Source organism: Taudactylus pleione, unplaced genomic scaffold (assembly GCF_031769625.1).
Source record: "Taudactylus pleione unplaced genomic scaffold, aTauple2 ptg000156l, whole genome shotgun sequence".
In the NCBI taxonomy this organism is placed as follows: Eukaryota; Metazoa; Chordata; class Amphibia; order Anura; family Myobatrachidae; genus Taudactylus; species Taudactylus pleione.
This window is the reverse complement of record NW_028284558.1, coordinates 8,816,674-8,888,762: the sequence shown is the minus strand read 5'-3', so window position 1 is coordinate 8,888,762 and position 72,089 is coordinate 8,816,674. Positions and strand designations below refer to the sequence as shown.

The 72,089-nt window shown below is 46.0% G+C and overlaps 1 protein-coding gene across 1 annotated transcript; it reads right to left on the bottom strand.

The window, feature by feature from the left end:
- Positions 1 to 37,577: 37,577 nt before the first annotated feature.
- LOC148521632 (speedy protein 1-A-like) lies at positions 37,578 to 61,646 on the bottom strand. The gene is made up of 6 exons (XM_088474766.1): positions 61,615 to 61,646; positions 45,382 to 45,491; positions 43,891 to 43,949; positions 42,731 to 42,816; positions 41,800 to 41,959; positions 37,578 to 37,814 (listed from the first exon to the last, which is right to left on the bottom strand). Exons 3-6 carry the CDS (start codon positions 43,906 to 43,908, stop codon positions 37,578 to 37,580), a joined length of 501 nt encoding a protein of 166 aa, XP_088330892.1. The 5' UTR covers positions 43,909 to 43,949; positions 45,382 to 45,491; positions 61,615 to 61,646.
- Between the last annotated feature and the right edge of the window lie 10,443 nt (positions 61,647 to 72,089).

Genomic DNA, 72,089 nt, shown 5'->3' with positions numbered 1-72,089 from the left:
TCCAGGCAAGTGTACAAATATGCAGCCATCATCGCAGATCCTTCCATAACCAGTCATCTGAGTAGCCCAATGGTCACATAGAAAGCCGCCTGAACTGATACGTTGGGACCACTTTATCTGCGTATGGGATTGCAGACACAGGCTACCGCGCGCCCCGAAAATGTTCCTTTTTTGCCATCACTGCCCGTAACCGCCCCTAAATGGTCCCTGACTATCTATCACTTTGCAAAGAAATCCTCACTGCGAGCGGCATTGTTGAGGTGCAATGGTCAGGCTTGCCTACCCTCCCGATTTGGCCGGGAGCCTCCCTAATACTGTCTGCCCCCCCGTGCTACTAATAGAAACCCCCACAGCAGGGGGGGATGACGCAATTCATGCTGAATCGCTTTATCATGGCCCCACCCACTGCTTCACAATGCCTTTTGAAAAAGCCTCCCAGTGAGGAGAAACATGTTGAAGGATACAGAAGGAGCCTGTTATTAAGCTACTCTACAAACCTGGGAAACCATTTGCTTTGTGTCATATGCTGGGCATTTACGCCAAGGACGCAGAGGTGCTACTCCTTTGGGACTGTCTCAGCTCATGCCCTATTCAGGGCCGAAACTAGGATATCTGTCACCCGGTGCAAGGTAGCAATTTTGCGCCCCCTCCCTTCCCGTACCTGGATTTTGTCCTTGCTCCTCCATAAGGCCATGCACTAGTCAAACGTCCCTGGTATAGTGACTTACATTATTCCACACACAATAATGCCCATTACACATTATGCCACACACTGTAATGCCTATTACCAATTTGCCGGACACCATTGTATGCCCCACAGTAAGGCTTCTAATTACTTTAAAATTACCTGCTCATTGTCGGGGGTTTCATGCTCGTTGCTAGGGGGATTCATGCTCGTTGCTAGGGGGATTCATGCTCGTTGCCAGGGGGATTCATGGTCGTTGCCATGGGGTTTCATGCTCATTGCCAGGGGGTTTCACGGGAGAAGATGCAGCTTTCAGCATCTTCTCCCGGCACTTGCACTGGCCTAACAGACACTAGAGGTCCAGAAAGGACCACTAGCATCTGTCTCCTCCTTGGCGACGGCCATTTTTGGATGGCCGTTTTCTGACTCTCCAGCCCCCAAGCCAAAGTGAGTCATCCCTTTTTCACCCCCTGCATTCCAGCACACATACACCTCTAGCCCCTCCTAGTTGCGGCCCTGCCCTATTCCACCTGGGCGCTGTCTTCCGTGCATGGCTGCATTGGAGGCGGCGCGTCCCTGCGCTAGGTGTGGAGACATAGACGACCCGCACTGCTCATTGTACCTTCATCCCATATGTGACTGTGAGTAAGCTCTGCCACGGACTTTACTTTAACACCTGCTACAGACATTGGCATATTATTGGAGTGTACTGTGCTCCATAGCACAGCCAGCGCTGAACATACAGTGCCTACGACTTGGCACACTGCTGGAGTACATTGGGACTGATACCTAATAGCTATTAAAGTATCTGCTCAGCTGATTACACGGGTACAGTAGCACACCTACTTCTTTAACATCAGCCATAAAGAGGTGTCTCTTATCATATATATTTTTTTCTCTTTTTCCCAGGATTGTGAGTATATGGCATTCCATTGATACACTGAGTGTATGCAAAATGCATTTCTAAATCCACTTTATTGGAACTTTAAAGCATCTGTGCACTAGCACTACTGCAACATTGTATTGTAGATTATTATGTGACACATTGTTGTTTTATTTTCTTGTATTCATTTATTAGAATGTGGACACATTAGTGTCTTATTACATAGGATTTTGTGCCAATTCAGTATATTATTTGAGTCATAGTGTGTCATTTTTAGATTGTATTTTATTTACTGTTATATCGTGATTAAAATATTATCTGAATGTTTTGTGTCCTTTAGCGCCACCTTATACATTTTTGGTTGTATCTTTCTTTGTGAGAAGTTTGGTGAAGCCTCTCGTATAGGTGTACAGCAAATTTTGAAACTTTATCCATATACACCAATGTTAGCGCCGGGTACCTTTTTTGTTTTATACCTCCAGTCTCCACCCTGACAAGCCCAGGGATTGCAAAACCCTTCTCAAGTGTAAGTGATACCAAAGGCAATCAGGCCCATAGGACACTTGGGTTGGCACGTGCACAGTAAGGGATTTCTGGACTTTTCGCATGCGCAGTAGCACAACATTGCATAAATATCTGCACTGCGTCCATCTCTGAGTTAGGCCTTCTGACACTCTGGGGGGAATTTTTACCCGTGATAAACATGTGTTTAGTGTGATAAAATGTAGTCGCTATTCAATTGAACATTTTTTGGTCATGATAATTGTGGAAATTGTTGGAAATTAGGCGTGATAAAAAATATTAGTCAACCTATTTTTCACTTTATCACCTGTCAGTTCTCACCAGCCCTAAGGGATTTGAGTTTTGAATAAAAAGTATTTTCATTTTATTATTAATGAACTCGTATGTAATTTTTAAGGGTTATTCTCAATTAATTAATCAAATATTTCAATAAAATTACCTTTTTTGGGCTCGTTCATCCCACTCTTTTGAGTTGTTTAATCCTGTTTGTTTAAGAAACTCCAATGACAGTTCTCCCAGCAACCAAGAATGTACACAGAAGTCATCACTAAATATCAGGCTAAGGGGCCTATTTATGATGTTAATTATTGGGGTACGAACGGACCCCGATAATTAACATTATGACTCACCGTGGCTACCGGAGCAATTCATCATAGCTCCGGCGCGGTGACAGCTTATGCAAAATCAGCTGCCCCCATGAACCGCTGCACTGCTCCTTTTCTGAGCAGTGATGGGAGAGTGCATGCTTCACCTACAGGTCACGCATGCGCACAAGAGCCCCGACGTCTGACGGAAGGAGCTGGACAGGGGCGGAGGGATCCCAAAGCATCCCTCATTGCATCCCGGACGTCCTTCCCATAGGGAAGGAGCGGGTTGTGATACCGGAGCAGGAGCATTCGCCATCAAGCTCCGAACATATTATATTATTGGAGCTTGATGAATTCTGTCCCCATACTAGTGTGGGGACAGCGGGCCATTCCGCAAACAGAAGGTAAGTAGGAGATATCTGTGATATCTCCTGCTTTAGCTTCTTGATGAATGGCCGATAACTTAATTTTTACAATTGCAGGTAAAAATTTTCAGTTTCACCTGCTTTTGTGAAAATTAAGTGATGATGAATAGACCCCTTGATAAGGTTGTAAGGGCGGGATGTACTAAGCATCGCATCGTGGATACGGTACATCCCGCCACTTATCGTGTACATACCAGCATTAATAACGCCAGTATGTACCTCTCGATAAGAGCTGTTCTTTGCGATAGAGGGACTTCTGGGTTTAGGACCCAGAAGTCCCTGTGGAATTCTTCATGCACAGAATGCCGTGCACACCCTTGGGGACACTGGGAGGAATCTGATTGGATCCCTATCAGTGCAGACTGCAATAAGAAGCCCCCCGGTTATTACACAGTATTATTTCGCCACTTCATTCCCCCCGTTATTACATGCACTCTGCAGATTACTTCCCCACTTCATTCCCCCCCATTATTACATGCACACTGCACAGATTATTTCCCCACTTCACCTCCCGCGTTATTACATGCACTCTGCAGATTACTTCCCCACTTCACTCCCCCCGTTATTACATGCACACTGCCCAGATTATTTCCCCACTTCACTCCACCCGTTATTACATGCACACTGCACGGATTATTTCCCCACTTCACTCCCCCCGTTATTACATGCACTCTGCACAGATTATTTCCCCACTTCACTCCCCCTTTTTTTCATGCACACGGCACAGATTACTTCCCCACTTCACCACCCCCCATTATTACATGCACACTGCACAGATTATTTCCCCACTTCACTCCCCCCATTATTACATGCACACTTCACAGATTATTTCCCCACTTCACTCCCCCCGTTATTACATGCACTCTACACAGATTATTTCCCCACTTCACTCCCCCCTTTATTGCATGCACACTGCACAGATTATTTCCCCACTTCACTCCCCCCATTATTACGTACACTCTGCACAGATTATTTCCCCACTTCACTCCCCACATTATTACATGCACACTGCACAGATTATTTCCCCACTTCACTCCCCCTTTTATTACATGCACACTGCACAGATTATTTCCCCACTTCACTCCCCCCGTTATTACATGCACACTGCACAGATTATTTCTCCACTTCCTTCCCCCCGTTATTACATGCACACTGCACAGATTATTTCCCCACTTCACTCCCCCTTTTATTACATGCACACTGCACAGATTATTTCCCCACCACTCCCCCCGTTATTACATGCACACTGCACAGATTATTTCTCCACTTCCTTCCCCCCGTTATTACATGCACACTGCACAGATTATTTCCCCACTTCACTCCCCACATTATTACATGCACACTGCACAGATTATTTCCCCACTTCACTCTCCCCATTATTATATGCACTCTGCACAGATTATTTCCCCACATCACTCCCCCATTATTACAAGCACTCTGAACACCATTATTTCACCACTTCACTCCCCCACCCCTTATTAAATCCAGCACAGGTTTTTTCCCCACTTTACTCCCCCCCCAGTTTATTCCCACTTATTTTATTTCTTTAAAGAAGGCTCTCTCCTTCTTCCCCAGCAGACGCTGCTCTTCAGAAAACAAACTTTCATTATAGAGGCCAGCAAGTGTCCTGTGTAGGTTGGTGGGGAAGAGCTGCCCGAGCGAACCCTGGCTTCCTCCTCCACTTACTTAATAGGGACTGGGGCGGCGGTGGCGGTAGCAGCGGCCAGACCTCCTTTCTTCTGGGCTAGTGCAGTGGCGATAACCCCCTCTTCAGCCATGGTTCTGTTCCCCCCCGATGGCGGCCCTGACGGCTACTGGTAATAAACAACTTAAAGTTGTTACTGTAGTAGATACAGCAGCCCGGTCCTTGAGGCAGCCTGCGGGACGCCTGGTCTGGACGCGCAATCCAGAAGACGAGAATAAATGCTCATCGCCGCCCACCTATTTTAGACGCCCACATGACACACAATTGAATTGCGACCTGACAAGCAGGTTGGCTAGCCGTGATGACGGCGAAGAAACAGGGCAGTGAAATAGCATGCCCACCCATGATAATTAATGAGCGCCCCGTTTGCTATTCAATTGTTCTGGGCGCTCATTAATTATCGCCCTCTTCACCGCCTATAAAACGAGGTTTAGCCGTGTAAAATGACTAAACCCGTCTAAAATTCTGGTTAGCCAGGGGCTGTCTCACACATTTCTGCTCGCACCCTCCTGAGTGCGTACAGAAATGCCAGCGCCGGCGGCTATCGCGCCCTGACAGAGCAACAATTGAATTGCTCTGTCGGGAGTCTTAAAAAAAGAGTCGCCGGCAGAACATTTGAATCGCCCCCTCTGACTGTTATCCTACTATTTCCCTTTCTACAGTTCCACAAGGACTGCTGCAGATCTGATTGTCTATCATCCCTGCAGCAGTTATCCATAGGGATATTGTTGCACCTGGGCCCACCGCGCACTAGTTCCACCACTATGCAGACAGGGCTGTTTACTGGGGTGTCCAGCATTAGTGGGATTTGCCATACACTGACTGATTGTGGGGGGGATTTGGCATACACTGACTGACTGAAGGGGGATTGTTTGAGGAAGGGGTGGCCCCAAATCAGTGTCTTGTTTTGGGCCCCATGAGGTCTAAATCTGCATCTGACTACACCCCAGAGACTTTTATCCTGTTGTTTACAATATCTTTGCCCCACATCCCTGTGACTTACTTCCATTGTGCATGTACATGCGATTATTCAGTATTGCTGTATGCTGCTGTGCTCCTTTCAGAGACGTATGTGTATTTCTGCAGGCCAGCTTCTGAGGACAGTGACCTGTGCAACCAGTCTCAGCATTCAGTTCTTTCCTGCTGTGTATGGATACTTCTACATTGCTACAATCAAGCGTCTATTTCTGTCATTGTATTGTTAGGGAAGAACACTCTGGGATATATGTATTAATCAATTTTGCACTTAAAATATACAGAAACTTCTGCTTCCATAAGTTCAAGGGCAGAATTATCCATTAAATGTAACAATACAGAAAGGAAGAGTTATCAGAGATATCTCCTTCTTTCCGTCTACCGGCTCCAGCAGCAGCCTTCCCGATAGCTTTGCGGATCTTGCCTGCATGAACTAATGCCATCCATAGCCGTAACTAGACTTTTTGGTGCCCTGTGCCAGAGAGAGCATTGGCGCCCCCCTCCATCCATTTTTTAAATAGGGACATAAGATAGTGCACCTGAAAAAGGGCCATGGTTTCATGGGGAAGAGATAGGGCTACTCCTTGCACAGCCAGGAGATGCTGGGGATATAAGAAGAGGAAGCTACAAGCAGAGGAGTAGCGTGTAGCCATGATGCCCGGAGGACGTGCGTGCTACGGTGCCCCCTCCCTCAAGTGTTTCAGGGAAAAGGCGGGTCCATATGGGATTAAAGTAAAGAGAAGTAAAAATAAAGATTAGGGGCAGCCCCCCGTAGTGGTACCCATATGCAATGCCTCCTGTAGTGGTGCCCATATGCAATGCCCCCTGTAGTGGTGGCCATATGCAGTGCCCCCTGTAGTTGAGCCCTTATGCAATGCCCCCTGTAGTGGTGCCCATATGCAGTGCCCCTTGTGCCCCAGGAGAGGTCCCCCTTATGCAGGCCTCCAGTAGTGCCCTCAGTAGTGATCCCCCCATGTAGTAGCCCTTATACAGTGCCCCCAGTAGTGGTCCCCCCTGTGCAGTGCCCTTGTGCCCCCAGTAGTAAGCCTCTTATATAGTGCCCCCAGTAGTGGTACCCCTATGCAGTGCCCACAGTAGTGGTACTCCCTATGCAGTGCCCCTTATATAGTGCCCCAGTAGTAGTCCCCCCATGCAGTGGTCCCAATAGTGGTAACCCTTATGCAGTGCCCTTTAAATAGTGGCCCCAGTTGTAGTCCCCCCTATGCAGTACGCCCAGTATTGCCCTTTATATAGAGCCCCCAGTAGTGGTCCCCCGATGCAGTGCCCACAGTGGTAGTTCCTCCCATGCAGTTCCCTAGTAGTAGTCCCCTCCCCGTGTAGTTCCCTAGTAGTAGCCCCCCCCTTGTACTGCCCCAGTAGTGGTCCCCCGATGCAGTGTCCCTAGTAGTTGTCCCCCCCCCTTGTAGTGCCCCTAGTAGTAGTCCCCCCCTTGTGCCCCTAGTAGTATGCCCCCCTTGTAGTGCCCCCAGTATTAGTCTCCCCCTTGTAGTGTCCCTAGTAGTAGTCCTTCCCTTGTAGTGCCCCCAGTAGTAGTCCTCCCCTTGTAATGCCCCAAGTAGTAGTCCTCCCCTTGTAGTGCCCCTAGTAGTAGTCCCCCCCTTGTTGTGCCCCCAGTAGTGGTCCCCCCTTGTAGTACCCCCAGTAGACACACGTAATAAAAAAAAACAAAACACTTACTTGAATCCCCCGGGCTTGTCGCCACCATCCGCTCCTCCGTCCGTCCTCCCAAGCCGGCCCACTCTGCATTATGGGAGAGACATTGCGGGAGACGGAAGATGGAGCTCATGAGTGAGCTCCAGCCCGGCTCCGGCAGTTGGCGCAGCAGCCAATGAGAGTCTGACAGATTCTCATTGGCTGGTAATTAAAACAAACACACAGCTGCCGGCACCGGCAGCTGTGTGTCTGTCACTGTGTAGTGCTGAACTCCATCCGGTCAGCATTACACGCACGGTGCAGCTGTGTCACAGAGACACAGACTGCCCGCAGCCCGCATGGCGCTGCACCCAGGGGGGTCACATGGCACCCTGCCCCCCGGCCCAGCCTGCCTCTGCCCAGCAGGCTGTCAGCTTAGACAGCTGCCGGTACACAACGGGTGGCGCCTCCGGACAATTTCGGTTCCTGGAGCTTGCGCACCACTGGAACCACTCTCCTTACATCCCTGGCTAAGAATGATAATAAACAGGAAAATTGACAGGCCCAAACAGCGTCCCCTGCCCTGCGGAGCCCTGTGCCATGGCACAGGTCGCACTACCCTAGTTACGCCCCTGATGCCATCTTCAGGTGGAGTTAGCCCATTACCTGCAATGGGGGTGTCCTGCAGGAGAGGGATCTTAGTAGGTAGGTGGAAGTAAAGTGATCACTTATGCTCTCAATTTTCTTCTTCCCGATTGGCTGGACAAGCTCTTATTGGAGCCCGTGTCCCGGCAATACGGAATCTTAATTTTCGGGAGTAGACAGCAATTTATAATAAATATGCCCCCCTGTATCATTACCACTTCATTTGTACATCATATACTTTTTACTTAACTTTTCATTAATTAGAAATATAGGTACAAACTTGTATAAAGAAAAAGAAAAAATAATAATAAGTCAGTCATATACAACACAGGTATATATACAGTATATATATATATATATATATATATATATATATATATATATACAGGTGTATAAATATTGGGACATTGACAGAATTTTCATATTTTGGCCTCTATTCACCACCATAATGGCTTTGAAATGAAACAAACAAGATGTGCTTTAACTGCAGACTCTCAAATTTAATTTGAGGGTAATTACATCCAAATCAGGTGAACGGTGTAAGAATTGCAACGGTTTCTATATGTGCCTCCCACTTTTTAAGGGGCCAAAAGTAATGGGACTATCAACTCAAAAGCTATTTCATGGACAGGTGTGGGCTATTCCCTCGTTATTTCATTATCAATTAAGCAGGTAAAAGGTCTGGAGTTGATTCTAGGTGTGACATTTGCATTTGGAATCAGTTGCTGTCGACTCTCAATATGAGATCCAAAGAGCTGTCACTATCAGTGAAGCAAGCCATCATTAGGCTGAAAAATCAAAACAAACCCATCAGAGAGATAGCAAAAACATTAGGGACCTCATTCAGAGCCGGTCGCACAGAGTGTGCGGTCGGTCTGAATGAGGGGAGGACGTCTTGAATTTTCAAGATGTCCTCCTTTGCATTGGTAAGGCTGTGGTAAGCCTTACGACCGCCTAAGGTGATGGACGCGATGGTCAAGACCATCGTGACCATAGGGGCTTACGATGAGACCCTAGGGTAGGGTCTCCCTTGTCGTAAGCCCCGGAGAGCTTCTGGCTCTGTCTGAGCCGGAAGCTCTCCACTGACATCACTAGTGATATCAGTGGGGCCGCCCCCAAACGGTAGGTGTTCCCATGGGAACGCCCCCATTTGGGCTGCCACCCCCCTGGCCCGCCTTCCAAATGGGGCGAGCTGTCAATCAACATCGACAGCTCGCCCCCTTTGGATCGAGACCCGCTACGACTGGCGCTGTCGGTCGTAGCGGGTCTCACGCATGCGCACGACGGCACCGGCGCCATTGTGCGCATGCTCTGTGGGGGGCCATCAACCCGGTCCGAGCGCAACGGCGCTAACGACCGGGTCTGAATGACCCCCTAGGTGTGGCCAAATCAACTGTTTGGAATATACTTAAAAAGAAAGAACGCACAGGAGAGCTCAGCAACACCAAAACACCCGGAAGTCTATGGAAAACAACTGTGGTGGATGACAGAAGAATTATTTCCCTGGTGAAGAAAACCCCCTTCACAGCAGTTGGCCAAATCAAGAACACTCTCCAGGAGGTAGGTGTATATATGTCAAAGTCAACAATCAAGAGAGGACTTCACAAGATGGAATATAGAGGGTTCACCACAAGATGTAAACCATTGTTGAGTCACAAAAACAGAAGACCAGATTAGAGTTTGCCAAACAACATCTAAAAAATCCATTACAGTTCTGGAACAACATCCTATGGACAGATGAGACAAATATCAACTTGTACCAGAGTGATGGGAAGAGAAGAGTATGGAGAAGGAAAGGAACTGCTCATGATCCAAAACATACCACCTCATCAGTGAGGCATGGTGGTGGTAGTGTCATGGCATGGGCATGTATGGCTGCCATTGGAACTGGTTCCCTTGTATTTATTGATGATGTGACTGCTGGCAAAAGCAGCAGAATGAATTCTGAAGTGTTTCGGGCAATATTATATGCTCATATTCAGTCAAATGCTCCAGAACTCTTTGGACGGCACTTCACAGTGCAGATGGACAATGACCCGAAGCATACTGCAAAAGCAACCAAAGAGTTTTTTAAGGCTAAAAAGTGGAATGTTATGCAATGGCCAAGTCAATCCCCTGACCTGAATCCAATTGAGCATGCATTTCACTTGATGAAGACAAAACTGAATGGAAAATGCCCCAAGAACAAGCAGAAACTGAAGACATTTGCAGTAGAGGCCTGGCAGAGCATTTGCAGTAGAGGCCTGGCAGATGAAATCCAGCGTCTGGTGATGTCTATGCATTCCAGACTTCAGGCTGTAATTGCCCGCAAATGATTTGCAACAAAGTATTAAAAAGTGAAAGTTAGATTTAGGATTGTTTAGTTTGTCCCATTACTTTTGGCCCCTTAAAAAGTGGGAGGCACATATGGAAACCGTTGTAATTCCTACACCGTTCACCTGATTTGGATCTAATTACCCTCAAATTAAATCTGAAAGTCTGCAGTTAAAGCACATCTTGTTTATCTCATTTCAAAGCCATTGTGGTGGTGAATAGAGGCCAAAATATGAAAATTTTGACAATGTCCCAATATTTATGCACCTGACTGTATATATATATTTATATGTTTGATAGAATTAGGACAGTAGCAGCTATGGGTAAATGTCCCATCAAGCGGTGTCATATTGGCAAGGCGAAATTTTTACCGTAAATACACACTATGAAAAGACTGATTACTTGTACCCTTGTACTGCATGGTCAGCACCAAGTAGTTACGGAGAGAGTCTTAATAACCATAATGTCAAATTCTCCTTGTACTTAAGATAGATGCTGTAAATACTATTACCCTTGTTATAAGAAATGTGAGATACAAATGTGTGTCACATAAAGGCAATGATGAATAATCATAAAATCTTCCTATGACTGTATGGCCAGGAAGAAGCTGTAATAAAAAACCTGCACAACATGACGCTCCCTACTGCCTAATAGAGTAGCTGTATAAACAGTGAGAAATCAAAGAGATGTCCATAAAGTCTCATTAGTAAAAAAACGTTCAAACAGTATTCATCGCGTCTCAGCCTCTAGTGTTAGAAAGGAAACCGTAATATAATCACAGTAGATACTTTGGTATCAGACAGTTACAGTACATCTTATGTTAAGGTGCCCACACACATACCAACTTTTCATCCAATCTGGCCGATTTCGACGAATTGTGACAACAAATCGAGTAATAAAAGTACAAATCGTGAGTTAATACTCACGATCATGATGCCTATGCGCGTCCCCGCAAGTCGTTCCTCGCATCCTCTGATCTGCCGTGCTGTAGGGCAGATTAGCCAACCTGGAACACGATGGAAGCCGATTGTGAGGGTTTTTTTCCCTCACAACGAATCGTACGATTCATCGAACGACACTTAATTTGATTGACAGCTTCCTGTGCATGCCCCATCGCCATCTTGTGCAGCATCGTGTATGGAGGATGATAGACGCACTTTGGGAGCCTGCACACTGGAAGTCTTGTTTTGTTGGAAGTTTGGTGAGTATTTGTACAGTTTAAATGCAACCACACTGACCACCAATATGTGCTCCCCCACTGCCCACCAATGTGCCCCCAGGTAATAAATGCATGACCCAGCCACTGCCCGCCGTATTGAGGTGGGCGGTGGCTGGGTCATGCAGTTAAGCTCCCACTGCCCACCAATGTGTGCCCCCAGGTAATAAATGCATGACCCAGCCACTGCCCACCGTATTGAGGTGGGCGGTGGCTGGGTCATGCATTTAAGCTCCCACTGCCCACCAATGTGTGCCCCCAGGTAATAAATGCATGACCCAGCCACCACCCACCGTATTGAGGTGGGCGGTGGCTGGGTCATGCATTTAAGCTCCCACTGCCCACCAATGTGTGCCCCCTTACCTAACCATGTCATGGGGCCACCTAGTAATTAATTAGAAAACCAATCAATTATTTTTTTAAATTAATAGACAGAAATATTTAATCAAGATAAACAAATACATTCCAGGAAGATTATTCATATTGAAATAACATATTATATTCATAATAAACATGTTTAAAAATTAATTCAATACAGATAAAATACAAATACATTTTAAGTAATATAACAAAAAATAAATAAATAAACACGTATTTTACAAAATAATCACCATACATTACATTTAAAAACACACATTATTTAAAGCTGGGGTCTTCTACCTTTCGGTCTCCAGCTGTTGTGAAACTACAGATCCCAGGATGACCTGCCACCCACCCTTGGGAAATAACAGCATGTTAAAACTGTTTTTAGGGCATTCTGGGATCTGTAGTTCTACAACAGCGACAGGCCCAAAGGTGGAAGACCCATGCTGTCAAACAAAGAAAAACATTATATTACCAAGCAATGAACACATGACATTCCTGTAAAAGAAAACACAATTAGAATACCATAACAAATCTTTAAAAACCTGTAAAAAAGAAAATATTAAAACATTAAAAATGTTAACTATAACAACATTAAATTTTTAAAAACATGTAAAAAAGAAAATATTAAAACATTAAAAATGTTAACTATAACAATATTAAATTTAACAAAACTATATACACAAATATTTAAATGTCCTTTTTTTTCCTCTTCATAGATAATGTCCATAGATAGTGAACGTGAATTTGTTGCAGGTTTCATTGAATCCTGCACTCGAAAGAGTGTCTGTGGAAGATCAGTTCTCGGAGTACCACAACAAGTCGCACAAGTTGGCCGCACTAGAGGTACTTTTGGAGTATACGAAAAAGTACATCACTGATGCAGATCTGAAAACTGTATGGCAAAAGATTCAAAATCTCAGGACAGTGTACATCAAAGAAAAAAATAAGGTGGGTGACTCAAAAAAATCAGGAGCGGGCACAGATGAAATATATAGTCCTGCACTGTGGTACTACCATATGATGTCATTCATCAGTGATCAAGAGCCTCAAAGGGAATCTATCGTCTTGATGGCTGAGCGTGAGGGAGAAGAGGAGGTTGCAGAAGTCTTGGTAAGTAGTGACACATTTTTAGACCAAAATCCTTAATGTGTTTATAGTTAAATCCCAAAAGTTCAATTTAGTCAGTAGTTCACAGACAGTCCTCTTGCCATGGTACAGCATCTGCTCCATTAAAATAGGTCATGTACTCCTCCCTCACTTCTTTGGCACGTGCGGTGGATGTTGTTGTAATTGGTGGTGCAGATACAGATGTCAAATGTTCAATGTCCTCCAGGGGTCCTACATCTTTTGGTCTAGCTGGGACTGGTCCTCGTTGAGTAGATTTTCTTTGCAGAAAGTTGTGCAGCACACAGCACGCCATTACGACCCACACGTAGATTGATGGTGGTGTGGAAAATGCGGAAGCGGTTGCTCATTATTCCAAACGCAATTTCCCACAATTCTCCATGCCCGGGATAGACGGTAGTTGTAGATCCTCTTCTCTGTGGTCAGGCCCCTCTGTGCAAATGGCTTCATCACATGTTCATGTAATGCAAAAGCCTCGTCTGCGACGAAAAAGTAATTTAGGCCGTGCTTTGTCTGGTCCAGTGAGAGCAAGTTGAGGGTTTTGTTGGTGAGTCTCTGGTAGAAAGCTGTCTTTTTGAAGGACCCACCATCCGAAGCACGGCCATTCTTGCCGACATCCACAAACAGAAATTCGTAGATGGCATTCACCACTGCCATGAGAACGATGCTGAAGAATCCTTTGTAGTTGTAGTAATATGATCCAGTGTTGGCAGGTGGGTTGATGCGGATATGTTTCCCATCGATGGCTCCTCCGCAGTTAGGGAAATTCCAACGTTGTTCAAAATCTTCCCCGATGCTGGTCCACTCCTCCACGGTGTTAGGAACTGTAAAAATAGACTCCCACCCAAGACCCTGATTTAGCATCCACACCAGACCTCAGTCTGCTCGGTGGTGAAGGTGAGCCGGAGAATACCACACAAGTGGAAACTCCACTTCCACCTGGACCCTCATCTTCTTCACAACAACTGCAAAAAAAGAAAAAAAAACAGGGGAGAAAGGAGAACCTTACTGAATGTGAGGAAATTTTTTTTCAAAATGCAGAACATCTGCTGCAGAAACCCCCTGATGCAATAGATGATTTCACAGCTCATGTGAACAGCACATTTAGAGATATGGATACAGATATCCAAAGAAATTTTCTAAGGTTAAACTACGACCTGTTGAGTCGCTGTATGAGCAAAAATATCTCCAATTCTACATACATAACAGACCCAATGCAATTTGCCCCTGCCCCAAATAGGTATGTCCACCCCCCCTGCCCAGTTAGATATTACTCCCCCACCAAGCACCCCAAGCATCAGCGCGACCTTGTATAATGCTCTGCTGGATGCAGCGGAGGAATCGCCCCAATATACAGAGATGTAAATTTTTTCTTGCTTTTATTATCACCAAATTTTATGAATTCTAATAGGTACTTGCAGCATGGAATAGGATGGTGATGACGCCATTTGGACAAGGTCACTACGCACATGGCACAAGTACACATTGCTGGAAGCCGGGGCCACAATGTATACTTGTGCCATGTGTGTATTGGCCTGTTCAACCTGGCGTCTGACCCACCCTATCACATACAGCCGGCTACCTATTGGGATTCATAAAATTTGGTGATAATGTCCTTTTGTAAAATTGTTATAGAAAAAGGATATTGCACACAGTTTAGTGCACACTTTCAGTTGCCTGCAGGTCAGTGCACATTGTACTAAATTAAGGCTATTTTTTGCTTTATGTTGAGTAAAAAATTTTAAAAAATGTTTTTCTTTACACAAGAAACCAATGTGTAGTGTGTTTTTTTTTACTTAACTTGCAATACTGGTACTGTAGCACTTTAAGGATGGTTTTGCAGGTCTCCGGGAATGATGACGCCGAAGGTCTGAGGTGAGATGAGTGTCCCAAACTTCAGGTCTTCAAATGACCTTCCTGTAGCCAGGTACCTCAGGGTAGCCACCAGTCTCTATTCAGCAGGGATTGCCTTCCACCACCTTGTGTCCTATCTCTGGATGTGGGGGGTCACCAGATGCAGCAATTCCTGGAAGGTGGCGTCATCCATGTGCAGGTAGTTCCGATAGTCATCCGGGTTGTTCTCCTTGATCTCCATCAGCAGGGACATGTGAGAGCGGTATTCCTTTGTAGAAGCCACTCCTTGGTCCAGCATGCTCTCGTCCTTCTTTGCTTGGCCATCTTCCCAGTGGCGTAACTACTGCCCCTGCAGCCCCTGCGGTGGCTTGGAAGCGCCGGGTAGCTTGGGGGCCCCGGGAGCAGTGGTTATGCCACTGCAACTGTGAGCGCTGGCCTCTGAAGTGATCGGAGACTAAGGAAGCCTCCGATCACTTCAGAGCCCTGCGTTCCCAGTAATGCATTGCGCGGGTGACGTCATGACGTCACCCGCGCAGTGGGGAACCTGAGCGGCTGCGTCTGCTGGATCAATTGATCCAGTCAGCGTGGGAGTTGGGAGAGACAGCCCGGACGACAGCTGCAGCCTTCACAGAGTCAGGTAAGTAGGGGGGAACAACTGCAGGGTGCACTAATTGAAGGGGCACAACTACAAGGGGGCTCTGGGCACTACTTGAAGGGGTACAACTACTGAGACACTACTTGAAGGGGCACTAATCGAAGGGGCACAACTACAAGGGGCAATACTTTATGGGACACAGCTACAGGGGGCACTGTATAAGGGGCACAACTACAGGGGGCACTACTTGAGGGGCACAACTACAGGGACACTACTTGAAGGGGCACAGCTACAGGGGCACTACTTGAAGGGGCACAGCTACAGGGGCACTACTTGAAGGGGCACAGCTACAAGGGCACTACTTGAAGGGGCACAATTACAGGGGCCACTACTTGAAGGGGCACAATTACAGGAGGCACTACTTGAAGGGACACAACTACAGGGGCAATACTTTAAGAGGCACAAGTACAGGGGCACAGCTACATAGGGACCCTGGATAATGGGTACTATACAGGGGGTATTGCATAAGCGGCACTATTACAGGGGGAATTGCATACGAGGCACAACTACAGGGGGCACTGTATAAGGGGCACAATTACAGGGGGCAAAACTACAGGGGCACTACTGGAAGGGGCATAACTACAGGGGCAATACTTTAAGGGGCACAGCTACAGAGGGCACCGTATATGGGCACAGCTACAGGGGGCACTACTTTAAGGGGCACAACTACAGGGGGCCCTGGATAATAGGTACTATTACAGGGGGCATTGCATATGGAGCACAACTACAGGGGGCACTGTATAAGGGCCACTAATTTAATAGGTTATAAACTATGTTCCCAATAATCTGGTTCTACATGGACATAAAAACTGTGCAACCTGTCTTGAGCTGAGGTGACAGACTGCCAGGAGTGGAGAGGAGGGTTGATGAAGTAGATCTGTCAGGGTGGGATGTAATGGGCATTATTGTGTGGCATAAAGTGTAATGGGCATTACTGTTTTCACAATGTGCTATTAGGGGCATTACTGTGTGGCATTATGTGTTTTAATGGGAATAATGTATAAGGGGCATTACTGTGTGGCATAATGTGTTATGTGGTATAATGTGATATAGTGGCATTACGGCATGGCATTATTTGTTATAAGGGCATTACTGTGTGGCATGTGTAAGGTGCACTGCTGTGTGGCATAATGTGTTGTAAGCGGTATTACAATGGGGCATAATGTGTTATTGGGCACATTCCGGTGTGGCATAATGTGTTATAAGTGGCATTACTTAGTGTGTCATAATGTGTAAGGCACATAACTGTATCATGAACATGAAACCGCACACCTTAAACGTCGTCTTTGGGTGTGTTTGTTTTTTGTGTTGGTGGGGGGGGGGGGCGGAAACTTTTTGGCACGGGGGAGCAAAATTTATAGTTACGCCACTGTAAGAGCAGCTACTGCTGCATGTAATGGGGTGAAGAATAAAGATGTAAAAAAATTACATATATATTAAACAAACAATAGGGGGTGTCCTGCACTCTGGATTTCAACCCCAGTATTTTAGGGACCTACCATCAGAGGTTACCTGGGCGGTGGGTTGGCCCATAACCATGGCCCTGATTATGCCAAAATCTCTATCTATTTATTGCAAAATTCTATTGCAAAATTTATTGTATTATATATAATTAGTAATGTAGGAGTTGTGCACCTGTAACTCTTCTTCTTGTGTCATTAGCGAGATTGTCAGATCTTTCTGCATGTAGGGAAGATCTGAGGATACGACCGACTCGCGGTACCGTGCATCGCCATCGTTGTCGCTCGTAATTGCTGTATGATTTGTCGTTCCGATGTGTCGGAATCAGCCAAATCGTGCAAAAAATAGTCTAGCTTGTACCCAGCCCAAAGGCGGTCATCTCATTTATAGAGGTTAATAAACTGCACTAATCTCACTTAAAGAGTTCCTAACAGCAATTGTCTCAGTTATAGAGGTGATTATTCCTAATAATCGAGAAAAATCAATCTCAGGTAAAAGAGATGTGACAGTGTCACTAATACCCCTTTTACACCAACTTCAAAAACCCGGGTTTTTGCACGTGAACGGGCATCAATCCAGGATTTTTCTCAGGGTAAATGTATCCACTCGGGTCCAGGGACCCAACTCAGGTAGTTTACAGGGTTGCCTACGTGTCGTTCCCATGTTACCTTGCAGTGTAAACGGCGCGATTCGGGTCACAATGACCGGGATCGTGCCACATGTTACCCGATAGGCTGTCTTAAGTGGAGCTTGGGGATGACATAATCTCCAAGCATCCACTGCAACGCTGGAAGAGCCAGATCACTGCAGACCTGGCTCCGGTGTGAATGGTGACGAACCGGACATACCCCGGGTTGGCGCCGCAGTCAGTAAGTCTTTGTCCCAGGTCTGATCTGGGTTGGAAACATGTTCCAAATCCCAGTTCAGATATGGGACTTCGGTGTAATAATAGGTATAACATGTTTCTTGGTGCAACAATTCCAGGACCTCCCAGTAATAGATGTTTCCCACTTATCCAGGACCCACTGTGATATAGTAATAGTAATAGAATAACAAGGGAGATATAAAGTGGTAAATGCCATATGTAGCTTGTGCATGTGACAAATGGAGGAATTCAATTGGTTTTTTTTTGCGTGCCCGTCGAGTAAATCAATGGTTTCTTCTTATGGGTGCAAATACATTATTTCTGCTCACCGCCTCCTGAGGGTGTGACCAGCAATCGGCGATAAGTCCCTCATGTGAGCGTGCTAAGCAGGACTTTACACAGGTTTAGCAACTTTAAGTGTTTAAACCCAGTCTATGCGCAAAAAACGTATTGAATATCACTCTGTCAGTTTAGATGGGTGATCGTGTGTGCAAGAACAACAGAATCCCCCCCCCCAAATTTGCAATATGTAGAAAGTGCTTTGTTCAAAAATTTTCTATCAGACACAGCAGAATTACCCAATAAAAGAGGCAAGGGTCGGGTCCTGTACCTCTGTAATTACAGTAACGGCAACAGATTGCTCCAGTTCTGATACTTATAGGGATATTTACCAACTGCCAGTTTTTCAAAACCCCTGTTCTTTGGCAGCTTTGACTCATAATAAATAAACAAACATTCATGATAAACTAACATTGATTCCTATTGCCATTTTAAGACTATCGAACAAAGCACCAAACTAACAGTTATTATACATACCCCTAGAATGGAGGTTTCCTTAATCATAAAACAACGTTATAGGTGCTTGCAGAACAATTGTTTATATATAATGAGATAGAGTGATGGGATTTGGCACAAATAGCGTCATCACTCTTCCAGTCCGCCCACTTCTCTACGGAAGTGGGCCATAGGAGGCTCCCTTACACAGTAACGATTACATACTCATCACAACACTATTTATCAAAGTTTTCTTTGTTTGAGGGTCATACCCTATGATGCCCCAATTTCTATTTCATCAATAAAAAAAAAAAAACTTATTCAATATATTTGATGGACATGTCCTTACTTTGCAAAGCCGAGACTAGCGAGTAAGAAATCAGACCATCAAAAGACATTCAGCGGTCTCCTTCCATTCAACATTGGTTTGTGAAAGTGTCACTTGGCACAAGAAGCAGATTACTCCAGGGGTTTATGTGAGGTTATCTTAATCAGCACTGGAGAGCCACCAATTTGTTCCTTTTTCTACCTGGGGTGGATTTGGGAGACACTTCATCCCGTTTCCTGCACTGTAAGACGACATGCCCTTTGGCACCAGCTTATTTTATTTCTTTTACACTTTATGATTTATAATGTGCTACAAAACAGCATATAGCATCTCAGGCCACCATGGAAAATCCAAGCAGCGGGCATTGCAGCTGAAATGATGTCTCATTTACTAGCAATCAACCGTGCCCATCACGCAAGACTCGATGGCGCAACATCATCCTCTACAGGTCTGTAACCCTCGCTTTCATTGTGCATGACGGCTGACAGGGACAGACCACCATTTATTTTATGAAGGTTACAGCAGGTAACAACAACAAATCTATTACATAAAATCTAACTTTATCCTATTGATTGTGACCAGCTTTAGTGACACTGTTTTCTAAGTCCACTGATGAACAGTTATGCTGGCCATACACCTACACGATGTGTGCCGATGTGACTCACAATGCCGTTTTCCCTTCAACTTCCCAGAGCTCCCTGGCAGTCCCTGCCGTACGTTTTCATGCTAATTTCATGCACGATCCGTCGTACAATCGTACATCACTGTACGACGGATCGTGATGCGATTGATCGTGTGCTGCACAAAAAAACATGCGATCATGTGATAGATCGCGCCTAAATTTAAATAAATGCTGTGCTTCACTAGGTGGTTGCTGGGATTGACTGGGGGTATAAATAGCAGCAGTCATTTTAAGGTCTCTGCAGTTTCTGGGCCTGATTCAGACCCGCTCGCGAGCGCTGAGCGCTTGCAAGTGGGTCGATGTTGGCCCAGTGCACATGCACACGACGGAGGCGACTCCAGGTCTCGCTACAAAGGGGACGTGCTGTCGATGGTGAGTGACACATGGCTGCCCAGATGGAGGTGTTCCCATGGGAACACCTACCATCTGGGGCCGGCCCCACTGACATCACAAGTGATGACAGTGGGAGTGCTCTCAGCTCTGATAGAGCCAAAAGCACTCCAGGGCTTGCGGCAACGAGACCCTACCACAAGGGTCTCATCGCAAGCTCATATAGCAAGCGGCCAGGAAGATGGTCGCGATGGTCAAGACCATCGCGACCATCTTCCTGGCCGCTTGCTATAGCTGTGGCTGGTCACCCACAGCTATACGAGCGGCCAGGAGGCCGCTCTAAAAATTAAGAGGGATGGCCCTGATTCAGAGCGAGCGCTCTGTCAGAGCGTCCGGCTCTGAATCAGGGCCTCTGTTTGCTCTTTGATTAGTGAGGCTTGGTTTTTACCCTGCTGAACGCTCCACATTGCTAGCAACTGTGCTTTGCTTTATATTTTCTGGCTTTACAAAGTGCTTTATCAAGCTCTATTTCCTGTGTTCTATCCTGCTCTTTTGTGGTGATGGATCCCTGGCATCATAGAGAGCTGTTATCCTATGCTGTGGTCAAGCTGAGTAAGGAGAGGGAGAGGGCCCAGCATAGGAGGAGGATTAGGTCCTGCTGGACAAAGGATTGGCTGCTGGAGAGGGAGAGCCGATCCTACATGCCCCTGCTGACGGAGATGAGGGAGAACAACCTGGACCAGGGCCGGACTGGCCATCGGGCACTTCTGGCAAATGCCAGAAGGGCCGATGGCCAAATTGGCTGCTTTGGCTGAGCACAGGCTTACCCGTCAGTACAGCCTCTCGGGCGGCGCCTTGCTCAGCAAGCAGATTTCACGAATGTGCGGCCGCGTCATGACGTAATGACGTCATGATGCAGTCGCGTCATGACGTGGCCGCGCATATGGCTGCTGAGCAAGGTGCCGCTCGGGAGGCTGTACTGCGACCAAGCCCCATGGCAATGGGAAGGAATCTGGGGCGGGGGAGCGCTATGCAGACTGTCTGCTGCCCGGGAGGCGGACACGCCATTCAGAGGATCCTGGATATGGTGACACTAGGTAAAACCTCTGCACACTCCAAAACTACTGTACATGCGGTATTTCTCTCTGCCATCTCCGCCATTAATTTCCTTCTGTCTCTCTCCCATCTCACCTTATTCCTCATCCTTACTCTCTTTTCTATCTCCCCTGATTTATTCTCTCTTTTTTCTGTTTCCCCCTGTTCCCCTCTCATCTCCCCCTAATCCTAAACTCTGCTGCCTGCCCTTATTCCTCATGTCTCCATTCTCCCCCTATTCCTACTCTCTACCTCCCATTTCCCCCTATTCCTCCTCTCTCTCCCAGCTCCTTTTCTTTCTCCTATGGGCTTGATTCAATTCAATGCGAATTGAATAGCACTGGGAATGAGCTCCCGGAGCTATTCAATTCTGCGCGTTGTTAGGTCGGAGAATGCCCTTCTCCCGCCCCTTGCACCTTAAACAAGGTGTTTATTCGCGAGAACACGCATTCTCCGACTAAACTTCCCGGCACGATGCTGTTTCCGCCGTGCTAAGGGCAGAAAACAGCATTGCGCCTGAACTTTGGTTGGAATTTTGCTTGCATCCCAGGAGGGATGCGAGAAGAAATCCTTAGTTGGGCTTAGCAGCGCGCTGATTTGAATAGCTCCGGGAGCTCATTTGCAGCGCTATTGAATTTACGTTGAATTGAATCGAGCCCAATGTCTCTTTCTGCTTCCCCTCTTTCTCCTATTTCTCTCCTGGCTTCCCCTATTCATTCTCTCTCTCTATCTCTCTCACCCAGCTTCCCCTATTCCTCATCTCTCTCCTGTCTCCCCCTATTCCTTCTCTCTCTTTCCCAGGTTCCCCTATTTCTCCTATATTTCTCCCAGCTTCCCCCATTCTCTCTCTCTCTCTCTCTCTCTCTCTCTCTCTCCCCTCTCTGTCCTATATCTCTCCCGTATCCCCCTATTCCTCTTCTCTCTCCCAGCTTCCCCTTTATCTCCTATGTCTCTCCCATCTCCCCCTATTCCTCTTCTCTCTCCCAGCTTCCCCTCTTTCTCCTATGTCTCTCCCGTCTCCCCCTATTCCTCTTCTCTCTCCCAGCTTCCCCTTTATCTCCTATGTCTCTCTCATCTCCCCCTATTCCTCTTCTCTCTCCCAGCTTTCCCTCTTTCTCCTCGCTCTCTCGTCTTTCCCTATTCCTTCCTACTCTCTCCCAGCTCCCTTCTCCTATGTCTTTCCCGGCCTCCCCAATTCCTTCTCTCTCCCCCAGCTTCCCCTATTCCTTCTCTCTCTCTCCCAGCTCACCCTATTTCTCCTATGTCTCTCTAGCTTCCCCAGTTCCTCCTCCCTTTCTCTCGGTTCAACCTGTTCCTTCATTCTCTCGTGGCACTCCCTTTTTCTGCTCTTTCCCGGTTCAACCTATACCTTTTTCTCTCCTGGCTTTCCCTATTTCTTCTCTCTCTCTTCCCACTCCCCATATTTCTCCTATGTCTCTCCTAGCCCCCCATGTTCTCACTCTTCCCCTGTTCCTCCTATTCCTCCTGTCTCTCTCCTGGCTCTCCCTAATTCTCCTATGTCTCTCCTGGCTCCCCATATTCTCTTGCTCTCTACCTCAGTTCCTCCTATTCATCCTCTCTCTCTTTCCTGGCTTTCCCTAATTCTCCTATGTTGGGTCCCCTCTTTCCTTCTCTCTCCCCAGCTACCCAAATTCCTCCTCTTTTTCTCCTGGCTCCCCCCTTTCCTCCTCCCTATTTCCTGTCTCCCTCTATTTCTTTTATTATGTTGCTATTACTGTGTGATGTAATGTGAAAAAGAAACACTACTGTGTGACATAATGTGAACAAGAGACACTACTGTGTGTCATAACATGAAAAAGGGACACTACTGTCTAATGAAAGGTGAAAAAGGGCACTACTGTGTGATGTAACATGAATAAGGGACACTACTGTGCAGTGTAGTGTGACTACGGGACACTACTGTGTTTTGTAGTGTGACTATGGGGCACTACCGTGTGACGTAATTTGAAAAAGGGACACTACTGTGTGATGTAATGTGAAAAAGAGACACTACTGTGTGACGTAACGTGAAAAATTAGGTGGCTACGTCCCTTCCCAGCGAAAACCAGCGAGGTGCTACTTTACCTATAGATATCTGTTCAATCTGTCTTGTGGGAAAGAAAATCTGGTCCATTTTCCAGCATCTGGGAGCATATTGTTATTGCTACTTGCTCCCATAAATTCCCAGATTTTCTGTCCCACCACACGAATTGGACAGATATATTTATAGGTGTCTACACAACTTAACAGAACTAACACGATACCAATTGTTTGACTCCCAGCAAGATGTGCTCTGTTGTATGTATTTTAATAGAGAATGATATGTACTTGTCTGTTGTTCTAATATTAATTATATTTGTAAGAGCATAGACTAAGAAGTTGGAGGGGTCAAGAATAGTTAGGGGAGGAGTCTATGCCAGGAGCCAGATGCTGACGCAAGGTGGGCCTGTGTGTTCTTTAAATGCCAGGGCCTATTTTTAGTCCCAGTCCAGCCCTGACCTGGACGATTACCGCAACTTCCTGTGGATGGATGAGCCCACATTCCAGGAATTGCTGTGTCTGGTGACCCCCTATATCAAGAAGCAGGACACCAAGTTTAGGATGGCCATCACAGCTGAGGAGAGGCTCGTGGTGACTTTGAGGTACCTGGCTACGGGATGCTCCTTTGAAGACCTCAAGTTTGGGACCCGCATCTCAGCTCAAGCTTTGGGACGCATTATCCCAGAGACCCGCATGGCTATCGTGAAGGTGCTGCAGTTCCGTTATTGTAAGGTAAGATAAAACACACAACACACTGTTTTTTATACTTAAACATGATTGTTTTATTAAAAAATTTTTTGATTTTTTTTGTTACTTTTAAAGACAGAAAAACTATTTTATTTGTATTTTTCTGTATTTTTGTGGCCAACATGGCCAACATGGCCTATAAAATGTATAAAACATAAATTGTAATTTTAAATATAAGAAACATATATATTATAAAATGATAAAAGTATCACCAAGTTACCCAATCCCTGATAAGTATGGTGCGGTATGTGCTATGATGTTTGTGGCCCAGATTTCAGGGGTGCAAGCACATGCTGAAAGTGCTAATTCAGTTGGCCCGGCCCCATTGAGATGCACTTCCAGCATGTGTTCATGAGCCGCCTGAGTCTGTGAGATCTATTTACTAAGCAGTGTTAGGAGACAGTGAAAAGTGATAAGGTGCCAGCCTATCTGCTCCTAACTGCCATCTCACAGGCTGTTTGAAAATGACAGTTGGGAGCTGATTGGCTGGCACCTTATCACTTTTCACTCTGTCTCCTAACACTGCTTAGTAAATAGACCCCTGTGTCACAAACACCATGCTGCATACAGCACCATACTTATCAAGGAGTGTGAAACTTCCTTAGTACTGTGCAAAACTATGCCAACATTACAAACAGTAGGGGGGACCCACATCACAATTGAGCAAAATTATTTTACTCATCACTTTCGCGTAAAACTGAGAAAAAAACTTGACATCAAAGGTGGAGGACTGGGTTGGTAGGTGGAGGTGGGCTGGTAAGGAGGTTGGTAGGAGGAGGTGGGCAGGTGAGGAGGTTGGTAGGAGGAGGTGGGCAGGTGAGGAGGTTGGTAGGAGGAGGTGGGTGGGTGAGGAGGTTGGTAGGAGGAGGTAGGTGGGTGAGGATGAGGTGGGAGGGGGATCAAGTGGTAGGGTGGGTACTGTTGAGAAGAATAGTAGTTGGTTGGTGGCGTGGTGAGTGTAGGGGGCAGGAACTGCTGGCGGGGTTACAATGCTAGTGTCCGCTGATAGTAGAGACTGCCGAGCTTTGAATATGAGGTCTGAGGTCTGTCTCTCAAAATGCATTCATTGGTCTTGGACCATTGCTCTGAATACTGCACTTACATATGCAGCAAAGTGGTCATATTCATCAGGGGGCTTTAATAAGGCTTCTCTGGCCTTTCATAATAGTGGGTCATCTTCCTCCTGGGTATTTTATGTTTTCTGGCGTTGCTTTTTGGGAACTGGAACTGTTGGGGTTGTTGTCTCCACACTTTCATCCTCACTTGCTAATTGGTCCAGGGTGCTGGTGATGTCAGAAGTCTGTTAACAGATAAAATGAAAACAAATGTCATATATTCATTTTGTTTTCTATTCTTTCACAGTTCCCTACAAGCACGGAAGAGTGGATTGCAGACGAGTTTGAGAGACATTGGCAGTTCCCTAACTGCGGGGGAGCTATCGATGGGAAACATATTAGGATTACCCCACCGGCCAATAGCGGGTCCTACTACTACAACTACAAGGGGTACTTCAGTATTGTTCTGATGGCGGTGGTGAACACCAACTATGAGTTAATCTTTGTAGATGTGGAGAAGAACGGCCGTTCTTATGATGGTGGATCATTTAATAAGATGGCATTCTACAACCGGCTCAACACTAACACCCTGCATTTGCCGTCCAGAGAGGCGACCAACCATGGCCTACATTACGTGTTTGTGGCTGACGAGGCATTCGCCCTTCATGAGCATGTCATGAAGCCATTCCCACAGAAGGCCTTGAATCATGAGAAGCGGGTGTTTAATTACCGCCTATCTCGTGCAAAGTGTATTGTGGAAAACAATTTTGGGATCTTGAGCAACCGATTCCGAATTTTGCATAGCCCGATAAATCTGAAGGTGGAGAAGAGTGACTGGGTGGTGACGGCTTGCTGTATACTGCACAACTTCCTGCGCAAGAAAGCCACCCAGCAAAGGTTATTGGGCATACCTGCAATGAAAGACCAAGAAAATCCGGAAGAAGTTGCTCCGTTCCACTCAGTGGAGGTCCCCGCGGTCATAGAAACCGGGAGTGCTCTGGCCAAAAAGGTCAGAGACGAATATAAGGCCTACTTTAACAGGGATGGTGCGGTGCCGTGGCAGGAGGAGTACATCTAAAAATTTGATTGGTAGAACTCAATTTATAATTGCTGATATTTCACATTGCTGGGTCTCTACTTACCAAAGATGTCTCTCTGGGTTCTCCCACATCCTCCTGCTGCAGTCTGCACTCCTCGGTCTCTGTCATCACCTGAACCAAAGGATGTACCAGATCCTGCTGCACCACAATTTGAAGAGGTCGTAATACCACAGCTTCGGCCTATAAACGCTGTCAGTCCCTGCTCTGGATCTCCTCGAATTCTCCACTTTCTTGTGCTCTTTTATGAAGGGGGTGCATAGGTTTTGGAACTAGTTGCGCATCCACTTTATGAATTGCCCATTTGCCGGATGTTAGAAAATTCTTGCCGGGGGTTCTCCAACTGCAACCTCCGTTTGTCCCCCCGGTGTCACAATGGGATTTATCCTTGGTTCTTAGGGCATTGCAGGCTCCCCCCTTTGAACCCTTGGATAAGGTGGACTTAAGATGGTTGACAGCAAAGACACTTTTTCTCCTTGCTATTTCCTCGGCTCGCAAAGTTTGTGACTTGTTAGCACTGTCATGTCACTCTCCATATTTGATTTTTCATCAAAATAGAGCTGTCCTTGTACTACTGCAGGTTACCTTCCGAAGGTGGTTTCCCGTTTCCATATAAATGAGGAGATTGTAGTTCCGGCCCTTTAGTCTTCAGACCTTTCTACAGGTGAAGTTTTCCTGGATGTGGTTCGAACCCTTCGTATTTACGTGGATCGTACCAACTCCATCAGGAAATCAGATTCGCTCTTTGTGTTATATGGGTTTCACAAACGAGGCTGGCCAGCAAACAAACAGACTTTGGCTCACTGGCTGCGTACGACTATTTCGCAGGTCTATACACAGGCTGAACTCCCTGTCCCAAACAAGGTGACAGCACATTCTACTCGGTCTGTGGGACCATCGTGGGCTGTTAGACATGGCGCCTTGACTGAACAGATGTGCAACTGAACAAGGCAGCCACTTGGTCTTCCATCCATACCTTTATCAAATTCTATACATTTGATACTTTTGCCTCCTAGGATGCTTCCTTTGGGCGGCGGATTCTCCTGTCTGCTCAGGAGCGTCCCCATCCTTAAGGGAACTGCTGTAGGACAACCCCAAGGTAGATCCTGTGGATCCTATGGACCCTGAAGAAGAAAATAAAAGTAATGGTATAACATACCCCAGTTAACTGTTTTCTTCGAGGTCCATAAGGTCCACAGGACGCCCACCCTGACGCACCTGGCCTTAGTTGGGATCTGTTCTTTGCCTTTTTGTATCACTGATTCCCTCTTCATATTTTGAGAGTGTTTCTTGTGTACATTGTATTTCCTTCTCCACTTTTCGTCTCTTGCCCATAGACTTGTTTACAAACTGAATGCCTGTGGCTAGGGGCGGGGTATCTAGGGAGGAGGACCGATGCATGCTGGGAGCTTTAAAGCTGAAGCTGTTTGGTGCAATGGATCACTCCAACTACATACCCCCAAGGTAGATCCTGTGGACCCTATTGACCTCAAAGAAAAAGAGTTAACTAATGTATGTTATACCATAACTCTTTATCAGTAATATGATGCTTCATTTTGTGACTAATATTATGGTACTTTTACGCAAATATTTGTGTGAATTTTGGGCAATTGAAAGTGCTGCATTAAGTATAGTACAGTAGTGACGGCAATGGGAAAATACAGTACACTTGCAAAAACTTCAGCACAAAATCTGGTGCCACTCTAGTGATTGTGTCACGCTGAGTAAGGACACACGTGTTTACCATGCTACATAACAAGCAGGCTCACGTCACTGCCCATCTGTAGACAGTTGTGTATCTCCATTTTACAGCCCTTCAGTCACAATGGGCATGACGCCCATGGATCATATAGCCTGCGCGCGAATGCCTAGTGACGCCCATTAAACCACAAGCGGAGATGTGGTACGACTCTAAGTTGCCCATACTTGCGGGAAGTTGTGCAAGTAGGCTCTGGCACATTTGCAGTTGCTGACAAATTGTGAGAGCCGTCTGCAAAGCGGACTTGCATACAACTCTTAATCGGGCCCAGGGAGTGGCCTCGCGGCATGCCTCGTCTATGCATCCTGGCCGATGAGAGCACAGGGAGGCGGAGCTAGACGGCTGTACCGGAGTAGCAGCCCTTCTGGCATTAGCCTTAATGGCCAGTCTGGCTGTATTTGAGAAAGTAATAGATGTGCCATTCCAGTCACCAGCTGGTCCCAGCGGCTGTATTCAGTCTTTGCATGTCTGGAATTAGAACTCTTGATATAACCAAGTTTTTTATAACCGAGAATCACTAAAGCTACTGTAATCTGTCTATGCAAATTTTACTTCATTCCACTTGTTGGTTCTAGCACTGTGGTTTCACAATACGGTGGCAGAAGAGTTTGGCGTGGGAGTGAATGTGTTCTGGAAGCACCTGCCCCCCTGAGTTCTATGATAAAACGGACACGTACGGTAACAAGGACCTCACGGCGGCTTCCAGGGCAGTGCAGATCTTAGATCGGGCACTGAAGACTCTGGATGAACTGCCTGAGGAGAATAAAGATTTCTATGCTAGGAAAATGATATTACCGGTACTTATCCTTCAATACACTGTTTGAAGTCTCCAGTTATGGATGAGTACTAATTCTTGTTCACTGATGATGGGTTTTTATACGTTTTTTTCTATGAAATTAAATATGCTCTATTGAAATATCTATGGTGGTGTGCTGGTTCCCTTAGTTTATCCTCCTGGGCAAACTTTTGGTTCTGCTGCTGGACTTATTATAACCTGGCACCCACACAATTTACCTTCTTTTAAAAGTGTGTGCGACCTGATACTTGGATTTATATATATATATATATATTACTGGGTCTGTTGTATCATCCCTGATCATCGCCCGGAATTCAATTTCCATGCTCTTGAATTTTTTTATTTTGTTAGCACTTCTTGCAATTGAAGAATGGAATAAATATATTTTTATGTTTTATGGGAATGTTATAGGGAAGTATTGGAAATTTATCCCATTCCCACAACTCTTCCTCTGGTTACTGTTAATGTCGAATCCCGGCAGGGGTCTAATGACAGGAGTTGAGATGATCCCGACGCCTGTCATTTTACCTATGCTGGGTGCCGGATGTCCGGCATACTGATCGAAGGTAAGCCGGGCACCAGGCGCGGACAGCCACGGGGAGGGGGGTGGGGGGTGGGGTAGGGTTAGGTTATTGGCTCCCGGGGGGACTTGGGGTTAGGCACCCCCTGGGAGGGTTAGGTTTAGGCTAGGGGAAGGGGGGGTTATGGTTAGGCACCCCAGGGGGGAGGTTAGGGTTAGGCACCCCCCAGGAGACTTAGGTTTAAGCTGCGGGGAAGGGGGGGTTAGGCTTAGACACTTACAGGGGCGGTTAGGGTTAGGCACTTGCGGGGAGGGTTAGGGTTAGGGGGGTTAGGTTAGTAAATAGTGAAGATCCCGACAGGTAAGTATTTCTTCTATCGGTCTTCCAGCGTCGGGCAGTATACAAGGTGTGACACCATGATAAGGTGCAGGGACAATGTTCTGTATTGTAGAATCTTTTTTTGCCTGTTTATGGTCATATTGTACAGTTACCGTAGATGGTTACAAATCTTCTGTCTGCATAATGAAGCTGTAATTAGAAGGACTAATGTTGGGGTGCTGGTGGTATTTCGGAAATATTGTGGCGACTATTTTCAACTTTTTTTTTATTACTACTTGAATTTGGTGATAAAAATTTAAATGTGAAGACTTTATAGTGCCGGAAGGGTCTGTTGCACCCGTGCTGCACACTAATATTATTATATATTATTTATTTATTACCAGTTATTTATATAGCGCACACATATTCCGCAGCACTTTACAGAGAATGTTTGGCCATTCACATCAGTCCCTGCCGCAGTGGAGCTTACAATCTATACTCCCTATCACATGTACACACACATACTGTACATACATACATACACACTAGGGTTAATTTTGTCAGGAGCCAATTAACTTACCAGTATATCTTTGGATTATGGGAGGAAATTAGAGTACCCGGAGGAAACCCACGCATACACAGGGAGAATATACAAACTCCACACAGTTATGGCCGTAGCGGGAATCGAACCCAAAACCTCAGTGCTGTGAGGCAGTAAACGCTAACCATTACACCGTCTGTGCTGCCCTATATGTATAGGATTTTGTGGATCTTGTCGCAGATTATATGTAAACGGCTTTGAAATCAAGGTAACTGTTGATATTGAAGTGTTAGGGGTGTTCAGCAGGGATGTGCAGTCAGGGAATTGGTTCGATTCCCGGCAGTGCCTGGCCGACAAAAGCAGAGTTCCCGGCAGCGGAAGCCCGACAGCGCTGGAAAATCTGATCGTCGCTAAGGTAAGTATAAACTAACTTAACCCCCTAACCCTAACCCTCCTTAGGGGTCCCTAACCCTAAACCCCCCCCCAAGTGCCTAACCCTAATCACCCCTCTAAGTGCCTAACCCTAACCCTCCCTCCCCCTAGCCTAACCCTAACCTCCCCCCCAAGTGCCTAACCCTAATCTCCCCTCTAAGTGCCTAACCCTAACCCCCTCTTCCCCGCTGCCTACACCTAAATCCCCCAGGGGGGTGCCTAATCCTAAGTCCCCCCCGGGTGCCCTAAACCTAACCCTCCCCCCCGCGGCTGTCCGCTCGCGGCACCCGGCATCCCATCGATCGTGATGCCGGGCGCCTGTCTCCCGGCATCGGGGAAATGACAGGTGTCTAGATATAGACGCCTGGCATTTCACCCTCACCGGGATATGATAGTCGGGAAGCCGGCTGTCGGTATTAAGGCAGCCAGTTTCCCGATTGTATACCGCAGTCAGAGCCTCCCCTGTCAAACTCCTGATATGATATTATAAAAATGATTAGAATAATACCAAGAAGATATTCACCAACTTTTTGAAGCTCCCTGGGACTGCAGGGAGATGAGAGATGAGGCAGTAACAGCTCAGCCTCACTTCTGTATAGTCAGACACTGCTTGCAGAGCTGGGGGCGGGGCCACACCATGGGCAGTAAGCTTCACAGAAAGAGAGCTAATAGAGGCATGTCTATGAGTATGGGGGGCGTGCATAAGCACTGATGAACACCTTGGATGTGTCATGTGACCAGGCAGTGCAGTGTTTAGAGATGGAGCTCAGTCAGCAGCACCAAGAGAAGACACAGTGATGGAGGTAGGAGATCAATGGACACTTAAGCTTAGTGTAGTGAGGGGAGAGTTACAGTGAGTAGGGGGTGAGACAGACTCCCAGCACTCAGACCCATCTCCATGTGTGCCTCCCCAGCCATTCACCTCGCTGCACGTCACAGGTGTTCAGATCTGGTCATCCCCAGGACTCACTCTCCCCATCTAACAGCCACCAGGTACTATATCCCAAAGTGCTCAGGCGCCACCTCATTTTGAATACTGAGTCCTGTAATAGAATTGCTGCCTAAGGATAGAGTCACTTTACATGTGCCAATGTTTTAAATGGGACTTTGGATCAATTTTGCATATATAACTAAACACTATTAAACCAATATTAACCCTAACCCATATCTAGCTGTTCATGCTAGTCCATACACACAGGTTGCTGAAAGGTAGGTGACAAGGCTACAGGGGCCAGGTGTATACAGCAGCCTGTCCCTCAATAGCACAGGTGGAAACATGGGTGTAGCATTAAATGTTTCTGATAGAATTCCGGGATCCTGATGACACAGACAGAGGCCGTGGGCTGTACTGTGTTGCATATTGAGATAACAGTTTGATTACTGTGTGCTGAGTTATTAAATGCCCAAAGCTGAGATTTGCCATTACCGTAATTCTGTCAATTCCCAGTAGTTATAAATTACTACCATTAGTTATTATGTTACAGTGCTGCATAAACACCTTCGTATAGCAGCATTTTCCCTTTGGTATTAAGAAGCACTAAAGGCGTGGTTTTAAAAAAAAAGACCATTTACTTACAGTAATTTCTGTTTCATCTACTGATACTGAGTATTAAAGGTGTCATATCAACTGTTACCACTAGTTATGTTACACTATATTATATAGATGTAAGGTCAAGGCAAATTACTAACCTCATCATAATAGACACCTGCTTAGTATGAAACGTCTCTCCCATTGATTATAATAATAGGTTGTTACCTCTTTGCAGTACGAACCTAAATAACAAAGGTAATGACCTATCGCTCTCCTTATGCTTCACTACCTTCAGAATAAATATTTAATGTGTATCATTTGTTATGAAACCAACTCCATATACCTGGCCCAGGTTGACAGGAAGATTTTCCTAATTATGTCTGGCTTAATGTTATATCCAAGGATATCAGACCATGTAACAGAGAGTTCACAAAATTCCTTTGAAATGGGATGAAACCACTGGGTAAATTTACTAAGAATTGTGTGTGGTCCGAGGTTGCCCGAGGTGAAACGCACTCCGCATCGCTGATACACGGGAGACCTTTGCCAGCTGAAACACTCAAATCTGCCAAGAATCGTGTTTTGCTAATTCGTGTTTTGCGATGGTGTATGTGATTGTGTTTCTCCCCGAGTTTCCTGTGTCTGACAGCAGCCAAACTCACCCGAACATGCAGCCTGCACATATCAATGACATACGTGCAGGCTACATGTGTGTATTTTGTGCAAAAAAAATAATAGGAAAAATAAAAACATGGGTCCCCCCAAAGCATAACCAGCCCCGTGCTCCTAAACCAGTCCTGGTTCTATTAATACAGGGGACTAAACGTGTAGGGTTCTCTGTATTTTATGAACCAGCACTGGGCCCTGTGAGCTAGTCCTGGTTTTAGATATATGTGGAAAAAATGGCTTGGGGGTCCACGTATTTTTAAAACCAGCATTGGACTCAAACTAGTCGGGATGTAATGCTACAGCCAGGGGACCCTTTCACCGGGTCACCTCGACCAAAGCATTTACGCCCCAAGCTTGTCAGCCCAGGCCGGGGATCTCAGGGGAGGTGGGGACCCCCCCTCACCAGAGCAGCCTAGGCTGAAACCAGGGGCTTTTCCCTGCATCCTTGGCTGGTGGGTGCAGGGGTAATAGTGTTAATAATAGATGGCTACTATTGTTTTTTTACAGCGGGCTATAGGTGCCAGGTGCCTTCCCTTTGGCACTTCGGCACCTGTTACCTCACCATAAAAAAACCACAGTACACACACACAAAGTAAATAGTATAATTCTATTACACACTAAACACACTCATACATACCTTTTCCCTGGTGATCGGTCCCCTTGTCCAGTAGTAATCCAAGGGTTTCCCTAAAAAAATTAGAAAAATACCGGTCTCCTGCCACAGGACTGACTCACAGAGCCTACTGCTGGTTCATAAAAAAACTGAGAACCCCCACAGGTTTTGTCCCTCATATTTTCAGAACCAGGACTGGCTCAGGAGCTCAGGGCTGGTTATGCTTTCGCTGCCGGCCACGGTCCAGGTCTAGTAAAGTCAGTGTAGTGTGGAAGGCAGTTAATGCGGTCCGCACTACACATACACAGTACCACATACATTGCCACCATCACTGGGTAGTACACTTGTACTACCCAGGGGTGGTGTGTGTGTTTCAGCAGCCAATGAGAGTCAGACAGACTCTCATTGGCTGCTGCGCCCACTGCCGGAGGTGGTCTGGAGCTCTGTCTTCCAGCTCCTGCAGTGGGTAATGGGAGAGATGTCATGACGTCTCTCCCATAGTACCAAGTGGGAGTATGGAGGAGCGGACAGTGGCAGGAGCGGGAATTCAGGTAACTGTTTTGTGCATGTATGTATTTTTTTATGTGTATGTTATGTTAGCGGCTCTACTGGGCGGGGGCACTATAGGCACACTGTATCACTACTGGGGGCACCGAATAGGGGGACCACTACTGGGGGCACTACATAGGGGGGATTACTACTTTTGGAACCTGCATAAGAGGGACCACTACTGGGGGCACTGCATACTGGCGGTACTGTATAAGGGGTACTACTGGGGGCCTGCATAAGAGCGAGCACTGCATAGGGGGGCACAGTATAACGGTGCACTACTGGGGGCACTACTTAAGGGTGCACTACTGGAGGCACTGTATAAGGGTCACTGCTACTGGGGACATTAGATAAGGGGCACTACTACAGTGGGCACTGCAAGAGGGGCAGTACCACTGGAAGCATTAAGGTACATATGGAGTGGAAAGGAATGTTCCCAGAGTGATGAGAAACGAGGGGGGGGGAGTCATGTAGGTAGTACACTTGTACTACCCAGGGGTGGTGTGTGTGTTTCAGCAGCCAATGAGAGTCAGACAGACTCTCATTGGCTGCTGCGCCCACTGCCGGAGGTGGTCTGGAGCTCTGTCTTCCAGCTCCTGCAGTGGGTAATGGGAGAGATGTCATGACGTCTCTCCCATAGTACCAAGTGGGAGTATGGAGGAGCGGACAGTGGCAGGAGCGGGAATTCAGGTAACTGTTTTGTGCATGTATGTATTTTTTTATGTGTATGTTATGTTAGCGGCTCTACTGGGCGGGGGCACTATAGGCACACTGTATCACTACTGGGGGCACCGAATAGGGGGACCACTACTGGGGGCACTACATAGGGGGGATTACTACTTTTGGAACCTGCATAAGAGAGACCACTACTGGGGGCACTGCATACTGGCGGTACTGTATAAGGGGTACTACTGGGGGCCTGCATAAGAGCGAGCACTGCATAGGGGGGCACAGTATAACGGTGCACTACTGGGGGCACTGCTTAAGGGTGCACTACTGGAGGCACTGTATAAGGGTCACTGCTACTGGGGACATTAGATAAGGGGCACTACTACAGTGGGCACTGCAAGAGGGGCAGTACCACTGGAAGCATTAAGGTACATATGGAGTGGAAAGGAATGTTCCCAGAGTGATGAGAAACGAGGGGGGGAGTCATGTAGACACGCCCCCATTTTTAAGTGGCCACGGCCCTTGTGGCATGTGACCACACCCACTTTACAGCATGTGCACATGAGGTGAGGGGCTCCATTTTTCATTTTGCCCTGGGCTCCAAATACCCTAGTTACGCTGCTGCTATTTAGGACCGAGTTTGCTAAAATTACACCCCGTGATTATAATCTTTATTCTTGAAAAATCCCCGAGTTTTATTCCTGGCTATGAAAAGTACTGTACCTGCGAGTTTGGCTGATGGTGTATACATTTTTATTTGTGTTTTCACCTGTGTTTTAAAGAGAGTTTCATGATTTCTCACCCGAGTTTGCCTTTAGTAAATTTCCAAGTTCTAAAAAATGGCCAAACACACCAGTGATTGTAATCTCGACCAGAGACGGAGCTTTGTAAATTTACCGCCAAGAATCAGTTTGATAAAACTACCAGCAAATATTATATGTATCAAGGTGGATTGTAAAGAGGTGCAGTAAACCGAGACTTTAGCACAGGCTTGCTTACCCTCCCGATGTGGTCAGCGGGAGGTACACAGCGGGGGATACGCTGATGTGATCGTGTGACCCCACCCCCAACACGCACCCATTGCACGGCCACGCCCCCCACTGTTTGCACTAATTCAGCTCCCTCCCGGAAGGAGGGAGCTGAATGTTGGCAAGTATGCTTTAGCAGCAGATAAGATCACTTATCAAGTAAAAACACCTATACTTGCTGGTCATATATATAAAAAAGGTAGTGATCATAACTATGCACTAATCTCAGAGATGGTTCACACAATATATGTATCAAGAAATGGTGTATTTATTAACGAGTATGCATAAAGTGTCACAGTGTGTGTGTAAAGTGCAATTATAAAACTGTATGAGGTGCAGAGGCATATTAGGTATAACAGCTTATACCACACCATATATCAATGCATCAATCTCTACTGTATACATCTGAAAAATCAGGAAATAACATAACAATACATTATTTATTGTATATAGGATCATCCTTGCTCATACCATTAAGGGTTGGTGGTCTGTGCATTAATAGTGTATTCTGATGCAGTCCTAAAGATGGGCAGTTCTGCAACACACCACCTCGCTTTGCCCACTCTGCTGGGAGAGTCTTTTAGCAGTATCGTCAGCAGAGCATTCAGCACAACATTTCGGATCCAATCGATGCTTTATCAAGTGCATATTGCTATGACTTGAGCTGTGCTATTTAACAGATCGGGTCCCAGAAATGAGCCCCTCTGTGTGTCGCGCCCCCGGTTCCCGCTGAGGTATGTACAAGTTCTGGTGCAGCGGTTGCCAGGCTGCGCCCTGTGTTTTAGCACTTTACCAAACCACGTCTACAAATGGGTGGAGGAGGGGGCACTGCACACACTGTCACTGTCTGATCCTGGCCCTGATTGCTACAAAGGGGGGCACTGCACACACTGTCACTGTCTGATCCTGGCCCTGACAGCTACAAATGGGGGGCACTGCACACACTGTCACTGTCTGATCCTGGCCCTGATTGCTACAAACAGGGGACACTGCACACTGTCACTGTCTGATCCTGGCCCTGATTGCTACAAATGGGGGGCACTGCCCACACTGTCACTGTCTGAGGCTCTGATCCTGGCCCTGATTGCTACAAACGGGGGGCACTGCACACACTGTCACTGTCTGATCTTGGCCCTGATTGCTGATCTTTTCTTGTAAATAAATGCAATTTAGGGGTATATAAAAATGGGAGCAACTATACTTTTATGGCCTTTTAGGGTACTTTAAAAAAAATGCACCTGCTACAGCCACCAGCAATCCCAAAAACACTGGTTTTATCCATAAAGACCCCCCAATTTATACCTACCACACTACTTTACACCCATTTTCCAACACTTTTGAAGTTTTGACCCCAAAAATTACATGTCATTATTAGGGGGAATTAAGTTAATGAAAAAAATTTTTTTTTTTCTAATTAGTTATTAGGGGAAGGGGGGGGAGGGGGCAAGGGGTTCTGAACCAAGTCCCCACATTTTTAGCCCAAAATAGGGGTTTTGCACATTTTTCACCTGCTCTGAGATGGTGAAAACTATTTGCCTCTTTTAGCTGCAGGAAATTGGCATGTGTGAAAGCCGTGGCTAATAGGATAGCACGATACGCCTTTTTACAAAAACTTTGCACAAGTGTAAACCTATCACCAAACCGCGGCTTTTTGTGGCTAATTGAATCCGCCCGTAAGTGAGGAACACCTATTGTCCATGTGGCACTTATTATTCTGTGCTCCATGACAGGCTGCCCAGTTTTGCTCAGGGGAACAGGGGGGTTGTTACTGTGTAAAGCATATTGTATGCTACCATTGAAGGGTAATGCAAAGAAAATGATCATATAAAGACATCGCAGAGTCAGATAGGAGGCAATGAGGAGACAAAGAGTTTGCAGATGACCAATGGTAACACTTTATCAAAATGTGTCAATTGTTAGAACAAGCAGGTATGTATTTTTACACTACTTATATGTACATTGTACAATAAATACCAGCCCAAAAAGTATACATTAATTCATTTTATTAAAAATATGCAAAAAGTGATCTTTTTCTTTGCTATGTCTGTGATGTGGGTGATGGTAGGATTTATGCACAGCGGCAGCCTCCACTCCACCTCCTCTGTGGCACCTCGGCAAGGCGGACGCTGCCAGCTGGGCTTCCCTCTGCTCTCACAGGAGGTGGTCCTGTAACACTGATCCTGGTGACCTCCGCTGCCATTTGGCGGGCAGGTATGGTGTTCCGGGGCATATAGTGCCTTATGGCCCCTCCTAGGTGGACATTCCTCTCTCTTCTCCACGCCCAGTGATCGTCACCTCTCATCACCTAGTTAAAAAACATAAAAACAAAAGAAAACTATAATTCAACTTTTAAGGGACATAAGGGTGTATTCATCATTACATAATTAGCAATGGTGAAAATTATGTTTTGAACACTCTGCGAGTTCAAAGAACTGTTCCGAGGCATTCATCATGCCTCATTCATCATGCCTCAAGTGCTGCAGAATATGTATGCGCTATATAAATAACTGGTAATAAAATAAAATAATGATTAACTAAAGTATCACTTCCGAAAAACTGCTCTTTCTGCGGAGTCAGCTTTTTGAAATTGTGATACTTTTCCCTTTAATATATTCTGTCTCCGCTTCCAGCAAACACCTCCTCCTCATGTCTCCCCTTTGCCTGCCCACACCTAATGTCTCCACTCCCAGCCAGCACCTCCACCCCATGTCTCCCCTCTCCCTGCCCGCACTTCCTCTGCCCATGTCTCCACTCCCTGCCTACAACTCCTCCCCATGTCTCCACTCCCTGGCTGCACCTGCTCTGCCCATGTCCCTGCTCCCTGCCTATATCTCCTCTACCCATGTCTCCGCTCCCTGCCTATACCTCCTCTGCCCATGTCCCTGCTCCCTGCCTATATCTCCTCTACCCATATCTCCACTCCCTGCCTACACCTACTCTGCCCATGTCTCCACTCCCTGCCTGCACCTCCTCTGCCCATGTTTTCACTCCCTACCTACACCTCCTCTGCCCATGTCGCTGCTCCCTGCCTATACCTCTCTACCCATGTCTCCACTCCTTGCCTGCACCTCCTCTGCCCATGTTTCCGCTCCCTGCCTACACCTCCTCTCCATTTTTCTGCTCTCAGCCTGCACCTCCTGCTTGTGTCTCCCCTCTCCCCTGTGTTTCCTCTGTGGAGCCCCCTCTTCTCCATGCACCGAGAGAGCTTGTAAGATGGCCTGCATGTGCTGTTGAGAGGAGGAGGAAGGGAGCAGTAGCAGACAGGTGCCAAAGATGGTGTCGATAGAGCAGGGAGGAAGCTGGAAAGATCCCTCCCTGCACTTATGAAGGCTGTCGGGGGCCTGTACACCATCTCAAGGTGGCGTACAGTTACACACTCAACTTAAAAGAAAAATACTTTTTTGGATGAATGACACAATATCCACTTCCCCATACTAATGTATGGGGAGTGTGGAAAGTATCGGGGGAGAATTGTAACCATTAGATATCAGTGATATTTCCTGCGTTACAGGAATGATGAATGGGCCTGACACTTCATTTATACAAAAGTAGGTGAAAATCTTGCCTTTGTATAAATTCAGTGATGATGAATAGGCCCCATATTTACATAATAATCTGCTAGTTGGTCGTCAATGCTCTAGAATAAAATGATATGCAGTGGCGTTCTTATACTCCGTGTGTGACTGCGGGTGTATCTGCATGCAAAATGCTTCGCTACAGTGTCACAGCCACATGCAGATATGGCGTGACTAGAAGGGCTGTTTAATGCGAAAGGAGCTTAGATGTATGAAGAGGACACATCTGTATGTCCCATTTGTGTCCATGTTTTAAACAATTTATTTTATGTATAACAAATACACTTGTTATTAGGCATAAATAACACTGCTAAAAACTCCCTATTACAGCAGAAACAATTCCCAGTTTTGTGTATGAAAAGTTTCAATTAGTGATGTGTATGAGAAGCATCTGCTATCCCTGAGCAATACAGAGAGCACCAATCAGTGATGTGTGTGAGAAGCATCTGCAATGCCTGAGCAATACAGAGAGCACCAATCAATGATGTGTATGAGAAGCATCCGCTAAGCCTGAGCAATACAGAGAGCACCAATCAGTGACATGTATGAGAAGCATCCGCTATGCCTGAGCAATACAGAGAGCACCAATCAGTATCAGTGGAATAATAGGATAATAGGCAATCTGATGCATCATGTGACATTAAGCTCTACCAGGGAAATATTACAATGAATGTAACATTGTGCCAGATGCCCCATATGCTATCACTGTGTCAGGAGCACCCAAAGTGACATTGCTGTGCATGGTATTCCCTCCCTATATGAAACCTTTCTGTAATGAAACTCATGAAGTGCCATTACTAAGCTCTGTGTCCCCAGGACACTCGCTGATGCTGGCTTTGTGTATAGAGAAGGTAATATATGGCAGAGGCTAGGGGTGGACATTGTGCTGCTCTTAGCTGCAGTACTTGTTTGCATTTAGTGCTACTTTATTCTCCCATGCCATAGACTGACCACTTACATGGGATGTGATGCTGGCTTGGAGAATGTGACATAAAGTCACTAGGAAGCACGGCCCATTCTGCTGGCTGTAATCTGGGGCTGGACAGTTACATGTGCTCAGTTGTACCCTGTTTTTGGAGGTTCAGTGCTAACAATAGTGCACTCACCAAGCAGTGATAGGAATATAAAACTTGCAGCAAAAGTTAGAGTTGGGGAAATGAGCCTGGAACTATAGGTACAGGACTATGGCATTTGGGGGAATAGTTTTAGATGATCTAATTGTGGCTCCTGGCAGATCAGTGCCAAGGTGTAGAATATCCACAATTTTAAATCTTGGAATGTAGGTAACACACATTACAGATAAACCTAGGCACAGCACAACTCTTGCTGAATATACTAAAACAGCATCCCTGTGCAAAATCACTATACATATTATCCTTCCCAATTGCGCTAGAACTTTATTGTGCTTAACTGGAGTGATGCTTTTCCCCATTGATATCACACAATAAAATTCCCACTAAAGGAGTTTTCCCGCTAAAATCGGCTACACACTGTCAGACTGTTTTGATGGGGACGAAGAACGGGGCGATTTTTTGGCAAATTTAAAGCCCCAATATCTACGCTAAAAAGTATCCAATTTTTATTAGAAGCTCCCGATTTTCCACCACACTACACTCATTTTGCATATGTCCTCCCACAAGGAGGATGACAGGAGAACACAGGGGATACGGACAGATTATGGAGAATGACATAGTGACAGGAGAACACAGGGAATACGGGCAGATTATGGAGGATTACATAGTGACAGGAGAACACAGGGAATACAGGCAGATTATGGAGGATTACATAGTGACAGGAGAACACAGGGAATATGGGCAGATTATGGAGGATGACATAGTGACAGGAGAACACAGGGAATACGGGCAGATTATGGAGGATGACATAGTGACAGGAGAACACGGGATATGGGCAGATTATGAAGGATGACAGTGACAGGAGAACATAGGGAATACGGGCAGATTATGGAGGATGACAGTGACAGGAGAAAACAGGGGATACGGGCAGATTATGAAGGATGACATAGTGACAGGAGAACACAGGGAGAACGGGCAGATTATGGAGGATGACATAATGAAAGGAGAACACAGGGAATATGGGCAGATTATGGAGGATGACATAGTGACAGGAGAACACAGGGAATACGGGCAGATTATGGAGGATGACATAGTGACAGGAGAACACGGGATATGGGCAGATTATGGAGGATGACATAGTGACAGGAGAACACAGGGAATACGGGCAGATTATGGAGGATGACATAGTGACAGGAGAACACGGGATATGGGCAGATTATGGAGGATGACATAGTGACAGGAGAACATAGGGAATACGGGCAGATTATGGAGGATGACAGTGACAGGAGAAAACAGGGGATACGGGCAGATTATGAAGGATGACATAGTGACAGGAGAACACAGGGAATATGGGCAGATTATGGAGAATGCACACACACTGCTCAATATCGGGAAATTGAGGCCAAGATTTTCGTTCTTAGCCGACAGATCGGTCAGTGGAAAGAATGCGTTTCTGGATGTTTTCTAACTGTTTTTTCAGTAAATCGATAAAACGATCGTTCATACATACTATAACATAAATCAGGCCGATTACCCTATTATTGACAAATCGCCCCAATAATTGTATAGTGTGTAGGTAACTTTACTCCCAGTGTGGTCCATGAGATTCTCACCCATGAACTTAATCTACTACATTACTCACCTCTTCCATCTGTTCTGGAGCCACGTATGTGCGCCGCTGGATCCTGGCCCAAAATTCATTTTTTTTCTTCTGGAAGAACCTTAGTGGATACACTTTAGCAATGTCATCGTACATTCTTTTGTAAAAAAGTTTGTCTTCCTCTGTTTGATTGGCCAGAAAACTACAGAAACAGAAGACCACAGTAAGTTTTTGCAACATAATAACCATCAAATTTGCAAACATGTCTAAATTACCAGTATTACAGAGGACCTACCATGTTTTCCACAGCTCCTTGTATACCAAGAACAAGGCTAAGGATAGACTATGGTGTGGAGGGGTAGAGCCCTTCTCTGGACATACTGCTGTAAAGGGACTCTTTACTGAACATAATTTAGTAATGAGATTTCCATAGATCATTTCCTCTCCAGCTATTGTATCATTTATCAGCTATCCAAAATGATTCCTATTGCGCTAGCGCCATCTCAGGATGGCAGTAAGAGAAAGAATCACCTTGATCTTTTTAAAAGAATGGGCAGATCATTCCTCCCCCAGAAATAAATAGTATTTTTGGGGGATAATGTATTTTTACATTATGCTTTCAGTTATACTGATGGCCTGGCCATGTACATACTCAGAGGAGAATGGAGGTCTCTAGAGTGATAACTAACTTTTACTGCTCTTGATTGTTTTCTCCATGGCAGCTGGGTATTGTTGCTCACCTGCCATGGTGATAAATCACTGTTGAATCACTGTGATATGTACACTTATATTGCCACGATAATCAGTGAAAAAAAGATTAGACTGGCCAGTACATTGCTGTGTCCTGATGTTACACTGATAGATACGGTATAATTTGTCAATTTAAGTTGGAACACAAGATATAATAATTAACCCTTGACTTGCATTTTGCATTCCAGTCTCATCAGATGAATCAATAAGTTAAAATACTTACAGTGCGCAGTAAAAGTTGCCGATGGTGTATTCATCCACGGTGAGACCAGCCCTTTTGAAATAAATGAGGGCCATCGCCAGTAAGTACTAGAATAGAATAACCAGATACATGATTAGATGGAAAAATGCGTGTATACACACACCAGCAGTACTATTGTCCTCTGTTGGGAATAACATTGGTAACATGGCTATGGGATTTGGTAGAGTAGTTTTGGAGGATCTTAATGTGATCTAGTAGTGCCCACTCTAGGATTTGTTTGGCAGGGTGCTGGCCAACATTGGGCAACATTTTGGACGCAATGCATTGCTAAATCCGAAACATATAGTTATGGATACGCATTTAAATAGGCACTTAGAACCACTGCTTATTATTTATACCCTTTTGAATTCAATTCAGTAATTCATAATGTATCACACAATAGTGCCCCCACCAATTCATAATATGCCACACAATAGTGCCCTCACCAATTCATAATATGCCACACAATAATGCCCTCACCAATTCATAATATGCCACACAATAGTGCCCTCACTAATTTATAATATGCCACACAATAGTGCCCTCACCAATTCATAATATGCCGCACAATAGTGCCCTCACCAATTCATAATATGCCACACAATAGTGCCCTCACCAATTCATAATATAGGGCATTTTTATCACAATCTGCATTTATTAATGCTCATGACTTTCAAATGAAGTAATGTAGGTAAGTGTATGAGCACGATGCAGAAACATCAGTGGCAGGTCTATAATGGGTACAGGTAATCCAATAGAAGTATCTTTCCGGCAACATATTGTGAAAGATGGAGCCCTCACAACAGATAGCAAGAATCGGTCACTATGCAAGATACATTGCTGGATAGATGACCGTACAGCCGGGAGCAAGGATGGGGAGAGGCACTTCATGGGCACAACCACAGCCAGCACTGGTATGGGGGGTGCTTTACTATGAGAGCCCCCTCATCTCTTAGCATGCCTCTGAGATAACCTTAGACACAAATAACCTTTTGTCGGAAGAGACAGTCATTGGTATATGAACATTACCAGAAGTGATATGGGGTACTTCCAAATGAAAGAAAAAAACATACGAAGTTGGAATCCCCTATAAACTATTTGTATAGTGAGAAAAGTACTGGCTCATAATAATAAGGAAATACCTTGTCGGACATCCACATTATTTTATCCCTCTGCAGGAAACGCTGGATTGTAGGTAATTCTGAAATAAAAAGCATGAAATGTAAAAATGTTGCAGGATATAGTGGGGAAAATGACAGAATGTCATGGTTGATAGGTAACTGACTTTCTACATAGCTACCCATATAATAGTATTCATTATGCTATAAATGCAATACATAAAGTAATGTAGCATACTAAACAAAACTTTACAACTGAATCTTCTCTTATTAAAGTTTAAATCTTCCTGTGCTGGGATGAGCTTACTCTGCCACCATGCTTTATAGGGGTTTGCTGAATGCTTTCACCCATTGTGCTGGGATGAGCTTACTCTACCACCATGCTTTATAGGGGTTTGCTGAATGCTTTGCACCCATTAGGCTGGGATGAGCTTACTGTGCCACCATGCTTTATAGGGGTTTGCTGAATGCTTTCACCCATTGTGCTGGGATGAGCTTACTCTACCACCATGCTTTATAGGGGTTTGCTGAATGCTTTGCACCCATTAGGCTGGGATGAGCTTACTGTGCCACCATGCTTTATAGGGGTTTGCTGAATGTTTTCACCCATTGTGCTGGGATTAGCTTACTCTGCCACCATGCTTTATAGGGGTTTGCTGAATGCTTTGCACCCATTATGCTGGGAGGAGCTTACTCTGCCACCATGCTTTATAGGGGTTTACAGATTGCTTTGTACCCATTGTGCTGGGATGAGCTTATTCTGCCACCATGCTTTATAGGGGTTTGCTGAATGCTTTGTACCCATTGTGCTGGGATGAGTTTATTCTGCCACCATGCTTTATATGGGTTTGCTGAATGATTTGTACCCATTGTGCTGGGATTACCTTACTCTGCCACCATGCTTTATAGGGGTTTTGCTGAATACTTTGCACCCATTGTGCTGGGAGGAGCTTACTCTGCCACCATGCTTTTTAGGGGTTTTGCTGAATGCTTTGAACCCATTGGCCAAACCAGCAACTCTCCAGCTTTGAATGTTAACTGCTCACCAATGGGCACCAAGATAGTGGTGGCAGGGAGTTTACTTATTACACAGGCTTGTCTGAGGCCCTGGCTGTGGGCCTGTGCCAGCGAAGTATGCAGATGAATGATCCCCAGTGCTCAATGGGTGGTACATAGGGGAACCTTACAAACTTTTGCTATGGGGCCTTTGGGATTATAACAACACTACAATGGTGTTTAGTAACACATTTTTAACAGTATTTGCACAGCCGCTTGTGTGCCGCTCTGCACATCTGTCCTTCCCTGTATTAGGCCCAGTAATCACTGATAAACTCCACTTGGAAGAACGAATAGTTGGTAAAATTCATCCATCACCAGAAAATGGAAAGAGTGTATTTTACAAACTATTGGTTCTTCCAAGTAGAATTTATCACTGATTACTTATTAAGCATCAGTAGTGAAGTGCACCCTGGGACATTATGTGTAAGTGTTAATAAATAAGAGAATAAACCTTACCCAGCAATTCACAGAAAACCTCTCTCTCCTCCTGTCCGAGGAAAGTAGACAGGGAATCTTGGCTGCTGTCTACTCTCTTTCTCTTTGCAGGGTGTAACTCGGCTGGTGTCCTGTGATTAGAAGTTTTCTCTATTATATATGATAATAATAATAATATATGATAATAATGAACATTTACAGTATTTTCAAATGAAAGATAATGGATACTATTGCGCATCCTTAAATGCAGCTCTGCAATTCATTGTTTGCTGTATTTTGTGTTCGCCCAGCACATGAGGGTAACATACTGCTTTTGGGAAATGACATCATAAAATGGGGGTGCAGCTACTTTTGCAGGATTGTAGTTCTGGCTAATATCTGCATAGTGATAACAGTTATGTGAGGTTATAATGTCATCCTACTGATAGTATAACAGCAATCCCCAATTAGTGGCCGCTCCTAAGTGCCAATAGTAATCCAAATGGTTTTGCAGGTGGAAAGAAACTCTGCAGCCACCACAAATCAGGTAATTCCTCTGTAAATGTGCTTTAATCTTATTTATATACTTTATCCCAGAAAATGACTCATTTGCATGTGGAATCATTTTGAGGGTCATATTGGCTCCTTGACTGAATACATTTTGTTATATTTAATTTTTGCAAAGAGAATATTAGATATAAAACTATAACAAAGTTAGGGGTGTATTTACTAAGCCTTGGATGGAGATAAAGTGGACGGAGATAAGATACCAGCAATCAGCTCCTAACTGCCATGTCACAGACTGTTTTTGACAGTTAGGAGCTAGTTGGCTGGTACTTTATCTTAATACACTATCTTCACCCAAGGTTTAGTAAACAGACCCCTTAGTTACAAATCTGTACCCTCTATACTGGCCTGCAGAAATCAGTGGTATTGTATGTCTGCATAATATCTGACTCTACTATGTGCACAGTCACCTATACACTATTTATAGCCCCTTACCAGTGTGACCCCCATTACTACTCTCCCTATAGCTTACTATTGTAGTGACTCGCTTATGGTACTTACCCACTGTCCATATCTCTGCTTGTCACTCACAACCAGCAAAGACTGAAGAGTCCTAATTAGGACTGGAATCCTAATTAAACTAAATAAAACTAAAATCTACCTAAAACTTAAATAAATATATAAAATATAATAAAATACTAACTAACACTAAGTAGAAAATAATAATATAAATTAAATATGAAAATATAATAAAATATAAATAAATCCTATCTTACTGCCTAATTCTAAGTACAATATAATAAATGAAATATATATAAAAAATATAAATATAAAAAACTTATCCTACTGCCTATATCTAATTCTAAGTATAATATAATAAATGAAATATATATAAATAAATATAAAAATATAACAAAATATAAATATAAAAAAACTTATCCTACTGCCTATACCTAATAAAATAAATGAAATATATAAATAATAAACTAAATATATAACTAAATAAATCAATAAAGAAATAAATGAAGCTAAAGTCTGATGCTCTTCAGTGGTCTGGCTGTTATGTCATAAGACTCCAGAGCTCTTAGCCAGGTTGAACAATCACAAGTGATGTCACAATGACATCCTTTGATGACTAATGTTTTAGTGCTGTATTCATGGATACAACATGACTTAATGGGCCACTGAAGCTCAAATGCTGCATTACATAAATTAACTAATAGTAATATTTACAATTACATATCACATCTACCTTAGTAACCTGTCACCAATTAATATATGTGTCATGAGGCAGTAATTGTGGTGGAAGATTTTGTCATCTGCATACCAGTTTTCTTGTGTTTAGGTCTACTGAGAAAACTTGCAGTTAGCCTATCTAAAGGGGCCTATCCATTTATAGACTTTGAAGGTTTGAACGACTAGTGTTCAGACCTTCAAGTCGCCGGGTGCTGAGCGTCACTGAAAGACGTTCACTGAACGTCTTTTCAGTGCTGCCGCTGCTGCACGTCCGGCTTCCTATCTCCTAACATGCCGAACCTGACGACTGTCGTCAGGTTGACCGGCATGTTGGAGAGATAGTCGGGGTCGGCAAGGACCCAGTGTGCACATGCAATACTGGTCCTTGCCGGCTATCCACTAGCAGACTTTCTGCACGTTCCTCCTGGTTTTGGTCGCATCATGCAGAAAGTCTGCTTATGGATAGGCGCCTTTAGGCCACTGACACAACAGCAAATGACTATAGGGGCCCAGAGGTGAGAGGCCCAGGCAATGCTAAAAGAGTAGAGAAATGGGTCCAAATGCATTCCCAGTGATTTTCCCAATTGGTATGTGGGGAGAAAGGGGGGTATAAGTGAATACTATCTACAAATTCTGCCATAGGCACAATTATACTATGTTCCAAAGAAGTGTATTCGTGATAGTGACCCGGATCTCTGTGATTACATTGTCTGCTATATTATAGAGAGATAAAGGGCCCCATTTATCAACCAGGTTTATCACTCAAAAGGAGTAATAAAACTTGTTGAGTATGATAAATGGTGCTCCAGCCAATCAGCTCCTAACTGTCATTTTTCAAACAGATGACAGTTGGGAGCTGATTGGCTGGAGCACCATTTATCATACACAATGAGTTTTATCACTCATTGTGAATGATAAAACTAATTGATAAGTGAGGTCCAAAGTGTGAGTGACAGGTTACTGGGGTGTAAGATACGCTGCCGCTCACAGTGTCATCACTACACAATCATACAGTCCTCATGTATTTTTGAATATTCTAATTGCACCTACTGGAATATGTGGTTTACTTATATGAAGCAACTGTATATTGGGCCTGATTCAGCATGGATTACAAATGCAACCGCGTACGCAGATCGGTTGATGGTGCGTACTGCGCATACGTATCATCATGCAAGGTGTCACGGCACCCTAGGCAAAACATTATCCTGCCACCCCTCACTTACTAGCTTCTCACAAATGACTTTTGAGGCTGCGGTCCAGATACACTGATGTCTGATGCAAAGTGCTGTCCAAACTCCACTGCTGCTGCTGCATGGCTCCTAGATGGGCTGGGGGGGGGACTAAATGTTAGGACAAAGCAGCAGGCAGCACTAAGAAGAGTCTGATCACATTGCTGCTCAGTTGGGGCCATTCTGGATATGCATGGCCGGGAATTGCTAGGTCATACAGACATACTGCACTGGAAGCCGGGTCTGGGGCTTCCAGGTGCAGATTCATTTGTATAAAATGTAAAATAAAAAAAAACATTTAACTTTTTTGAGAAGATGGAAAAAGTGCTTTTTATTTACTAATAAAGCACTTTTGTCTTACCTCACATCAAGTGTAACCAGAGGGGTGATCCAGCCCCTAGGGGGGAATTCAATAACTCCCTTGGTATGTACCCCACAGATGAATGACTGCATGGGAATAGCTATTTCATTTATTAGCCTTTTCCCAGTGCGGTAAACACTGGGTTAATGTGCATTAACCCACTGATTCCGCGTAAAATCTGCACTTCAATGCTGATTTTTTTTCCTCGCAGCTGCTGAGGCTGTGAGGAAAAATCCTGCCTCTGGTAATTAGGGTGAGGGGCTCCCGCAATTAATTGAAACTGTAGCGCGGTCAATTAGCTGCGGGGTAATCCCCACGGCTAATTGAATTCCATCCATAATTATATATATATATATATATATATATATATGTAAATGAAACAAATCCTTTGTGCTCTGTACGTATACAATTCATCTCCTTACTCACTCTCAAAATGAAATTACTACAACCCACCTCCACCCACATAACATTACACCATCCCCAAATGACTTCAATATAACCCAATACAACATTAAGGGGTCTATTTACTAAGCAGTGTTAGGAGACAGAGTGAAAAGTGATAAGAAAGTGATAAGGTGCCAGCCAATCAGCTCCCAACTGTCATTTTTCAAACACAGCCTGACATGCCAGTTAGGAGCTGATTGGCTGGCACCTTATCTCATTTCGCTTTGTCTCCTAACACTGCTTAGTAAATAGACCACTAATACACAGCCCCATAATGGTAATACATCCTCCCTCACATAATATTATACAACCCACCCCATCAAGATAACATTAATACACCTCTAATAATATTAATATATACCACAACTCCCATCTAAAACTAAAAAGTACCCATCTCACCACAGATACTTACCTTAGCTTGTAGGAGATTCTGTGGCCCCTCATGTTCACCCGACAGAGTGGCTGGTTGGAGACCCAGAAAAATCAAATAGGCAGTGAGTGGAATAGTTGGCGGAGCCTTGGGGTGGGAGGGGGCAGGGCCATGATGAGGGGTGGGAGAAGGGTCAGAAAAGCAACAGTAGATGGGTGGCTGGTCCCGGGGCAGGAAGCAGCCACCATGCAGAGAGGAAAGGGGGTGGGCATCGGGCACTGCTGCTACAGCTGGCTACGCTGTACCGGACATGTCAGGCTGTGACATGTCTGCAGCAATCTCGGCTAGGGAGCAGCTGACAAGTGTGGGAGAGGCGGCCGCAGTTTATAAGATCTGTGGCTGCCACCATTGGTAAGTAAAATATGGATGTCTCTTTCAGGGATATCGTTATTAATGTGTTAGCAGCCTTCTTGGTGCCCCTTAGATACCAGCACCTTAGGCAGCTGCCTAATGGTAGCACCGGCCCTGCCTAGTGCCCAACTGGTGGAGGTGGTTGCCAGGGCCTGTGTTCTCAGAAATGGAGGCCAGGCCAGTCTCGGTGTGGAAAGATGCAGATTTCCTGGCCTCAGCAATGCAGGTAAGATGGATATTCTGAGAAGCCTTTGGCTTTCTCAGCTGGCCTGAAGCTGCCACCAATTGTCACCATGGTGATTCGCAGTTGCATCTTCAGACACATGACTTAATTCAGACCCGCTCGCTAACAAGCGGACGCTCATTGCAGATGATGTTCGCTAATGTACGCATGCGTGTAGTTCACAGTGCGCATGCGCAAACTAGTACGAGCGATCAGAATGTGCTCGCTCACCATGCAAAGACAGCCCAGTGGAATGAGTGACAGTAGAGGCCGTTTGTGGGTGGTAACAGGGGCAGGGCAGTAGTAACGGGGGAGTGGAGTTGCGGACGTGTTTTCACAACGTTTCTGGGGCATGCATAATTAACAGGCAGCATCAATGTACACATCACCTGGTTTAATAATACACTGAAGTGCTTGCAGTGCTTGAGGTAGGGTACAGTTAACTGCAAGCGCTGCGGTGAGATCTGATGGCACCCGATGTACCGATAGCTGTATATACTTCCTGGAGATGACGTACGCTAGTGGGCGGCTAAAGACAGGCTGGTGGGCATCTATAAACAAAAAGTGATCTTGATGTCACTTAGCTGATTTTCCATACGCTGGGAGCGAGCGGCCGCATCTAGTGAGCGGGTCTGAATCAAGTCCACAGCATTCAGATTGCAGATGCTGACTGAAAGCGGCTATTTCCTTCAGATGTTTCCTGCAGCATTGGCCTATTACACATCGCTGGTGTGACCACAGACCTAGTAGCCATGTGTCCTGCGCTTACATCAGAATCCGGTCCCATGCTACAAAGTATTGTTCCATGTCAGCCATGGGTGTACTCTTGCTATAATGGCTGCAGTGTGGTTGTGTTGCCCTCGGGCCCCTGTAACACTAACTGGAGTTTGTGTACACTGATTGTATTTACCACATATTCCATTACAGCATTATCATGAAGCTATTTATTTATGTTACACACTGGATTATCATCCTAAGGATTGTTATTACTAGTAACCGGAATTATACAATTACAATTACAGGTCCTCAGTGATAACAGAGCACTGATCATTTATTCCCTATCAGGCTATAAGTTGGGATAAGAATCTGCAGATGCAGTTTGCTATTGAGCGGCACATAGAGATACACTATTTATACATTCAGTACCATTTTCATGTATCTCTTACTTCTTATTCAGGGGCCTATTTAATATTGGCCGTATTCACCTCGCTGCGGGGGATACTATACACAGAGCATTCATCAATCCTTCGGTTAAGGGACAGCTGCTCCAAAAAGCAGCTGTCCCCACGATTAGTAGCACCGATACAAAAGTAGTTGCGTTACTTACCTGTCCACATGGCCGGCTTCTGCGAATGAGCAAAGCCGCCAAGGAGTCAGTGAGGAGGGGGCAGAGGGATCCGCTCGGACCCCTCTTCGCATCTCTGGAACTCCTTCCCATAGGAAAGAGCAGGGTAATGAGAACAGGCACCATCTGAAGATGGAGCTTGTTCTCGCAGGTAAAATCCAAAAACTTTGAGTTTGCTGAATATCAAGTTTCTGCATGGTTAACGGTCCATTTATCGTATGATGAATAGGCCCCTCAATCTAAAAATAATATCATCAGACTGTTTGTTGGGGTAATTATTCTAAAATGTATATCCAGTAGTTTGATTAAGTGATTATTGGATATACTTTGAAGTCAATGGGGGCGATTCATTTGGTTTCTTAGGTGTGATAATTAATGAGTGCCCAGTGTTGCAATTCAATAGTTCTTGGCACTAAGTATCGCCCTCTTCACCCCGGGTTTAGCCATGTAAAACGGCTAAACCCATCTAAAGTTATGGTTAGGGCGCACTAACTGTGGTTAGTGTGCTCTAACCAGGGGGTTTCTCACACATTTCTGCTTGTAGCCTCCTGAGGGTGTGAGCAGAAATGCCGGCAGCTATCGCGCCCTGATGGAGCAACAATTGAATTGCTCCATAAGGCATCTTAGAAAAAAGCCACCGGCCAAACAATTGATTTCCCCCCAATAAGTTTACATATATTAATATAAAGGTGCTCAAGTGAGCATACAGTATGGTAATGATTTAATAAATAATAACAATAATAATAATATCACATGGTTTGGAGAAGTTGCGTTTATGCTCATAGTGATCAGTATGTAGTTTTTATTTTTTATTTAAGGAAAATTGTGTTATTTTCGCTTCCACTGATGCACATGCTGTAGCCATGTCTGCAATATATAACACAAAGAATCATGACTCTTTGTTATTCGGGGTGCCAATATTGTCACATTTTGGAGCAGTGAGTAACTCTAAGTGCTATTATCAGGGCTGTAACTAGGGCGGTGTGGCTGGTGCCCCCACACAGAACACAGGATGTCCTGGGGGTCAGAACCCTCTGCCACGGCAATCTCCATTTCTGGGCACCTGCTATGATGTTGTTATTAGCGGTGCACCTGGTGGCTCCTTCGCTACACCCCGGAGGCTGAAGCTCACTCTGGAGCTCTGACTTCTGGCATAGTGACATAGTGCAGAGAGCGAGGAGCTTTTGAGGCAGCGTGTGCAGCTTCAAGTGCATAATGCACAGAACTTACCATTTACCACAGCCCTCTCCCTTCCCAGCTGGGCCGATTCGTCATTGCCGCGATCGGACAGTGTTTGTTTCCAGTTTACTGGTCTCCTCAGGGACCAGCCAACTACTAGCAGTTTACAGCGCACCTCCTGTTCCTGTAACTCAACAAACCCCTGGTGCGCCCCCGTGATCATGATGGTTGCACCGCCACAAAAAGGAAGGATGTAAATAGCCCCTCCACGGATCCCACATCACCATGTATGCATTCTGAGCAGCACCTCCCGGCCGGGGCCCCTTCCGCACACTCACTGCACCACTGAAGCCTTCATCCATCCTCCATGTTGTATCAGTCTCCAAGTCAGGACTCGCTGCTCAGGATCTACATGTGAGCCAGCACCTGCTTCAACAGGCCATCTCTCCAGGAACCTTTGACATTTGGTGTGAAGACATGCGGGGAGGGCAATAAGCAGCCATCCAGCTGTTGTTGAACTACAGATTCCAGAATTCCTTGCAACAGTTTTAGCATAGCCAAGTAGCAAAACTGTGGCAGAGCATGCTGGGATGTATAGTTCTACAACAGCTGGGGGGCCGCTTATTGCCCACCCATAGGTACAGTATACAGTACACACATGCGGCAGTGTAGCATGGCTCTACAGCAAAATCAATACTAAAAAAAAAAAAACATGAATTGGGAACAACTAGTACTGTACATGCTGGAAAATCAGCATTGCCTCTCTAATGTTACCAAAGCTTTCTGGCTCCTCATTCAGAGGCAGTCACAAGAAGCAACCGCTCGTTCTGAATGAGGGCGGCAGCTTGTATTTTTTAGTGCGGCCTCCTGGTCACTAGCTAAGCTGTGGGTTACCACCCACGGCTTTAGTGACTGACCAGGTTGATGGTTGCGATGGTCAATTGGGGCTTGCGATGAGACCCTAAGGTTGGGTCTCGGCAACCGCACGCCCCAGGGAGCTTCCTGCTCTGATTGAGCAGGAAGCTCCCCACTGACATCACTGCTGATGTCAGTGTGGCTGCCCACAAAACAGCAGGTGTTCTGTCAGGAACGCCTCCATTTGTGTAGCCAGCCCCCCGCCCCGCCTACAAAACAGGGCGAGCTGTCGATCAACATCAACAGCCACCCCTTTTGTAGTGAACTCCGGAATGAGAATTTCTCTCTCGCTCCAGGCTTGAGCACGTGCAGTGTGGCCGCTGCACGTGCGCAGGGCCTTAACATCAACCCGGTTGCGAGCGCTCAGTGCTTACGACCGGGTCTGAATGAGGGCCTCTGTCCACAGGTACTAAGACATTATTACAGGCTATACTGAGTTCTTATATGAAACTTGGATCACACAAATTTCTGTAGGTATCGGATAAAGGACTTAAGCTAGATACACATTACCCGACCCGCTAATGCGACGCCTGATGGCATGACAGCATGATATATCGGGCCGCCCGTACAGACTGCACGATCCGATATCCAACCCTCCGATATATCGTTCACCTGCCCCATTCACCCTCCTGGCATCGGCAGCTTGGTTGCTCCATCGGCCATGTATGCATGGCTGATGGAATGACCTTGACGTCACCACACAGGAGCGCGCATAGTGCATACAAACCAGATGATCCGGACGATATGTCAGTCCAATTCGCCATGTAGTTTGAGAAATCATCTAGTGTATACTTAGCATTAGCGGCACCTATTAAGGATCTGGATTTCCAAAACACATTCTAGCCTACTGACCTCGCACAGGCCCATCAAAAATTGGAGCGCCCCTCCGTACAATTGTTGTGAACCTACACTATACTAATTCTATACCCTTCCAGCACGATGAAGCCATATGAATGTATTTGGGTCATATATGGATAGAATGGTCTCGTTGGCCAGTTAGATTCAAAATTCTAATGATGTATTCTGAGATAATAAGTTGTGGGCTACAGTTACAGAAATGGAAGCATGATTTCCTGAAGCCACATACATTGGATTCCATCCCTAAATATAACCAACGTAATTTCAAGCATTTGTCAGTTGACTGGTTCTTCTAGTGCAAGTTACATTCTTTTACAGGGTGTAAATATATATATACAGCCAAAACTGGACAAGTGGGATCTCAAGGGGTGACTTATCCAGTGTCTCACTTATCCAGGTTCAAGAATTGTTTGTATCACTTATAGAGGTTCTTACTTATGCAGGATGACTCAGTGGTTCTATGAAAGTCATGTGTAAGGGGATACCCCTGTAAGTCCAGGTACACTTATACCCCTTTTACACCTAAATTCCGGGTCTTACCCGGAGTTGGAACAGGGTTCCAATCCGGATCAGACCCGGAATTTAGCCGGGGCCGACCCAGGATATTCCCGAGTTGGTGCCATTCACACCGGAGCCAAGTCTGCTTAGACCCGGCTTTTCCAGTGTTGAAGTGGACGCTTGGAGATGACGTCATCTCCAAGCGCCACTGAAGCCGGATCAATTGGCCGGCATGCAGCACGCTCCAGGTCATCATGATCCGGAGCGCGCCATTCACACTGCAGGGCTTCACGGGTTACTCCTGTGTTAAACCCTGCAAGTTACCTGGGTTGGAATATATATATATATATATATATATATATATATATATATATATATATATATATATATATTGGGAGGTGCTACCTATATAGAACAATGTTGCAAACACAAGAAGAAGAGTTACAGGTGCACAACTCCAACATTACTAATTATATATAATACAATATATTTTGCAATAAATACATAGAGGTTTTGGCATAATCATGGCCATGGTTATAGGCGAACCCACTGTGCCCAGGTAACCTCTGAGGGTAGGTCCCTAACATACTGGGGTTGAAATCCAGAGCGCAGGACACCCCCAAACAAGCCCAGCTGAGCCACCCCAGGGCATCACTCCAATGAGGAAAGGTGAAGTGTAAAAAGGTGTTAGATAGATAAGAGCACAGTGGTATAACTACTGCCTCCGCTGCCCCCGCGGTGGCTTGGAGGTGCCGGGTAGCTTGGGGGCGCCGGGGGCAGTGGTTACGCCACTGCAACTGTGAGCGCTGGCCTCTGAAGTGATCGGAGGCTAAGGAAGCCTCCGATCACTTCATAGGTCAGCGTTCCCAGTAATGCATTGAGCAGGTGACGTAGAGAGATGCAAGAATGTCAAATTAATGACGCCCAGACCAGATGATATAGGAAAATAGTGGTATGAGATAACACAAAATTTAATAGTGAAACGGTTTTCTGGGGAAGGGAAAAAGGGGTAAAGAATGACAGGGAGGGGGGGGGGGATAACAAATGGAGATAACTGAGCACCTGCCTAATACAGGAGAGATAACAAATGGAGATAACTGGGCACCTGCCTAATACAGGAGAAAACAGACGACAAAGAATTATTATTAAATGAAGATACTATAATTTATATATTCATTAAGTCCCCCGGGTGCTAGAGCTCCAAATCTAAATGTCCAGAAGCTTCCTTCGTAAGGTCGCCACCTCTGATTCCAAGGCAGAAGGCTTTCATCATTCGAAGATTGTCCTGATGATTGGATGATAATTGGATGTCTATCATGACTATTAAAATTAGTGCTAGTCCCCTCCCACTGACGAGCCTATTTAATCCCAGTTCAGTCAGAGGTACGTCACTGGCCAGGATGTGACCAAGCCAATTATCACCACTACATCTGGGATCCAAACCGCCGAAAGCTACATATGCTGAGAGGACGGTGATATCAGAAACAATAGTTAATCCTATATTACAATATTTGATCACATACCATTATGTATATATGCTGTTTTTAAGATGCCACCGCTACCTCCGGACAGCTAACTCTGTTATGGTACATGTTTTGACAGGGTAGTAAAAAAAAAATACAGGACGAATATTTTGCATTGTTTCAAACCTTGTTATTTACATCTTCGCGTGGCCACAGATAGCACCACAGTGCCGGGTGCTATCTTCCTTACCTTCATATCACTTTGCGCTCTCTCATCTGTACTCCCCATTACCCGTGCTGCACTGCCAATTGGCATCAGCATGGATAGCCTGGTTCTTGTCCCGACAACAGACATGCCGCTGCTACTATCTTTCACCCCCGTTCGGGACATCGTTATGCTATCTCATCTATCACCCTCTGCTGTCAAAGCAAGGTGGTAAGACAGTAGAAGCAGACGGGTCCACACACAGTAACACTCTCTTAACCATCTTTGTTTACATTGCTGTAAAAAAACGGCTTTTTGAATAGCGGGAATTAAAGTAACACTTTGTGTCTACCCATGTTTATTATGTTAATTGAAGCCCATTGGGCTCTAATTGGGTGCTCTTATGTGAGCCATGAACTGATTGTTAACGAAGTAAACACAATTGTGATATAGTATTATGTGTATTACCATCAGTCTGCTTAAATATAGCAATTACACTGTGATTTTGAAAAATAATATACCAATGCCAGGTTGTGGTCTAATTTGTTCCTGGACAAAAACTACCAATTATAATCCAGGGCAGGGCCAGGTCTTCCATTAGGCAAGCTTAGGCAGTTACCTAGTGGCGCCAACCACTAGAGGACGCTTCTCAATCCGCCTGGTTGCTATGGGGCCCGCCGGCCCAGCTATCACATCCCCTTCACCCTCCATTTGCTAGGTGCCCACTGAGATTGTGTTACCAGCGGGCGCCCGGCTCCTTCTCTCGTCTCTCCCCCCTGGCACCAGCGGCAGCCGGAGGACGGAGCTCACGGCTGAGCTCCGACTTCCGGGTCCCGCAGCGCACTATGGGAGTGATGTCACGAGGTCACTTCCATAGTTCAGAGGAGTGGGCGCCGGGGATGGATGGCAGCAGGCACCGGAGTGGGGTTTAAGGTAAGAGTTATTTTTTGTGTGTATGTGTGTGTGCGGGGGGGGGGGGGGCTTACTACTGGGGGTACTACAGGAGGCATTACTGTGGCCTTACTACTGGGGGCATCATATGGGGGCACTACAGGGGCCTTACTACTGGGGCACTATTGGGAGCACTACAACTGGGGGCACTACAGGGGCCCTTACTACTGGGGGCACTTCAAGGGGCATTACTACTGGGGCACTGCAGGGAGCATTACTACTGGGGGCACTACTACAGGGGGCATTACTTTTAGGTGCATTATTACTTGGGGCATTGTAACCAGGGTCATTACTACAGGGGGCATTACTACTACTGGGGGCACTGCGTAAGGGACACCACTACAGTGGGCATTGCATAAGCGGCACCATTACAGTGGGCATTTAGTGTTTTAGGGGAACTACTACTGTGGACATTGTGTCAGACCTAATTTGGGGGGCCCCTTAAAAATGTTGCTATGGGGCCCAAAAAGTTATAGTTATGCCCCTGATACTGTGTGTGTGTCAGTGGCGTAACTAGGGTATTTGGAGCCCAGGGCAAATTTGAAAATGGAGCCCCCCCCCCCCCCCCAACGTCCCGAGATGTGCGCGCGCCGAAGGCGCGCGAAAAAAATGGGCGTGGTCACTTAAAAATGGGGCGTATCAACATGACACACCCCTTTATTTTCACGCTGAACATTCCTATCCATATGCACCTTAACCCCAGTAGTACCCCTTATACAGTACCCCCAGTATGCAGTTGTGGTCCCTCTTATGCAGGCCCATAGTAGTGCCCCTTATACAGTATCCCCAGTAGTGGTCCCCCTTTTACAGCCCCCAATTAGTTCCCCTTACTCAGTACCCCCAGTAGTGGCCCCCCCAAATGCAGTGCCCCACGTAGTGTTCCCCCTTATGCAGTGCCCCCAGTAGCAGTCCCCACAATGCAGTGCGCCCAGTAGCGGTATCCCCTTATGCAGTGCCCTTTATATGGTGCCCCCAGTAGTAGTCCCCCCCTATGCAGTGCCCTATATATAGTGCCCCCAGCAGTAGTCCCCCCCCAGCAGTTTTCCCAGTAGTGGTCCCCTTATGCAGGCACCCTGTAGTGATCCCCCCTATCCAGTGCCCCCTGTAGTGGCCCTTCCTATTATTGCCCCCAGTAGTGGTCCCCCGAGTGCAGTGCCTCTTGTAGTAGGCCCCTTTTATAATGCACCCAGTGGTAGTTCCCCCCCAAGTAGTAGTCCCCTGTAGAGTAGGTCCTCCCAATGGCGCCCCCAGTAGTAGCCACCCCTCCCCCAGTAGAGGTCCCCCCAGTAGTAGCCACCCCTCCCCCAGTAGAGGTCCCCCCAGTAGTAGCCACCCCTCCCCCAGTAGAGGTCCCCCCAGTAGTAGCCACCCCCCTCCCCCGTTGTGCAGATAGGTTTAAAAAAATAAATAAAAATATATATATATATATAAAAATATACTTACCTGAATCTCTGCTCCTGGTCCTGCTCGCGGCGCCGCTCCCGCCCGGGCTGGCGCGCTCAGCATTATGGGACAGACATCATGACGTCAGTCCCATTACCCACTGCAGGAGCCGGACGGAAGACCGGCTCTTGCAGTGGGTGCTGCAGCAGTCAATGGGAGTCTGACTCTCATTGGCTGCTGTTTAACACACGCATCGCCGCCAGCGCTGGCGGCGATGCGTATGTTATGCACAGCCTGAGCCCGCCTCCTGGCGCTATTGGGCAAGCGCTCAGGGGGAGGGAACGGGCTCAGGCGTGCAGCACAGGACCGGCGCTGGAAGCCTAGCGCCGGTCCTGTGTAAATGTATAGCGCTGACCGCACTCATTGCGGTCGGCGCTACACTGGCTAACTAGGGCGGGCCGGTACCGTGGCCGGCGGCGCCCCCCCCGCGCCGCCGGTCCAACGGCGCCCAGGGCACGCACCGCACTCGCCCTGCCCTAGTTACGCCACTGGTGTGTGTGTGTGTGTGTGTGTATATATATATATATATATATATATATATTAGAGATGAGCGGTTCGGATTCTGTGGAATCCGAACCGCTCCGAACATTGGGGATCCGAGTCCACCCGAACCCTGTTCGGGTGTTCACCGCCTGACTCGGATCCCCGTTCGGGGCCGAACGGCGGCCGCCTGATGTCGGATTCTCACTAGAGAATCCGACATCAGGTCTCCTCGCGTGTAGGGCAGAGCGCAGTGATAGCGCTCTGCCCTACACAGACACACAGCCGCCAGCGGCAGCTGTGTGTTTGTTACAGCAGCCAATAAGAGTCACACAGACTCTCATTGGCTGCTGCACGGAGGGAGCCGGCTGGAGCTCACACATGAGCTCCGTCTTCCGGCTCCCTCCTCAGCGTGTGACAGAGCGGACGGCGCGGGAGCGGGGATACAGGTAAGTTTTTATTTTTTATTTTTTTATTTGTGCAAGGGCCGGGGGCGCTACTGGGGGGAGGTCTGCTTCCGGGGGGGCCATACTACTGGGGGGGGGGTCTGCACTACTGGGGGGGGTCATCTGCTACTGGGGGGGCCATACTACAGAGGGGCCTGCTACTGGGGGCGGCTATACTACTGGGAGGGGTCTGCTACTGGGGGGCCTGCTACTGGGGGGGGCCATACTACTGGGGGGGCTTACTACTACTGGGGGGGGCTGCTACTGGGGCAGCCTACTACAGGGGGGCCATACTACAGGGGGGCCATACTACAGGGGGGCCATACTACAGGGGGGCCATACTACAGGGGGGCCATACTACAGGGGGGCCATACTACAGGGGGGCCATACTACAGGGGGGCCATACTACAGGGGGGCCATACTACAGGGGGGGGGCATACTACAGGGGGGGCCTGCTAATGGGGGGCACTGCATAGTGGACCCTACTACTAAGGGGACTGCATAGGGGGCACCACTGCTGGGGGACATTGTGTAAGGGACACCGCTACTGTGGGCATTGTGTAAAAGGGTCACTACTGTGTGTCGTAACATAAAGAGACACTACTTTATGGTGTAATGTGAATCAGGCCCTATGTGCGGTGTAATGCGAATAAGATTGTGCACTGTGACTCCTTGGGCCGTAGCCCACTTTGTAAACAAGTACTGTGACTCTGCTGGCTGTACCCCACTGGGTGGGTGCACTACTTTTCATTTCTGCCACTGCTGTGTGGCAATGTGTCATAGATGTGCTTTATACTGTGGTGTCTGTGTCGTTGTGCCGCTGCTTTGTCGCTTAGTAACCAGTCAGCTCACTGCAACCTTTGGCCAATAATGTTGAAAACAATATTATAAGCTGTGATATGGTCTAAATTGACTGGAAATTAATGTTATTGAGGTTAATAATACTCTAGGAAGAAAAAAAAAAAAAGACCAATTTATGTGATTTTAGCTTTTTTTGTCAATTTTTGTAAAAAAATCCAAATCCAAAGCCAGTCACCGCAGTTTGGCAAATCCAAAGCCGGACAAAAATGGTCCGGCGCACATCCCTGATTATATATATATATATATATATATATATATATATATAGTGTGTGTGTGTGTGTGTATGTATAAATACTTCTGCCTGCGCCCCCCCCTTCGCACTCATTTAGCCCCTCAGGTGAAAATTACTTTGCACAGGTGGAGTGGCGGATAAGTTTTGTGTTTATATATATATATATATATATATATATATATATATATATATATATATAGAGATAGTCCGGCACTCACCCCAGCCTCCACAGCATGCCCAGGTGCCTCTCCAGTAGATAGATATAGTATATACAGTAGTGGAAGGATGGCACTCAGGGTCTCAACAGCATTTCTAATAAATAACAGGCACAGCCAGGATATATAGTCAACGTTTCAGAGTATTGGCTCTTTTATCAATACATGCAGTACAATGAACAAAAAGAGACATAATTACCTGTGTATCCACCCAGTGAGAGTCAAGTTCCAGCCCACACACACTGGAGTCCTGGTAACATCAGTAAGTGACGACACACACACACATATATATATACATATACATATACATATATATGGTTTTTTTCCTTGCAATAAATGTAAAGTTTGTAAATACTCTAGTAAAGAGAGATTGAAGTTGTCACAGTTGGTGCTAGCGAGTTACCTGTATCAGGTGATGAGCTGGAATCACTGGAGGCCGGCTGGACTGGAACCATGGTTAACATGAATAGCTCTTTATTATAAGAAGTGGGTAGCAGTGAGAACTGCCTTTGGTGATGAGTGACTGGAACTGGAAACTGGAGACGTTGGAATGAGACCAGAAGGAACTTGGAGGGACCGGACTGGGACCGGCAGGTAGGCTGACTGAGCTGGTCGGGGTACCAGTAGATGAGCCTGCAGATGGATGGTAGCACGGAAGCTACTTGGTGCGGCCTGGGAGCCGTGGGTGAGAGATGGTAGCGTGAAAGCTACTTGGTGCGGCCTAGGAGCCGTGTGGAGAAGCTGGTAGCGTGGAAGCTACGTGGAGCGGCTGGATAGCAGTGGGTAGATGCTGGTAGCTGAGTGGCTACGTGGAGCGGCTGGATAGCCGTGGGCAGACGCTGGTAGCTGGGTGGCTACGTGGAGCGGCTGGATAGCCGTGGGTAGATGCTGGTAGCTGAGTGGCTACTTGGAGCGGCTGGATAGCCGTGGGTAGACGGTGGTAGCTGAGTGACTACGTGGAGCGGCTGGATAGCCGTTGGTAGACGCTGGTAGCTGGGTGGCTCCCTGGAGCTGCTGGATAGCTGTGGGCAGACGCTGGTAGCTCGGTGGCTACGTGGAGTGGCTGGATAGCCGTGGGTAGACGCTGGTAGCTGGGTGGCTACGTGGAGCGGCTGGATAGCCGTGGGTAGACGCTGGTAGCTGAGTGGCTACGTGGAGCGGCTGGATAGCCGTGGGCAGACGCTGGTAGCTGGATGGCTTTGGGGAGCGGCTGGATAGCCGTGGGTAGACACTGGTAGCGTGGAAGCTACTTGGTGCGGCCTGGGAGCCGTGGGTGATAGATGGTAGCGTGAAAGCTACTTGGTGCGGCCTAGGAGCCGTGTGGAGAAGCTGGTAGCGTGGAAGCTACGTGGAGCGGCCTGGGAGCCGTAGGTGAGAGTCTGGTAGCGTGGATAGCTGAATGCAGCAGGCTTACTGATAGCACTGGTCTAGAAACCAGCAGGAGCCTGGGACATACTGGCACACAGAGGAACAGCTATAGCACAAGCAGTACACCACGGAACGTAACACGATGTTCAAGCATTAGAGGAGGATCTATATACCAAGAGTCTGGCAGCGATTGGTGGATGCAGACAGGTGGTCTGGTAGTGGCATTCAGAGTGGAGCAAGACACAGCATGCAAAAGGAGTATTCATCTCTGCAGCTCAGAGAATCAGGACCACACCTGTGATTCCAATTAAGACTAGCAATGCTCACAGACAGAGCAGGGTCCAGGTGTTTAATCAGTGTGGAGAGATGAGAGTTCTGCACACACAAAGATGTAACAGCCAGCATGATTCAGCCAGAGCAGATGTCCCACGAGAATTACAAACACAGATCCATGGAGCAGCTGGCAGAGGTAAGTCACCTAAGGTAAAAACTAGCCAGGATTGTGACAGAAGTTTTGGGATACTAAAAACAAGAAATCTTGGGATATAAAAAGTTTTATGACTTGTCAGACGTGTTGTGTGATCTACATGCTTGAATGTAAATGCGGTAAACACTATATAGGGAGAACTAAACGCATGTTGAAATTGAGGATTTTAGAGCATACTAGAAATATCCAGAATAAATTGAAGAATCACAGTGTTCCGCGTCATTTCTTGGAATGCTGTGGATCTGATTTAGGTCATTTTTCATTTAAGGCAATAGAACATGTAGTTATGGATGATAGGGGGTGGCGATCTTTTGAAACAACTTGCCAGAAGAGAGACCTTCTGGATATATACTCTGAACACACTTGCCCCCTTTGGATTAAATGAAAATTATGATATAGTTCCATTTTTAAATTAATTTATTTATATTGGGTGTTTTGTGTGTGCGCCGCATCATGAATGTTATACATTTGGGAGGAGGCTGTAGTTGGATTGCGGATCCCAGTCTCTTTCTTTAAAAGTGTGTGGGGTTCAGGTGTGAGCTGCATTGAAAACACTAATTGACTGATTCAATTTTTAAAGGTATTAAAGTTTTTTATTAAAAATTTATTAAAAAATGTATTCTGTTAGTAGAATGTATATATGTATGTTTGATGATGATTTTTTTATATAATTCCTCCTTTTTTATATTATATTATATTGTGCAATATATTAATAAGTGCAATAGAGTCGAGTTTACATCATATCCTGGTTGATTAATAAGGCTCGCATAGAGACTATATGCTAATGAGCCAGCCGGGACTATAAAGAGTTTTTGATGGATGGTTGTGACACACCCCTTGATGAAGTCCGTTTGATGACGAAACGCGTTGGGGCGTGGCCTCTGGGACGTAGACGTGGTGACGTCAGACGCTGTCTTTCCAGTACCCGAGACTGTGGTCCGGTGTGACTTTTTTGGTGCAGGCACGGATGTGTGTCCAGTGACGGGAGATGGACCGTTTCCCTATCCGGAAGTGTCGGAACGGACCCCCGGGATCCATTAACGTTACCTGCGGTTACTTTTGTTGATGTAAGTGAGCTACACTTTGTATTATTAAAATTCTGTATATACACTCACTAGTGCGCCCTCCGCTGTTTTTCTTTTTTTTTCTCTTACATATATATATATAATATATATATATATACAAATATATATACAAATATTTTTTTAACACAAAACTTATCCGCCACTCCACTTGTGCAAAGTCATTTTCCCCTGAGGGGCTAAATGAGTACAGGGTACGGGGGGCGCATGCAATAGTTTTGCCTAGGGTGCCTAGAAGTCTAGCAGCAGCCCTGATCCAGGGACTAAGAAGTGTATGATACCAAAGTATCTACTCTTATTATATTAATAAATACTGTTTGAACATTTTTTTTTACTAATGAGACTTTATGGACATCTCTTTGATTTCTCACTGTTTATACAGCTACTCTATTAGGCAGTAGGGAGCGTCATGTTGTGCAGGTTTTCTATTACAGCTTCTTCCTGGACATACAGTCATAGGAAGATTTTATGATTATTCATCATTGCCTTTTTGTGACACACATTTGTATCTCACATTTCTTATAACAAGGGTAATAGTATTTACAGCATCTATCTTAAGTACAAGGAGAATTTGACCTTATGGTTATTAAGACTCTCTCCGTAACTACTTGGTGCTGACCATGCAGTACAAGGGTACAAGTAATCAGTCTTTTCATAGTGCGTATTTACGGTAAATATTTCGCCTTGCCAATATGACACCGCTTGATGGGACATTTACCCATATCTGCTACTGTCCTAATTCTATCAAACATATTTGATAAACAGTTTTCGTTGATTTTCTCCACTGGAAGCCAAGAATAAAGATCAGGCCTGATATGCCTGGTTTATGAAGCTGGAAGTTGGTCTTTGAAAAACTGAAAACAGGAAGGGGTGATACTCTTATATGCACTATATATTGCATTATCTGGTACGCAGATTTATGTACGTCCACTGTCCATCATGTTTGCATAAGAAAAATACTACACCATATTACGTTCATGGGCTTGTTTTAAGCCCTCTCTTTAAGGTTTATTCAAGTGGTTATCATCCCTTGGATTAATATTCAGAACACACTGGCATCACGTGCTTCCTGACCATAGGAGTGTGACCTGGACATCAGATAAGCTTTTAAACATTTAATTTTTGGTACGCACAATATTTACTTTGAGCCCAGATTGCTTTACTTTAAATACTACACTAATAGGCGCACGTCTCTTATTTTTCAGCACCTATCCTCCCGTTGCCACACGGACTACTAGAAGACTGCTGCCACCTGTCACTATCAGGAGTGTTTTTTTCCACAAAGTATCACCATTTTTCTCAATAACATATGACTCTATTCACCCAAGGAACTTAAAATTTGCACGACAGTTTTCATTTTATATATATATATATATATATATATATATATATATATATACCTGTGCTGTATATAACTGTCTTATTATTTTTTCTTTGCATTTTTTCTAAATGTTTGATACTATAAAATTATTTGCTATCTATCTTAGTGGTGTTTAATAAAAGGTTAAAATTATACCAATTTTACATAAGTGTGCCCCCAAACAAGAGTCTTCTTACTCTTTTTTCCTTTCTGAATGTTGTAACTGTGACTCAGGGGAGCACCGCCAAACCTCTATAGTTAAACAGCAATCAGCATATAAAATGACAGTAAGTTCACAGTAGGGATATCTGCCAGACACGACGAGCGAAGGATATTCCTTCGCTCGTTGTGTCTGACCAAAGGGGGCGTGCTGTCGATGTTGATTGACAGCACGCCCCCTTTGGTGGGCGTGCCTCCCTGACGGGGGCATTCCTAAGGGAACGCCTACCGTCAGAAGCCGGCCCACTGACATCACTAGTGATGTCAGTGGGAGTGATTTTGGCTCTGATAGAGCCAAAATCACTCCGGGCCTTGCGGTTGAAAAACTCAACTGCAGGCTCCGGCTCGCAGTTTTGATGGTCGCGATGGTCAAGACCATCGCGGCCATCAAACTGCACGCTCGTATAGGCTGTGGGTGGTGACCCACAGCTATACGAGCGTCCAGGAGGACGCTCCATAGTTATGGAGGCCGGCCCTCATTCAGAGCGTGCGCTCTGCTCAGAGCGTACGGCTCTGAATGAGGGCCCTTGTGCGGATTCTACACACTATCTGCTTACACTTGAGCAAGGGTTTTGAAAGTACTCTGGGGTATTGCTGCAATTAGTATTGTTTGCGACAAAGAGAAATGGAGGTCATGACCTTCCCCTATGCCATGCAGCCCAATGCCAGTCCCGCACATTTGTGCATGACATTGGACATAGGGTGCGGAGCCCCGATGGGTCCCGGAGTTCCAGCAGCAGTGCACAGAGAGTCTTCAAAACTCTCCAGGCAGCAAACAGGGCAGGATGTCTGGCTGTAGCGTCCAACGGAGGCTAAAGGCGGCACTGTTGCATCGATTCTGGCTGCAGGGTGCTGTTCCAGTCATCCTGCAAGCCAGAAGCAAGGACTGTGGGGCAGCACCGGTGCTGCCCACAGAGCCTCTGCGCTCTTTGCGGCGTCACCAGTCACCCATAGCTAGTTAAGGCCCTGCCATGCAGACTTCCCCACATGCCAACCAGACCTCCACACATTCCATGCAGATTCCAACACATGCCACTCACATGCCACCCAGATCTCCACACATGCAATCTGGGCGCTCTCAAATTTCACTCAAACGTTCTCACTTAGAGCCTGATTCAGAGGTGCACACTATTGTACGTAGCCGGCCGATGTTTGCATTCTGCGCATGCATCGCAGTGCGCATGTGCGAACCGTTCTGCTGCGATTGGGAATTGATCGCAGTAAGCACGTAGTCCCATTACACAGTTATTGACAGGAAATGACCGTTTGGGGGTGGAGAGGGGGGGTGGTCGGGTGAACGCAGGTGTGCCTGTGCTTTTGAACGCTGTTACAGGGGCGTGCATAATTAAGCCCCTATGATTGTATACGTAGCCAGAGATCTAGTTGGCCACAGGAACTTTTGCAGTTTGTGTGGCAGGTCATGGTCAACCACAACTGTGCATATGATTTCGATGTTACCGATGTTTTCGCTTTATACAGTGGTGGGCATATTGGTATAGTGCTGCGGTTGCTGTGCGATTGCATTCATTAGAAGTCTTCAGTGTGCCAGGATTGCTGGTTAGTGTTCTGTGAACAATCATTAGTAAAAGCCCGGTTAGCAAAATTGATGGAAAATCGACCAAAAAAATGCGATCAGTCAGTGTGTGGATCATCAGCTGACGTCACTAAGTGTCCCCAGTGTGATACGGTTCCAAGTTGTGAGCTCCCATAGACTGGGGGCCTGATTCAGACCCGCTCGCAAGCACACAGCACACGCAAGCGGGTCGATGTTTGCCCCCTGCGCATGCGCCGCGTCTGGCGTATGCATGTGTGAGCCCCAGCGAGCGACTGAAGTTAATTCGCTCCAGGGCTCGCTACAAGAAGGGGCGGCTGTCGATGTTGATTGATAGCTCGCCCCGTTTTGTAGGCGGGTTGGGGGGGTTGGTTGAGCAAACGCAAGCGTTCCCAAAGGAACGCCTGCCAGTTGTGGGTGGCCTTACTGACATCACTAGTGATGTCAGTAGTGGACTTCCTGCTCTCTTAGAGCAGGAAGTCCACTTGGGCTTGCGGGAGCCGAGACCCTACCACAGGATCTCGTGACAAGCCCGATGGTCACGATAATCACGACCATCTCCAGACCACTCGCACAAGCTGCGGGTGGTAACCCACAGCTTTGTGAGTGGGCTGGAGGAGGAAAAAATAACGCCATGATTCAGAGCGAACGGCTCTGAATCAGGCCCTGGATGCTTACAGCTTGGTCATCCTGATTGTGGCTAAGTTAGAGGTACTTTTGGACAACTTAAAGAAGTTGTCTTCCTTTTGGACAAACCTGCTTCATTATGAGGTGTTCCCTCTGCAAAAACTTAGGGTTCCCTCCCAGGAGACCGTTTAACAGAAACCAGGATCCAATTCATGCTGTGACTCTAAGCACAGAAGTATGGAATTTGGGCCTGATTCAGAGCCGCTCGTAAGCGGCCGCTCGTTCGCTCCGAGCGATGTTCGCACAACTGCGTATGGGTTGTAATGCGCATGCGCCAACCAGTCATTGCGGTTGGAAATCGTGCGCTCGCAAAATAGCAAGTGCCTGCTAATTTGAGTGACAGGATGAGGCGTTTGTGGGTGGTAACAGGGGAAGGTGCTTGAAAACAAGGAGTGGTGATCCGAACGCAGGCGTGCCAAACGGTCAAAACGGGCGTTTTAAGGGTGTGCATAATTAACAAAGCAGCGTCATCGACCAAGTCACTTGGTTGTCTCTTAGCCTGAACTGTTCACATGATTGCGGTAGGATAAACCTACCACAAGGACTGCGAGCAGTTCAGATGCCTTTCGATGTACTCGATTAATCAAATAAATAGCGGAGATGACGTATGATGCGAGCGGTCAAGGGATGTCTTTACAAAATAGCGAGCGCATGTTTCGTTCGCTCGCTCAGACATAGAGGCGTCAACAGACCGCAAAGAGTGAGCGCTCAATTTAAATGGCCGGCCCCTTTTTCTGACCGAGCGAGCACAAATAGCGTCCGGCTCTGAATCGGGCCCTTTGTCTTCAATAATGCGGAATAATAATGCTCTATTCAGTGCTATTGGAAGGGTCTTGTTGCAGAATCTTCTCTATTTTAATGAAATGAAGAGAGTTTACCAAAAAGTGGACAACACCCTTAATTGGCATTGCTAGCTAACGATGACATATTTAGGAATCTACAGATAATACTGAATAATCCACAGAACACTTTCCAAGGATTGGAAAATGTTATCAGCTTTTAGGGTTATTGCGCACACCGCGTAAGTGAGCATTCTGGTCCAATTAAGTTCTCCCCATAGTATTCTTAATTCACATCTAGTACACATAAAGATAATCATACATAAGCTTGGGGAGAGCACTAAATATTGTTACTTTATTAGGAATGTTGGCTGTGTGTCAAGCAAAGGCTGACTATTTTCCGTCAGGGAATCAAGAACAATGACCTATGCCGAGTGGTTCTAGCACAGTATAAAAAATATAGACTCCTGATTGGCTGCCAGTCCGCAGACTCCAATTGGTTCGTGGACAGCGTCAGATTCGAAATGATAGTGGCTTGGTGCCACTGTTTCTCCAAGTCTCTATCCATGGATTTCTGCCCGTGCACCAGCTGTAATCAGTTGGCGGACGGCTCAGTGCTTGAAGTGTATACCATACCGTTGTATACTGGCACACTTCGAGCACTGGTTTATATCATAAGGTGATTTTTCTTTTTAGTAGCTTTACCACTGCTGACCATTTGTATCTCGGACACATTCCAGTATGACATCGATAGCAAATATATGCCTCTCTAAGCATAATGGGGGTCATTCAGACCCGGTCGCAAGCGATGAGCGCTCGCAACCGAGTAGATGTTTCCCCACTTGGCATATGCACGTCGGAGCCGGCTCCGACGTGCGCATGCGTGAGACCCGGCTAGCGACGGGAGCTCCGGGCGTCTTGACCATCGTGACCATCACCCTGGTCGATCGCAAGGAGGCGGCATTTAAAAAAGTAAGCGCCCGCCCTCATTCAGAGCGATCGCTTGCAGCAAGCGATCGACTCTGAATGAGGCCCAATGTGTAATACCTGATTTATTCTGGGCCATTAGAAAAATACAGGTGATTTTTCCACATGTTTTTAATGATGCTTTATTACTTTTATAAATGTTGTTATATGCAAAATAAATAAATAAAAAGGTAAAGAGCACATAACCTAATTTCTCTCCCTATTTGAATTAATATGAATGGAAGCTGCTATCTTCTAAAATAATAAAGCCCAAATAAGTTACTGACATGTCTTTATTGGCCTGATTAATTAAGGATCGCAACTGCTAAAGCGTACGCAGACAGTCGATTGTTGCGTACTGCACATGCGTATGCATTGCAGTGCGTGAAGACACCACTGCGATCGCACTGCGATCACCCAGAGCACAGAGAGTCATCGCAGAGTGATTGACAGGCACTGAACGTTTGCAGGTGGTGATGGGGGGTGGTTGGAGAAACGCACACGTGTTTGTCCGTTTGAACGCCGTTGCATGGGCGTGCATAAATTATCCATTGCGATTGCATAGGCCACTTGAATACTTACTGCGTGCAACGAGGTTAGCAATTTCTAAGTAAGGTCAGGGCTGCTGTAATTCTGCGTGAGGTACCAATGATACTCGATGTTACCGATGTTTATGAAGGTTTGCAAGGTATTAAGGATGGGAGATAGCGGCAATGGAAGGCAGTATGCTGGTAGTGCATCAGCATTGCGATTGCACAGCAGACCTGTGTGCGATTACGGAGCTGCGATCGCAATAGCGATCCTTAATGAATCAGGCTCTGTGTCCTGACATTTCTGCATTAAAATTAGATTGTGATTTTGCTCTGGCAATTGTCAGGTAGTTTAGAATTGAAATTCAAAAAGTCAAGGAGATTACTTTTCCCCTGCAATTTAATTTTTGCGCTGCCAAATTCCCAACACATTACTCTGAATTGAATTGACCCCAATGGCATATCTATAATGGGTGCACAGTGTGCACACAGGCCCCTGGGTCCAGAGGGGCACACACCACACACACATATATGATAATGTTATTTATATAATAATAATGTTATTTATATAGCACTTTTCTGCTAATAGTACTCAAAGTGCTTTACATTTGCCTTTACAGCGTAAAATACAAAACAAGCTTAACAATGGACATTAGTGAAATGCTTGGATGAAGGACGCTAGAGTGGAGGCTTCTTGAACTCTGTGGGGAAGCGAGTTCCATAGAGTCAGAGATACAAAGCTGAAAGCTCGACCCCTAAATGAATTCCGGGAGATCCTAGGTACTGTTAATAGTCTTCGTGAATGGATCACAGTAATCGAGTGGTAGAGTAAGGGAACATAAACTGCTTCAAGTACCTTGGGCCCTGGTCAAGTAGGGCTTTGGAAGTCAGTCAGCCAATCTTGAAAACAATTTGCCATCTTACAGGCACCTAGTGAAGGGCTAGAGAATGGGTGTTCTATGGCTGGTTGGTTAATAGCCTGGCAGCTGAATTTTGAACCATCTGCAAGCGGTGCAATTCTTTTGCTGGGAGACCAATGTAGAGGGCATTGCAGTAGTCTTGGCATGATGATATAAATGCATGTATAACTTTAGGCAGATCTTCTGAGGGATTTAAGTTAGGGGTGTGCACCGGCCACTTTTCGTGTTTTGTGTTTTGGTTTTGGATCTGGATCTTTCTTCGTGTTTTGGATCTGGATTGGTTTTGCCAAAACTACCCTTCTGAGTTTTGGGTTCTGGGTTTTGTGTTTTGGATCTGTATTTTTTTTAAAAAAAGCATAAAAACAGCTAAAATCACAGAATTTGTGGGTTTTTCTGTTCCTATACTATTATTAATCTCATTGACCTTAATTTCCACTCATTTCCAGTCTATTCTGAACACCTCACACCTCACAATAGTGTTTTTTATGTCCAAAAGGTTGCACCGAGGTAGCTGGATGACTATGCTAAGCGACACAAGTGGGCGGCACAAACACGTGGCCCATCTAGGAGTGACACTGCAGTGGCAGACAGGATGGCAGTTTGAAAAACTAGGCCGCAAACAGTACATATGCAAACAGTACATAATGCAAAGAAAAAAAGAGGTGCAAGATGGAATTGTCCTTGGGCCCTCCCACCCACCCACCCTTATGTTGTATAAACAGGACATGCACACTTTAACAAACCAATCATTTCAGCGCCAGGGTCTGCCACACGACTGTGGCTCAAATGATTGGTTCGTTTGGGCCCCCACAAAACAAGCTGGCAATTAATCTGTCCCTGCACAAACTGGCTCTACGGAGGCAAGATGTCGTCCTCATCCTCCTCATTCACCGATTCCTCACCCTCTTCAGTGTTGTGTACATCCTCA

Excerpts from the sequence above, each read along its gene's own strand:
- LOC148521632 (XM_088474766.1), bottom strand. Across the intron at positions 41,960-42,730 it reads GGCAACTTTTACTGCGCACT|TTTTCTGGCCAATCAAACAG; the intron begins GTAAGTATTTTA and ends CTGTTTCTGTAG. Across the intron at positions 37,815-41,799 it reads CTCCAGAACAGATGGAAGAG|GTGATGAGAGGTGACGATCA; the intron begins GTGAGTAATGTA and ends TTTTTTAACTAG.